Below are 72,089 nucleotides of genomic sequence, written 5' to 3' on the forward strand. Positions count from 1 at the left end.
CTATCAAAAATTCGCTTCACGATTCTTGAAAACATATTCAACTCAAAATCTCCATACTGCAATCAGATCCTCAGAATTTTCGTGGATTCGGTCGAGCTTTCATGCGTATCCTCGCACAATTGAAGCAAGCTGTTATTGAATACAAATAACGGATATATCATATGTAAAGCACAAAGAAACTCACACGAATTGATTTTGTGCTTTATGAACAAAAGCAGCGAGTATAGGCCAAACACATGTGAGTTTGGGTGTTATTGATTAACGTGGTGAAGGGCGTAATTTCCACCGCAAACTGGCATCCTAGAATATCATAATATAATTACTAGGGCAAGTTTTTGCAACTTTCTTTACAGTTTACTACAGCTTCCTAGATACTCTGAATATATGTACTATGATGTTTAAACCTGCTTGGAGGGATTTTATGGTGCAACTTTTTGCAACTTTTCTCTAATTTTCATACCAATTTTACTGCAACTTTTATGAAATATTGCGTAAAAATGTAAAGGAGTGATTTAAAAGCTTGCTATAAACTATTTCTAGTATGGTTCTATTCTCTTGGATTTGCATAACAAAGAGTTATATGATGGGTTAGCTGCATCTCACTGTGTTATCAATGACCCAATGGCTTGCAAGCAAAAAGTTCAACTATACTCCTCCAAGCACGACCGTGTTCGAACAATATGTAAATAGATCGCTGTATTGATGCTGTCGTTTAAATTTAAAGTAGTTTTCCATTTCACGAACGCCCATGCGGGGACGGCCAAAAATACATTTTCACTGGTTCACCTTATTCAGCCTATAGATTTTGTTAAAGTCGCCAAGAGTGAGTTTCTCTGCAACGCCTTGGGTCAAGTCTACAGACCTAGGGAATTTGGGGTGTGGTAGTTGACTTGTTTTAGGGGGAGGGGTTATAGCTATGCTGTTTGACTTTTTGAGGGAAATTATTCCGCATTGCGTAATTTTCTCGCTATGTGTCGGTAAAAATGTAATTTCGTGCGTTAAATGGCAGTAAAGTAACAAATTTGACAGCTCTGTAGGAACTAGGTTATGCAACAGAACCTTTCGAGTATCTCATCCCCTAGTAATTCAACAAAAAGTATAAATGCGACTTTTTACTGCAACTTTTGTTAAAAATATATGCAACTTTCTCGCGATTTTAGTGCAACAAAAACTTGCCCTAATAATTACCAATAAAAATCGTCAGATTCTATTTTCATTCGATCAAGACATTCGTAATGTGCAAGGCGATACACAATACACAATGCGCTGAAATGAGCAGACATGAGGATGTCGAAAAGACCATCAGTTGCTGCCTCTTTATCTGGCATCCTCCTCGCCCCAGTGCCCGATCGGAGGGAGTTACGCGGTAGTTAGTGGTTACGATAAGCGCCTGCTACCCAACGGCCTGGGTTCGATTCCGCGTCGGAGGTTTATATGGACTGCTCTTCTCCAGCGGCGCTGTTCTTACGGCGAAAGAAAAAGACACGATGAAAGAACGCACTCACAAGGAATGGAAAGAGCAAGAAAGAGCCGCGAAATAGAGATTAACTCCGTAAAAGAACTGTGAAATTGGGAACTAGGTCGAGGTGGATGCTAAATTAGGGGACCGCAACTATAGCCGTTGGGTCATTGTACATTTTGTATCTTGATCTGATGCAAATATAATCTGACGACTATTGATATTGATACCAATTCGGCGGTCCTGTTAGAAGCTCTTTACATTCGCATTTCATTTTGAATACGTTCTTCATTCGGCTTTTTATTGGCTTTTTTGTCGTCATAAGAATGGCGACACGGGGAAAGACGAGCCCACATAAAACTCCGAAGCGGAATTAAACTCCGGTCACCTGTTGAGCCGGTGCAGGACATCACGAGTACGCGGGACCATTATTCAAAAACATGTGTCCAGCTGTTTTGAAAAGTATCGTAGACCAGAAGTCCGATCGAAAATTTTCAAATCGAAATGTGTGGGCCTATACTTACAGGGTAATTAGAGATGCAGCTTCGTGGGTTCAGACCACGTATAGCGCAAAGAAAAATATATATATTATTCGTTACTCTATGGCTGACTGGTACGATGGATCTCCAACGTCCAAACAAAGGACAATAAAAGTGCTGTTTCTAAGATGTCAGGCTTACTACTCCATGTAAATGATTCGCTGCCACGACAACCGCGGATATAAAGCGTAATTGTAGAGCGCCCGGTTTCTTGATTGGTAGGTCTTGGTTTCACTACGCGGCCGGGTCAGACCGGCTGTCGTACCACTTAAACGGAAAACATGCTGAGAATTCGCGAAGTCGAGTCTGCTGGGTGGCAATGTACTTGGATATTGGTTGATAATAACGAGATCAGGACCCTAAATCGGTAACTTTGCATCGCATCCGTGGTGCAGTAAATAATCGTAGTCCTGACTTCAACATGACGCGACGATAGCGTAATAGCATTGCATTGTCCGTGCATAACCACCACGTTGAACTGGTGCACTCACTGCAACATATCGACCGAGAACCATCAACCTTGAAAAGCCTGTCAAAACTTGTAAAACAGGGCGACGTGTGCTTACGTAATATCAGCGCTATGGATGGTGAGTCGACGAAGCACCCCTATATCAACTTCTGCACTGCAATACATATCAACCTCAACTCAATGACCAGCCTATAAATCCCCGGCACACGAGATGATTTTTCATGGCACGCCAAATGATGTGACGAACACGACATATTATACTTATGTTTCTTGCAAAACATGTCACATATGTTGTCAAAATGGAAAAAGCTAAAGTTATTTTATAAATCAACATATTACAGGGTCTTTTGGGGCAGGTTTCAGTTATCCTAGACATATCTTTTTCGCGCTCCGTGCGATTTACTGATTCTAAATTTCTTGATTTTGGGAAACCCACAAAAATATAAATACGGCTACTTAATATTGTATGAAACCGTTCGGGTGCTGTAATCTGGGAGTGCGCATGTGCACTGCGCAGCCTGTGGGATCGCGAATATTTATAGTAACCAGCATTTTGACCCAGGGCATTTTCACGATATCAGACACGCGTTCGGCAACATGCGACTCCATACGCTGTGTGCGTTTCCAAAATGATTAGCAGGGGTTTGCACATTTTTTTCGCCGGGCCATCTTATCATAAAATCTTTGATGGGCCTGTCACTTATTGGCAATGGTACCGAACACGGTATACTTGGAAACGATCAAGAAAACCACAGAAGATCATTCATTACGCGACTAAATTTAAATGGTGTACACATTACGTACATTAGGCGGTTAGTCTAGTGCGGTAGCGACCAAAATTTATACCGTTCGAGACCAATACCGCAAGAATCACTGACGTACCCGGTGCCACTGTCAGCTACAGATAGGTGGTTGGTGTGATTCCATGCTTGAAACGCTATGACAAAATTAAAAATGATTGACACGCCAGTTGGTAACAATGTTTGATATCTTGGCACGCTACAACTATCTTTCTTAACCTAATTTAGCGTTCGCACCCCTTAGAATTACGCCGCAATTATACCGACTCATGATATAAATACACACCATCTGTGCATATGCATACCATGGTGGGACCTTTATGCTATCCCGATAATGCCGAGTGCCAAGTCATGGCTATGAGTGTGACTAATCAGGTAGGACTGAACTCACGGTCTTTCGATCAAGCTACCGGATACTCCACCAGTACGCTGCCTTATCGGTATTTCATGAAGTTTTCTCTAGTTATGCCGATCGGAACAGTGGTTCGATAGGCCGTTCCAAACGCTGGTCTTGGGCCCTAGCAGACTTTTCCGAACAGCTTCTATGAAGCTAATCTGCAATACGCCCTTATCATACAGGAGAGGTCTTAAACTCAAATGTGCACGCGGGCCAATTTCCTACTTTTTGATGTGGCTCGGGCCGCGCAGTACCAATAACAGAGGAATTCAAGGTATTTCCAAGTAGGCTTTATTTGACGGGACCTTGCAGACTGACATTCCACACCACACGCATCGTAAAAATGTGATTTACTATAGTGAATTCACGCCCAGCACGAAAAAAATAACATTTTAGATCTCTGAGTAAAATTGTTGCTGTACGTGGCATAGTTTGTCAAAATAATTAGTTGTAGACACCATGCGAGAGTACATATGCATAAGGACATCGTAAAAGCTGTCGCCGTACAATTTTGCAGCTAGCGGACATTTGACGTGCCGCAATTATAGGTAGAATTTTAGAATTTTACATAGATTAATCAGATATCAGAGCATTGATGCAGTACAGTTTAATCTGGGTTTCGGGCATACTCCTGATAACTAGGCTATTGATCATGTCATTACCAAAGTCAAATTAAATCAGCGTTAGATTTATACCTTCGCATATTTGAACAGATCAATAACAACTTGAATATAATGACTGCCACAGCAATAGAAATGTCCAATCGCCGAAGAATCCATTTGTGTTACACCTGTGAAGCGTAGACTACGACTACTTTATACTCGCCTCATTTAATTGGCGATAAAAACATGGATGAAGATACACAAGATGACGCAGCAAGGAAGTAATCAACTATACACCAAAAGGGCAACATACTGTCAATGGTTGCCATACCAACCTGCTTAGATATCAAAATAAGCTACGAAACGCAAGCTACGCCCTTTTGATATTTTACCATTTTCCATACCAGTTTGATAGTTTGTTGCGTCTGTGGTTGTACCAAGTCACGGCGTTCCGAGTCACAAAAGTACTTCTCTGATTGTATCTTTTGACGCGACTCAACTCGAGTCGAATTGGTAATCTTCTACTGCGCCGCAACTTTTGAAAGTGATGTTATTGTGAATTTTGATGAGTAGCTTCATGCTCCTGGAGTACTTTTAGAGCAAATTTTAGGTTCTCAAATAAAATATAAACAAATTGGTATCTAAATATTGTCGAATTCTTCGAAATCCACAATGCCGTCGCGGGCCGCACAAAATGGTCTCGCGCACCGCGTGTTTGAGACCTCTGACATACAGGTAATTTCATTACTATATAACCATTATACACACGTTTCACGAACAAATGCCCGCATTCCATTGCGAATGAAGCCCGGGATAATGCGATTCACGAACGCATAACGTAGCTATTTATTTAATTAAATAGTATATGCCAGTGGTTCCCAACCTTTTTTGTGCTTTTCCCCCTTTTCGGCAATGTTCGAATTGAATTCCCCCCCTAAAATTTAGTTTGCTAAAATGTGGTTGGCATTGAATATCTTAATGTATTTCTCAGTGTTTATAAGCTCTTTAGTCTCTTTGTACTAAAGTTGATGGTCATGAACGTTGCTGAAACGAATTTTATTCAAAGAATGTGTTCAAAATATAAGAGGCATTCCATATAACAATCAGTGTGAAGCTTGTGATTGCTTTTGTTTCGACAACTCATGAATGCGTGGAAGAGTATTGGACAGAGCGCAGCGAATATCGTTCTCCACGTCTAACCTGTTTCTTTGCTTTGTTTTCATTTGTAAAAGCGTTGAAAATCCTGATTCACATAGGTAAGTGGAGACGAACGGAAGGATAGTTCTAATAGCTCTCTCGGCCACTTTAGGATATGAATCACACATCAATGGCCAAAATTCGGTAATTGATTTTTCCCTAAACAAGTCTCTTGCGCGAGAATCCGTTTTGAGTTCTAAAAATTCATCCTGCAACTCATCAGGAACTTTTTCCACCGGCAATGTGAATGGACATCGGATTAAATCAAGCTCATCGTCATCAATTTCGGGAAAATATCGAATGAATTCTGATTCCAGAGACGCCAGATGTTGCAAAATCAATTCTTTTTCCATCTGTGGAATAATTTATTCCTTGCCATCAACAACCAGGACTGATGATAATACTTCAAACATTGCAACATTGCTCAATCGAACTTTTCTCTTCCAGTTGTCCAGTTTGCTGGTGAAAGCTTTCAAAGCGTCTTTAAATAGTATTATATTGGTGTTTTTCCCTTGCATCTTCAGATTTAGTTTATTCAATTGACCAAACATATCTACCAAATAAGCAAGACGTCTAATCCAATCATCATCATTCAGCAATGCAACAAATTCCGATTTCTTTTGAACCTCAAAAAATAATTTAAGCTCGTTTCTCAGCTCGAACACACGTTGGGTAACATTTCCCCTTGAAAGCCAACGAGTACTCGTGTGAAAAAGAAGTACCTGGTGATCTGCATCCATATCATTGCACAGTTTCTTGAACAATCGGGAGTTAAGAGCACTTCCTTTAACGAAGTTGACCATTTTAACTACCTGATCAAGAACTTCGCGTAATGGAGCAGGAAGCGTTTTAGAAGCCAGCGCATGACGATGAATCATACAGTGAATACCTTTTACATTCGGACTTTGTCTTTTAACATGAGCTTGAAATCCAGATCGGGTTCCTAGCATAGCAGGGGCTCCGTCTGTACAACACCCACATACGTTTTTCCACAAAAGATCTTCGGATTCAAAGAACGAAGAAACTTTTTCAAAAATGTTAACAGCTTTAGTAGTTGTTTCCAGACAGGAACAAAAAAAGAAGCTCCTCTTTGAATGCATTTGAATGGACATACTTTACAAATACCATTAACTGGGAACACGATGCAACATCAGTAGATTCATCCAGTTCAATCGAAAAGACGCCAAACGCAGAAGACTTAATCTCTTGTATAACTTGATCTTTTATATCTAACGCCTTGTCTTCGATCCTTCTCTGAACTGTATTATTTGATAATGCAACGGCAGCAACTTTTTCTTTCCCTTCGTTTCCAAGCACAAGCTCAACAATTTTTAATGCACAAGGTTTTATCAAATCTTCACCAATCGTATGAGGCTTTTTATTCCTCGCTATTTCCAAAGCAACATAGTAAGAAGCTTCCACTGCATTTCTGCTTGTTTCATAGTATGCCCCATTTGAATCTAGTCTCATCTTTTTCAAAGCACAACTGTGACGCTCGAAAAATATTCTACTTTTATCCTTGTGTTGTGAGTGAACATTTTGTAAATGCTGTTTCAACTTTGTTGGTCTCAAAGAATCGTTTGTCAGAACTTTATCGCATAACACACATTGAGGTCTCTCCTCTCCATTTTTATTGATACATATAAAGCCATATTCAATATATGAATTGTCGTATTTTCTCTTTTTGATACTCATGTTAGATAAAACGTAAAAGGGATATTTCCTTTTAACGCTGCTGAACAATATAGGCTTACTTCCTATTAATGAAAGTTCAGAAACGAAAGTTGGAACACACAACATTGATTGTTAATGAGCACAAAATTGAAAGCTGTCACAAATACAGTTGGAAACGTGATCATATTATTTACAATGTGTACAAACATTCAAAGTTTGGTAATATTAAGATTAGATGATGACCAAGACAAGACACCGAGCTCGCGATGAATTTGTAATCGTGAAACCCCAGTCCAATATACTCATAACCTCTCGATACTCTCAACCACGGGCGTTTCAGACGAAAGCAAATGGGGTTCACTTTGATCTATATGTTTGGTCGTTATCAAGAATTGAGCAAGCAAAGACGTCCTGGTGCCGGTTTTAACGTTTTCTCAAGATTTGATTTGTAACTAATCAATAACAACTGCACACTGTCGCATAGCCAAATTTAATTGCGTAGGAGCAGCCAACCACGATCACCAATTGCAAATACAGAGGCGTCTGCCCATGAATACCTGAATTGTTCTGTAGACAGCCACGCATGGTTCAATCATCTCCTACTAACCGGGAAAACAACTTCAGCAACAGAGTAAATTGTAAATTGGATACCGTTACTATTCACGAAATCCTTCCGCGGTAATAACCGCTGCGCTAAACTGACACTGCCCAGCGAGCTACCTAGCAATCGCGAATGTGAATGGTTGTGTTGGTAATATGAGTTTGTAAATGTGATTGTCACTTCCAAGGCCGATGGAGTTCATATCTCACCTATTATTGCGAAGACAATGCCGATTTGAACACTGGATTGTCATACAGGTGCCGTATAGTGTCTGCTTTTCTCCGGAAGCAGAGAATACATTGCGCAAGCCTTGATTCATTTCAGAGGGGTCGGGCGAAGGGAATTCGCGTGTGATATTCTAGTCAGCATGACAGCAACTTTGTTTTTGCAAGCAAAACTCATTCAGTTTTTCGCCTGAGTATAATTTGAAACTGTGGTATTTGACAAACTGCAAACCCAAACTTCACAAATAATGCGGTACATTTTACAAGCTATTCGTACTTTACTTTATATACCATGTAAGTTTGACTCATCGGGAAGCCAAATTCCCCCCTAGAAATTCCGAAATTCCCCCCAAGGGGGGAATTCCTCCCCGGTTGGGAACCACTGGTATATGCATATTGAAATGAACCCGAATATGCATATACTATTTAATTGTATATTGAAGTTCTGTACCTCCAAGAAGCTCTTCAGCTATTTATTTCTGTCGGCCTAACACACCTTTTTTGTGTTTTGACCTCGCGAATTGTGAACATGTGTTACTATCAATTGTTCATCATCTGTACCCCGCGTGATCAGATTTGCCTGCGTCAGGTAGTCCCGCACCAGCGCTTGATTTGCGAAATATTTTCGGACCTTGAACAGCGTTTAATTTCACACTGCATCTCTCATTCCTTGATTTGGTGCTTTGTACCCCTAAAAGGTCCATAGACCCCTGGTTAAGAGCCGCTACACTACAATTTATCACTGATTGCATTGCTACATATCACATTCAAGACTCTGCACACACAGGAAACAATGCAATGTCAGATATTTGCTTATACAACTATACAGCTGTCAACACAACATCCATTGTAGTAAAACATTTATTAAACTAAAAGACTTTTCGAGTGCCTCTTTTCAAGAGTTATCGTTACATTAAATGGATTTGAACGGATTTAATAATAAAACCATTCGCACTGTAACAGTGGCAACATCAAACTTTGAAACGTACGGTACTACAGTAGCAACGTAAATTGTAAATAAAACGATTGCAAATAAGGAGCAAAACAACTACAACTACGCATATTGCAGCCATGCAAAATAGACCTAATAAACCCCGGCCCCTGGAAGTATTATACTGCATATTGTATTCCATTGACGCATTCCATTCTGAAAATAAAAACAGCAAATCATCAAAATATCACTCGCGATCATGTGAAAGCTTTTTTCTCGCATACCCTCGATAACAGAGCATGAGAAGTAGTCAATCAGTCCTATATTTACACTCTCTTAAATAAATTCTAAACTGAAAGAGGTATATCACTATTCGTCAAGAAGCAGCAAAGTTCGAGTGGATCGAATAGTCAGTATAGGACGACTCAACTCACATTTCTATAATGACTCGACGTTCGCTTTAATCGTAGGTCGCAGAAAGTCTGGTAGAAAACATCGATGAATCCGACTTCTGCGGAGCAAACAGCTTGCGGAGTTCGCACCTTTTTATCGCCGTGAGATAGAAGATTATGACACCCTGTGTAAGATAATAATGCTGACAACACCTCGGATTTCATTACATGTCCTCCTGGTGAGGTGGGAGGCAATGAGCATATCTATCGCCCTTCGGAGTCAGAGTTTGTCAAAATGCTCCTACTCCTGCTACGTCTAAGCAGATATTCTCAAATGTTAATAAAAAGTGCCGTTGTAGCTATAGTGGTCATCAAGTTTTTCACAGACTGAATTTCTGTCTGCGAGCACTAACATATTTTTATTTTTGCGAACCATGCCCGCCCAATTTACCCCCTGTAGTCCACACTACCAAAACTCGCCTGGAAGGAAGTGGTGACAGTGAACAGATAGCTCATCACATTTAAAAAATCCCTGTCGTCAGACACCAACATGAGGTAGCCAGCTGCCCAAGACAGACCCATCGTCGTCGCCAGACAGACACAAGTAGCGAGGTTTTGCACTGTGCTTCTTTTGCTTTTGGTAGATTGGATCTACGAAAACAAAATCATTTCGCTTATTAGATATCGGTTTATTAAATCGTATACCAAATGATCAAATCCGCAGAGGTGGACAAAGCAGTCAGTGCTGTTACTGTGCATGCATTTATACGTATTCAACTTGATCATGCGAATGCTAGATTAGGCTGCAAAGAACGACATATATGCTTAACCTAAACTTCCACTTAGCATTAAGCTTCAACTCGTAAAAAGCTTATACCAGTATAGGGTTTCTATGTGCTGGAATCGGGGAAGGAGGACACTTTTATCAATCAATAGAACTTTACCGAAATTTAAAACAGCTAATTTAGCAATATTTACTGGAAATGTTCTCGCGTTTTTCCAGATTTGACCCCCGCCTAACCCGTCGTCTAGCTTTTAGGCCAGCATCTAACGACTTACGTGGTCATTTGGACCATTTTAGGCTAAAAAGGAAGACAAATTGTCAAAAATGAGGAAAGGAGGACAATTGGGCGAAGGGAGAACATTTCTTCAAAAGTGAGACAAACCCTGATACAATAGTCTCATGTCAGCAAGTATTGCGTGACGACATGAGCCATTATCATACAGTTACTCACATAGGAAGATAGATAACGTAGTAAATTTCTACCAAATTACAAACATGCAGCAATTGCGATTATTAAAATATGTCAAGACCCCTTCAAGTAGAAAATGAAAATCATGTAATATTAAACAGTAGGGATGACATAGTCGTCCTATGCTCATATGCTCCCATGCTTATATATCTTTTAACATTGAATAATATGATGCAGCTTTGTTACTGATACAAGATTGCAAAAACATTACAACTAGCTGCAATAGTACGAATATATATTTAGTTGCTGTGATGTTGGGGATATTTCGCGTGGTTTACAAAAGTGATGCAAAGTTAACCAATAAATAGTCTCTATTTCCCAAGTGTGAATAGTAACTAATTACACTTAAAAACTATGAAAACGCTGGAATAAAAGTGAAAGTAGCATAAAACCGTCACTTGGGTTAGCATTGACAGTACGCAACATCTACTTGAGTATTGCAAAAATCTACTGGCTCAAATATAGCACACACCCCACCATTTACAGATTTTTCGACGACACTCCCACGTCGAATCGCAGGATCAAATTATACCTACGAAAACAGGTGTAAATCAGTCAAATTCAGGAAGGATTTTCCATAAATTCGGACAGGTAATTATGTTTTACACAACAATCAAAGAAAAATGCACTTCCTTGTATTCCGAGATCATCGAACCTCGTAAAAAGTCGGTGATCATGTGGAGATATCTCTTACATTATTACAATCACGAAATGGATGTCTTTGCACGAAACTCCGCACCTGCGCAATTTCACACGTAATCTTCGGCACGATAATGCCATAAATCACAACGTTGTACAACAACAACAACGCCACGGGCAGCAAAAATCCGAAATACAGAGAATAATGCTGCAGCCAGCAAAAATTCCGAGCCCTGTAAGACGACTCCTTTGTCGCGTGTCCTAGAATTGCAACCACAAATTGAGTCATATGTCAGAGAACACTGTCTGTAAATGAATACCTGTGACGTGAGGATCTATGTACCCGAGCGTTATGCCTGCGTTTACCAGGACAATCACTGTCGGAACTCCGTAGCCAAAGAAGGCGGCATACTTGATCTTGAACCGTCTACTGTAGGATGCCATAACCTGAAATTGCCAGTTTGAATTAGTAAGAACTTTGTAAGATGCGCTGACTTATGATGACGAGGTAAGATTAGGTAGGGAACAACATATATTTGATTAGAAATACGTTCCAGGATCCTGAACCGAATTTTCCGCTTATTTTCTCAAAACACAAATTTGAAATCAAACTGTTCGGGTAAGTTATAGAACACTGAGACGAATTTCAGTGGCGAAATCCACTTGCCCAGACACATAAGAGAATACCACAGTGATTATTGTCTGGTTATCACAAAAAATATATTAACATCACAATGATGGAATAATAATAATACTAATTTTGTCAAAAGCTCTGCTCAATTGAATTATTGGGTACAAGTCATGGAATACCAAGACGAATTTTTTATTGGCGATTGTCAATAAACACGAAATTGTAGAATACAGCAGATGAATTATTTCGGATATTATTGAAAAAAATATAAGCACAAAATCAATAATCCAAGCCAAAGTTCGACGCTTCTCCGATGTACGCCTAAAACATACCAATCTCACCAATGAACATGTCAAAATTGATTGTTTCGCTTTCGGGTCGTTTGAGTTGCGGGCTATCGACATTTGGGTTATATTAAGGGGTTAATGACAGTTTGGATTGGGTGTTAAAGATACTAGGTTTGGGTATCATGGATGTTCGATTTCGGTTAGTATTGAGAGTTAGGAACAATAGGAATGACATGAGGGACATTAGGGATGGGGGTTACGTTAGAGGGTAAGGGTTAGGTATATAGTAACCAAACGATAACCCAATACCAACCCTAATGTTTATGGAGGCTGATTACTGAAATTAGATCGACAAAAGCAAGAGTTTCACCAGCAGATTATAAACCACTGATCTCAAGTGCAATGTTACTCATGCACCCCTGTGCACCATTTATTACTGGTTTACCCCATGCGGATTTTCGTGCACCTTGAGGAGCACCATTCACACCGGTTGAAGAGCACTGATCTACACGATCCCAATTGACTTGAGCAGAGGTGGTCAAAGTAGTCACCGTCGCTACTCAAGTAGAAGTAGAAGTAACGCCGGAATTTCTACTCAAGTAGAAGTAGCAGAGGTGGTTCACAAGTAAGTAAGTAAGTAGGTATTCTCCGCCGATTTTTGCCTACACAACTGAAAACTGTCAAGTAGAAGTAGTCTGAAATCATAACTACTTAAAAACTAGTGTGAGTAGAAAAAATCTACTTCAAGTACTTCAAAAAGTAGAAGCACTTCGTTACTGACCACCCCTGGACTTGAGTCTTTGGCCAGTGCGCACATATTTGAAACCATAGAGTTAATAGTTGATCAGAAACGTATACAAGCGACCCTAATTCACGAGCACCAAAGCCCACCGGTCGGAACTCACCTGAGCTATGTCCTGATAGATGGAGTAGCTGTACACGGCGGTCCATGTAAAGCTGGCCAGAAAGAAGAAGTGCATGAGAGCGGTCAGGATCGTACAATACACGGTGTCCACCTTATAAAAAGATTCGGTTTACTGTGGGTCCATTATTCGCTGTCCAGGCTCTCAGAAATTTCAAAGAGTAAAGTGTAAATCCTAGAACCAGACCCCGTTTGGATAAAATAAAATCAGGCTTGCGATATTGTTAGTGTTACCTGATAATGCACTCCAGTCACAAACAGTGTAAGAGCGACCGCAAGACTTAGGCAGATGTTTCCGAGGATCTGCATCTGGTACTTTTTACGCAGTCTCCTGCAATAAGTGTGAGCAAGTCAGAGCTGGCAAAGAGTCTAGACAAGCGATAGAGACCTAATCTCGACTAACTATATACAAGTCAGCCAAGTATCCCCCACAAATTGTCAGGTGATTAAAGTGAAGTCGGCACTTGAGTAGAAGTAGATGTAACGCCCTAAAATTCAACTCGATTGCAAGTAGAGCAGTCATTTTCAAGACATGTCAAATCTACGACAGGTGATATATTTTTTAGATAATAACACAATATATATTGTCGATTGCTCCCTTCATATGAATATGAGTACTCTTCACCCAAAAGAAACCCGCACAATTTATAGAGAACGGCATTTCGACGTCGGCAGTTACCACATCACCAAACACTAAGACGTTGACAATGTCGCGTATGTCACAAAGCTCAGCGGCGAGGAAACCTTGGCTGAAAAGGACCTATATACATGTCTCGATTTTTCCCTTGTTCATATGTGCCTAAATGACTGGCGTCAAATATTATTGTTTTGGGAATCTGGGCTACACATTACAAATGCCACCAGCAGAGAAAAATTTTGCGCCCCGTGAAGAAATGCCACTCACTCGAGTAAAAGAGTCGCTCAAGTTGATAAAAAATATTAGAGAAAAGGTAGTTGGTCGGTCGTTTGGTCATTGAAACCATTGATTCACAAATTACGATCCACTATAACCCTGAATCATATCTTACTGTGACAAACATATGATGAGCAAGGTCAAAAGGAGTCCGAGGACAGATAGGCCAACGCCGATGTGCGTAATTATGCTCTGCAGTGGGTCCACAGGTAACTCCACCCCACTCTGCAAAGCAAAGCATGATTAAGAACCAAAATAAACGCGGCAAAAAACGGACGATGTTATTCAGACAGTAGAAATTATTAGTAACATCTATTTTTACTTCTTTGAGCAATCTTTATCGGTGACGCGGGAATATTTCAACTTAGTTGTATTGGTACATCACCGATTAACCACCAAAAGTGCGGGTCCACTTGACCAAAACTACTTTTACACGCGAAATGACCTAAGTATAGTTCCGACCTTTCATTTTCTACTTAGAATTGGAATGGTTTTTACATATCTTGGATATTGCTACTTCTACTTGAAAAGCAACACTTTCTACTCTAACACCTATACATAAAATACAAGTATAACTTAGCTTCTAAATTACACTCGAAATGTAACCTAGGTTACCCGTTCACGTACATATATTACAAAGGCATTACAAAACTACACTTGATATTCCTCACATGTAAACCAGCAAGGCTCAAATTCTGTAAGCATTGTTTTTCATCGCCCAAACGTAAATAAAACCATTCGTCAACGTACGAGTCGAATTCACTTACCATCAGAATAGCAAAATTCGTCAAATGATTACATTGGCATGTGGCAGGTTTGCTAGACACCAAAGAACATCCACTAGTCGACCAATTTCCGATGTTGAAATCCCAAAACACACATTCGTAACTCGCGACCACTTTCTGTGATAGACAGTTTCGCTTTGTCAACGCCAGATGTTACAGGGCATGTATTGGTAAAATTTTACGTTAAGGGCAAAATTTCGTTTTGAACGACTTTTAAGATATACAAATGCATCGGATAATGTGGCATGACTCACTATAGTTCCTGCATAGCGAAATCTAAACCAGCATATTGTATTTAAACAACAGACATGAGCTTTCGCGTTACACATCTGTATAATTGTTCCAAGTGTATCTTCGAAATTAACAAGTACATATGAGATATAAGGACAACAATTTTTTGTGTAGTGTCTGAATTTCAAAGGATAAGGTTGCATCTTGTAAGTAAGGATATTTCAGCTAAATGTTTAATATTCACGACAAACAATAAACATGGTATTTCAGCACTGCTAGTATCGATTTCCATATGAGAGATTAGCCTAACGCAGGGGTGGGAAACACACGGCCGCGACGGGATTTTGAGCTGCCCGCGGGCAGCTTCCGGTCTTACATGATAATGTGGCCAGCGGCTCAGATCTAAATACATTTGCGAGGGAACGTTTTCGACCATGAACATGAACAAGAGAAAGCGGCTTTCCAAACTAACTTGTGTTCACGTGCGGTCATTACTAAGGGTTCGTACGTCCAGCATTCAGCCAGAGTTTAAAGAACTTGTTGACAACTTTGTTCGGCCACATATGCCTCACTGACTTCAACAGTTATTGAAGTAGCCTATGACGACATTAAGTTAATAAATTCATTGACTACTGTTTTGGTATATGTTTTACGCTTAAAGTTTACATTAAATGCAATTTTTTTCCTTGTACAGGAGGATAAATACGCGATTAAGGTATCGATGCAGGAGTCCGGCCCGCCAACTACTTCATTTTCCCACATCTGACCCGCCGACTAGAGAAGTAGCCCGCCCCTGGCCTAATGCATCGCGCTCAAGAGTGACACATACAGCTAGCACTTATGGATGTATGCTAGTCAAAAACATTGAATAGTTGTAGCATTATTAGACGTCGTGAACATAATTCAGATGTCAAAATTGTGATAGCTATCACAATGCATTATAACATTGTTAACACATTATATGGTAACAACGTGGAAATCTTTACCCAATGAAAATTCCATATTCATCCCATATTACCTCCATAGAAATGTCCCTCCAAAAATAGCAAAACGATATTGAAATTTAAACATGAATTAATGTTTTTGAACAACCAACAATATAAAAGAATATACATGTCAGCATGCCTTCTTTTGTATCGTCTGATATAAATAATAAATAAAAGAAAATAAGAGGCTCGACGTTAGAAAATACCTTATTTTCCACGATTTCCAGCCCCGATGGCCCTAAAATACCGTTACTCCTGATAATAACCGGATCGTTTAGCACGATGCCCTCCAATGCATATGTGGAATTACCAATGCTACTCGATATGACCTGAAAGTGCGATAACAAAGTAGAAAAAATCTCATTTCACTTTAACAATTCGTTTTGTACTATTCAAATTACAAAAAAAACAGTCCAAACTCACCCAGTCAGTCTTTGTTCGACAAGGGAAAAGGACGCTCGATCTATAACCGACAGATACGATACGAATCGTAGATAGCAAAGATTGCGCTTGAATGAGAGCTCCTACAGGTATTGTTATCGTCATCGGATATGACACGACATTGGATGTTTTGTCCTCGTAAAACGTTACATTGAATACGTACGGAGAGTCAACGTCGAAGATATTGCTGACCTACATAAAAACAAGCTTACTTATATCGCATAATATCGATCGTGCGTGGCGCAATAGCATTGCGATCGGGTCCAAACAAGGCATTTTGTGTTTGGACACCGACATGAAACTCTGCTAAGTCCGAAGCGGCATCAGGTGAATTGGCTCAGATCCTCGCAATCAGTGTGCTGTGACACGATGCATTAACAGTATTGCGAAGCGAATCGACAAATTCTCCGGTCCTACTCCGATGCTGATTTCTAAAGCTCTGGTCCGACTCCAGTCCGACCCCTAGGCAGAATTCTACAAATGACCGTGATCCGCTCCGAAACACTGGTATTGAATAATGATTGAAACAATGCAAACAGTAAATTAAAAACTCAAAGATCAAACCTAACCCTTATCTAAAGTAATTATGCCCACTTGAACTTGAATGTGGTTGATTTCCATGAACGTTTCACTTTAACTATTGATTCGATGGTGGAAGAGGGTAAGGCTGTCATATTCGTAGTAAAAGGACTGATCAGGCTCCGAACCGGCTCCGGCCAAAAATGAGAAAATCCGGCCGGATATCCAATCCGGCTCCGGTCCACGCTTCGCCCTGATTGACAGGTGCACGGAAATGGCTACGTTAGAAATTACGTCAATAATATTCGCAGCTAACGCCAAATGACAAAAGATACTGCCTATATAGGTGCAATTTCGGCCGGTAGGTATTAAAAGTGTACTCACTCATACTTCACACTACCTTGGGTATGCTATGAATACTCAAGAATAGGATTGTAACCGGTAGCTAAAATTCATTACTTAGATTAGACTCACATAAGACAAATATGGAGAATATAAAAGGAATTGAAGTGTAACTCATAAAAATGAAGCATATAACAATGGTTCTAACCTCCACATTAACGCGATGAGTGTACACCGACAAGTTTGAAGTATTCTCCGAATCGAATCGTCTCAAAATCCTCTCAAACGAACGCACCAAGTTCTGACGTTCAATCGGAAATTCGTTAGCTGGCCGGAAGCAGGCAATTGGGAGTAACCTCAACTAGTAAACAATGATGTGATATTACTCACCTGATACCTGAATTGTGATGTAATATTCGGATATGTGACTTATTATTGACGCTACCTCCATGATTTCCTTTTGAGAATACTGAGAATAAAAGAAATTTAAGACAGGGCACAGCTATACGAATATTAGGGCCAAGTGCCTATAAAAATGACCAGAATGAAAATGACGTTAGTAAATTCGCCAGCGCTAGCATTATTTTATCGATCAAAGTTTACAAGATTTAGGAACTTTTTTTGTTGTTGAAAAATTGAAGCATTGAAATCTGGACTCCACAAGAGACGATCAGAGCATCAAAAATCTGCAGGCACATTGGTTATAGTTCGTTTAATCACCATTTCTAAACACCATGACATTGCGATAAGGTGAAAAGATGAGAGTTAAAACGACGTTTATTGGTATTTCAATCAGACCTTGGTATAAAAGATGTGAATAAGAAGCATACGCACTAATCCGTAACACAGGATAATATAATATAAAAAGGACAAGCGATGAAAATGAAGTGACATGTGCCTGTAGGCGGAGTCAATATAGTAAATGCTGGCCTGGTAATGTCAAGTGCTGACCATAAAAAGTGTTAGGCCTACTCTAAATACTGTCAGTCACGTATTAAAATTGTTGAAACAAAACTGTTCATTGAATACAATATTGCAGAAAGTCTACCATCTTAGTTTAGAAAAAAATCGGGCATTTGTTCTGCAAAGCTTAAGAACCTACAAGAATCTGCACGATATTCCACGAACCTGTATGTTAAGATTGGAAATGTTGTTGAGATACTCCACCACTTGTTCTACTTGGGTTGCATTTAAAGCTGATACGTTTGCAGTAGCAAAATCAAGCTCTTCCAAAGTAGTGCCGCTCAATGGCTAAGATACAATTCAAGTTATTAGATTTCTGACCGTACAAGTTAGGGATCAGACAATTTCTGTATTTGTGAGTTTCCACTATATTAATTGGATTGGATACAGATTCAGAACAGCTGTTTTTGGTATCAGAGATAGAACTGTCACGGCCAGCTGTGGATAAGAATATGGAATGAAGATCCCGGATAACCCCGAATTTCTGCGTGACTCCAAAGAATCGCAGACAGTACAAGAAATCAATAGAGATCTGGACATATTCAATATGAATGCCTGTATTTGATGTAGATCTTAAGATCGAATCCGTAACTGGATTTCGACTTAACCATTATCTCTGATACACTTACGAAAATACTCACGGCAGATATCGCTGAATCAATAGAATTACATTTCGAAACTCTCAGTGATGCTGCGTTATAATAGTCTTCGGTTGAACACAGAATAGAGGCGAGTGATATGTTTTCATCATCTATATTGAAAACAGAATAGTCAATGATGAATGGTAAAATGAAATCTAAGAAATGCAAGTTTTTCGAGAGCTGAAATATCAGTAACACGATATTGATACGATGCTGCTATGAACAAATATCTTTATTTTATAAAGGCTTTTATATGACTCTATGACATGATATGCTATACTACTACCCGAGATATCCTCTGTCAAGGAACAATTCTTCACAGATAATGTAATGAAGGTCCAGCCAGGCTCGGGTTATGATTAGCGTCTATGTAAGGTTTTAATGTAAGCCTAGAGTAGCCATTGGACTTTTGCGTCCTATTGATATTGCCAATTGGCCCATATCTACAATTACCAAGCCCTTAGAACGCAAGACTTGTCAAATCGTACCTGTATATGAGTGAAATATATACGTACCTGAGCATTTTTCTTCCGAATACGTGTTAAGTCCGGGCTGCGTAGGTGGAAACGTATATCCCGAAATTGACTGTTTCTCACTGCAGCTATCTTGTATCACGACGATAACACATCATTACCAACAGGGAACATACTATTATCAATAGTTTACCGCTTGAATTAGCTTTTAGTTTGGGATTTACAATCAATGGCAAGACAGACGAAAGGAATGATTTGGACTTGTAAAGAATAGATTCTGAATATATGGAGTCATAATTTAATTACTGAAATCAGATCAAGGTTGGAAAACTGGACATGGACATTTTTAAATCATATCGGGTTGGATCAAACTGTGATTCTAGTCCAAAGCTTACATCTCGACACAAAAACAACAACTGAATCAATGATATTTAGCTTGAATACAGAACAGGATTTGAAAGGGACATGAGCTTATTATTGTAGTTACATTAGAATTAGGCTATGTGAAAATATTATTTTCAATAAATCTTCAATTCCAGTCTGTTGATTTGCATTTGGACGTAACAACAATCAACTTTACAACTTTCAAGTCAAATCTATAGTACGGAACATGAATTACCAATGCTATCGACATATGAAATATAACCAAATCAGCATTCATCACTGAAAATTATCAAGACCATGTGACACCAGTTTGCACATAAGAACCAACAAAGGTCGACATACATGGTACTAAACTTTCATTCAAGGGTGATGAAACCGTAGTGAGTCGGTCAATAGGTTCTGTATTGGTTGTTAAAAGTCTGTCACTGGCCGACGAAGTAGATTCAGATGTTGTGGCTGCTTCCGTACTTGAAGCACCTGGTTGAAAAATGCTAGATTCAGCTGATCCAGTCACAACCGCGGGAAAACGGGCTGAGCTAGGTTCCACATGCATTATCGATGTTAATGTACCTGATGTTGAAATGGTCTCGACCAATGTTCCCTCTAATTGTGACGAGTCTGCGCACACTCACTCACTTACTGCGCAGACCCTTGGACAACAGTGCGTAACAACTAAAAAAAGTCAGCACTTCGGATTTTTTGTGCGCAACTTAGATTTTTTGTGCGCAGACACCGTGTCAGCACTGCGCATTTGCGCACGTGTGCAGCTTAGAGGGAACATTGGTCTTGACCAGGGGTCACCAACACGCGCCACGCGGGCCGCATGCGGCCCGCAAGGTCATTGTTTGCGGCCCGTTACTTGATTTGAGATTTCGGAAGAAAGCTAATAAAACATTTTGAAATGCTAAAATTGACGAGCAATGGCCCAAACACTGCCAAGACCGAGATGATTAGAAAACGGCTTAGGGCAGTGGTTCTGAAACTGGGGGTGCGTTCCGTTATGGGGGCGTGAAAGCATCTGATGGGGGCGCGGAGCTGCGGTCAACTGCAAGATTTTTCGCGCTCATCGCGATTTACCTCGATTTCATAATCATAGTTATTGCTCTGTGTATGGTCCGGAATTCATATTATACAATTCTCTCATCAACATTCATAACCTTCCATGTCATCAAACTATTCGTTGAGATTGCTAGCATTATGGATGCATTTTGTGATATAACGATAAGGAGGCGCGAAATGTTTCATCATCATTAAGGGAGCATCTCTAAAAAGGTTTAAGAACCATTGGCTTAGGGTCTACCCACAAGATCAAGCTTTACGTGGAGATGGTCTTTCAGCTCGTAACTTATCTAACCCCAAAATGCGTTTACAGGTATTGTGCACAGCTCAGAGTTCACAATAAAATGAAATTGATGACAATGATCTTTTGTTGTATTGGTATTTCTTTAATAAAATATTATTTCTTTTGTGGTCACTATGCCCATCGCCTGTGTTAGGTAGCATAGCGCTGTACTGACGTAGAGTTTTAGAACGCGGTTGCCTGCTTTATATCGATATTAAATTCATGCGGCCCTCGGCCGCTACGAAATTTGGAAAATGGCCCGCGACCCGTTTTGAGTTGGCGACCCCTGGTCTTCACAGTAGTAGCCTAATATTAAAAATGGCAGTGATTTGTTCAGGGGTAGTTGTTTCAACGGATATTTCTGTTGACAAGTTACTATTGCCTGACAGGACAGTTGATTTTATAGCCGTTGTAATTGGCTTCAGCAATTTTGCGTTGGTCAAGAAGATGCATCTTGCAATGATCTTTATCTATGCCACTGAATAGAAATTTGCAATGACGTCCAATGTTATCAATATCGTTAGGAATAACAGTGATTGTTGGTACATAAAACTCCTATTTTTATTGATTATGAGAGCACTTGCTTTCATATTGAAGAAGTTGGAGTCGGAGTCGAAGTCAGAAGTTTTTTCACAAACTCCGACTCCGGCCAGTATTTTTTAACGACTCTGACTCCGATTCCATTGAGTGCTAAAATTGTTTTGAGATTCCTGCTCCCCAGCGCTGGTCAATACTCGAATATTGTCATATGGATAAACGAATTTTTTTCATATCTCAAGGGGATAAAGTTAGAATGCATAGTTTAACAAATAAGTGTTGTTGGGAGTAGCCGGTCTAGGAAATATTCGAAGTATTAAAAACGTCAAGTTTAAGAAAAAGAATATATGCCAAACTGCAGCAACCAACGGTGCAAAAACGATAGCGAAATAGCGAGGACGTAGCAATATCAGACATTCGGCACGGAGCCAAATGTGACTACAATCAGCTCAATCCTTCAGTTACCTAGATTCTCGCGTTTAGCCCGAGACAATCCAGCACCGCAATCCCGGCGGACACAAACAAATAACATTGTTTTGATAAAGCGGCTCGTCAAAAACTAGGCGAACATCCCCGACCGATTCGAATAATCGGGGCGAACAGATGGTTTAAGCTCAATGTACTATTTTTAGCATTCTATTGTGCGATAAACTGTCGAGACGGTACGATTTCGCGCAGTCGAGAGAGGCCGTTCATTTTTTGCCTTAGAGACGACATTGATCAGAATCCGCGAACCTAGTTTGTACCCGGATCATTCATATTGTAATACCTGTGATATCATGTTTAGTGATACGACTGTTTATGTACAAAGTTCAAAGTCAGCTGAAAACACTCGGGTTTATTAACTGAAATCGATGCACTTACTGTTTCTGGACTTACTTGAGTTCAAACAACTGTACGCAACATTGAGATATTTATCCGTGCCCACACAAGGGTCATCAGGGAAGAGGTCACCTGGGTTAACAGGACATTCGGATCGTCCGTTACACAAATCGGATACAATTGACAACGATTCGTTCGAATGACACCCTTCCACAGCACTTTCCACATTGCACTGGCTGAACGGAAAATTCGCAAAAGATTAGGTTCAGGGTCTTCAAATCCCTGAATTACGTTAATTTACAACACTGTGACAAAACTGCTCACTTTCTGATCTCGACAAATTGCAATATTTATGACAGTTACTAATGTAGTTATTCAAAATTGGGAGGCCCAACTGTTATCTAGAATTATTTATAAATTTCATGCAGTAGAGTTTGCCACTGACTATCAAGATTCTATCGCAGGCGGAATGGTATCATAAAGTAAGACGATTGATTTCTTTGTGAAAGTACGATTGCATTAAAATGTTATAAGGATTATGACATAAACTGAACATTTGCTAGCAAGGAACAGTACGCGGTATCAAGTTAAACCTCTGATTTGTAATTTCCCCGCTCATTATTACATCACAAGTGGGCCAATTAGCTGAACTCTTCATTGCCTCACAAGTTACCCACACCTAGCCCGTAGTTATTGGATATATTAGCATGATTGATAAAATCCCCCGCCATGTCGTATGTCTTGTCATCAGCAGATAATGCTACCTCGTAGGACATAGGGGCGGGTAACATACGGCCCGCGACGGGATTTAAGCAGCCCGCAGAAAGTTTCCGGTCTTGTATGATAGTGATAATGTGGCCCCCACTAGTCTGCATACATTTAGAGCAAACATTTTCGAACATGAACATTAACAAGACAAAGCTTCGTTACAATCTAACTGACGTTCACGCGCAATCTTTAACGGTTTTTACGTCCGACATGCAGCCAGTTGTTAACTTTGATCTTCGTGGCGAGATAGTGTAGTGGTATAATCCAGAGCTGCAACACCAATGAGTTGCGGGTTCGAGTCCGACCGAGGTCGACTCCAGAATTCCTACCTGGTTTATCTAGGCTCTTCCTCGCCATGTCATCCGTGTAAGCGGTGTCTTATAAAAGCCTAGGAGTGGGCCGTGCTACAAGTCGGCAGTTACGGAATAAAATTGAAGAAAAATTGGCCTGGTGTAAATGATCATAGTAGTCGACAAACATCATGAAAAGCGCAAACAAACTTTGATCGAAATTGTGTCATTGACTTCAACATCTATTGAAGTAGGCCTGCATAACGTTGATAAATGCATTAAATACTGTACTTGGTCTCTATGTTTTAAACTTGAAGTTGACATTAAATACGATTTATTCCTTGTAATAGGCGGTTATATACGCGATTAATGTTCGAGTCAGGAATCCAGCCCGTCCAGTACTTTATTTTCCCTTATCCGGCCCACCGACTGGAGAAGTTTCCCACCCCTGTCGTGAGAGGATGATAATCATCATACCGCTTGGTTTGAAATAGTATCAGTTTTTATGCTCGATGCTTAGTTAAATGGTTATGCTTAGTTTACCCTAGTGTACATGTTGCTTTTAGTCGAGTACGATTTCGTCAAAGATAACATGGAATATTTCGCATCAAATCAATAGCCAGCGAAGGTTTCTGAAATACATTGTAAACAATCTGATTTTTCGCGTTACTCGTAACGTCAGTTCGCAGAAGGTTACTCGCAATCGACTAGACATTGATGCAGTGATCACCACCGTGTCAGCTTACGGATATTTTGGTTTTTTTAGTTTTATCGCATCATTTCAATACAGCACCACATTATCACAAAATTCATATGCTTATGAGGCTGTACCTCATACACAGGTACAGAACTTCAATATACAATTGAATAGTATATTCATATTGAAATGAACCACAATATTTTCGGCTGACACTCGTCAGGGGTAGGCCTAATCGTCAGCAACTAGTAGAGAATTTATAAGAACATCGTATATCAACAATCGTAGCACAAAATATGACGTCACCAGCATGAAATGTCGAATACGAGAGCGTTCAATGTACTATTTTTAGATGATACACGAACTCTTTTATTTGACATAGCCTTGGCTGGTGTATTCTGATTTGTGCTACGATTGTTGATGTACGAAATTCTTTTGAATTCTGTACTAGTTGATGACGATTAGCCCTGACGAGTGTCAGCCGAAAATATTCGGGTTCGTTTCAATATGAATATACCATTCAATTGTATATTGAAGTTCTGTACCTCCAAGAAGCTGTTGAAATACGAAAAAAGGAACATCAACACTGCGCAATGCACAACCACACTACAGTGAAGGAATGACGACCTCATCTAACCATCTGATTAGATTATTGTTGCATCACAGTACACAAATATGACGTATCCTACGTTTAGTAGTGTAGCGTGTGATCACAGTGTCATATATGGTGTGGACACAAGCAAATCTCACGGCTCAGTAAGATTGGTCTACGTCATATTTTCCATTTAGTCAAAGGCAATTTGTCGTTAATTTTTGACCGGCTTGCCGAGCATTAGATTTGATAAAATGGGATCAATTGAAGGCTTCCGCGGTACTGATTGCGAATATATAAATTTTATTCCACTAACTGAGCCATGAGATTTGGTTGTGGCCACACCATATAGGACACTATGGTATAGCTGTAAGCTGTAACCTCTCGTGCGTATTATATAAGTGAACTACTCATTCCCAAAATTGCTGCATCAATCGGCTTGCGTCCTAATATTCAAGTAATCATGGTGTTTGAATTTAACACAAATATGATACAAGTACCACAAGTATCCATGTGAGCAACCTGCAATCTTACCTTGATGTCTCCAGTCTTCCGTAAGAAGCATAACGAATAAAGATTTCTTCGTCCTCACTGCATATAATTGTTTTATTAGTAGTGTTTTGGCAAATGTGCACTCCATGGTCTGAAAGAAGTAATCAATCGAAACCTGCTATTCATTGATTGGCATTACATTGCCAGCATCTGTTTTCACGATGAAGAATCAGATATTTGATTTAACATCTTGTCGATGGCATTCTTCTCAAGAGTTAAAAATCAAAAGTCGGTCTATATAGTAATTTATTTAGATGGATCGGAAACTTGCGTTGTGCTCAACTGGAAGCAAAAAAGCCTCATTAAAATCAAATGAAGTAGTTGAAACCACGAGCACCAATTTTTGTCTGTTGACAGTGGATGCGCTCGAGAAAAACGAAGACATTCATCACTGCACTACATTGCATAATATTCAACTCGGATTAGAGCCCTAATCCTCCCACGAGCTAATATTTTAGTCAACCAACCACAAAGTTGGGAAAAAATTAACCATTTTCCGGATTTCACTACAGTATTGTAAGTTTGAACATTTGGAAAATGTGTTCTCTTTTCAGATTTCCAAATCATGGTAACCCTACTGTTGCCATATGAACGAAACTGCATGCGTAGGCCTACTCGTTGTCGCACTTGAACATACTACTGTGTCAAATTAAAATCCAGTGCATCAACACTGCTTGTGTCAATTATTACACTTCATTTCATACGATATTAACAGTGGAAGGAGCAGCTAAAAGTGACAATCTGTGCACCGGCCAAAACGTCGTCACATAAATCCAATTTTCAAATCCCACGTACCCATTTCGCAAAAATACGATATGTTTTGAGAGCATTCTCCATCGATCCAGTAACCATCATAACGCATCATAACGCACTTATCCGTTGGACCTCCTCCATTTGGCTCACCGCTATCCCAATGCCTACATAAATGGACCAAGTTTGCGTTACTTACCCACAAATAGGCGTAGTAACTGCAGTTCCAAATAGAATAGCACATGACAGCTAATAAAAATACCGGTATGCATAATTATTCACTTTGCTTGCAAAAATGAAAAATTTTGTGCCGTTCTGCTAATACTTTCCGAGTGATTGAACTGGAGGCAGTTTTACTGACGCACATGTAAGAAAGTGGTTCTCCATCGGCCCATTCCCAGACGTTGGTTCCTTCAATATCCCTCAGACCTATCCACACCATGTCTTGTTCGTCAAATTGTGAAACAAGGTAAGACTGTAAAAAACATGAGTCATTATTGTAGATATACATTCACAGCCGGGGGTCCGCGAAGAATTTTCAGGGGGTCCACGAAACCTCTAAATTTTTGAAACGGTTAACCTAATACTCCACTGTACTTCTTTAAATTAAGGAAATGAAGACCCAATTTCGCTTCATAACTGCTAAAACTTCGGGACTTACATCAACAGAATGGCTGAGATGAAATGTCTTACGGTGAAAACTCATTTCAATTGCCAAATTGCCAATATCCTACTGATAAAAACATAGTCCTGTTTAAAGATGTTTTGTTGGTGTTTGTGAAAAAATATAAAAGTCGGAGTAGTAAGATCAATCAGGTTGACTTCGAAAAATCCATTTTCCTATGTGATATACATAAACACTGTTCCAGAAAAACTTCACGATGAGTTGTTAGATAGAAATGACTAGGCTGGGCGTTATATGGTAATTTTTCCATTTTGTTGCGATCATACCCTGAAGGGGTCGTTTGATTAGGTGTTACGCGTTATTATTTCAATCGTCACCACCTATCTTTGTGGGAATGGATTTTTGGCCTTCCTTCATATCAAATCGAAGGCGTGGGTTTTCAAGACGCGATCACGTATTTCAAGAAATGCAAGCGACGAAATTCGCTTTGAAATAATAAAATTCTACCCAATTTCTACATAAATAGGATGCCTCTATTTTCAAGAATAGAAATTTTGTTGCCGTATTTTACCAGCCTACAGTTAATACTTGCACAAGACAGACGAAGATTGTACGATAATTGAGCTAAATATGAACTTAGACTTTGGGGGTCCGCGAGGGGCCGTGACGGCCTTAAAGGGGTCCGAGAAGATAAAAAGGTTGAGAACCACTGAATTAACCATCAATGTGTGTTGCGATGGTTCCTGAAACTCTTTGATCCATAGTTTCGTAATGTCATGTACATTAACAAATCAATATGGTATGATTCGTTCTCATATACCTTACTCCATTTCAGTCAACCCCGGACTTGTAGGTTAAGTTAATGCTAATTTACATAGTAAACCGAAATCTTATCCCTTGAAACGGCGGTAATTCTAAACGGAAGCCCTATTGTACATCAGGGACTTCCAGACAACAAGATTAGGAGTGCAAACGACTTCCCCTTCGAAAATGTCAGCGTATTGTTCGGTCGAAACGCGGCAGCGTGACACCAGTTGCTTTTGCAAATGAGCGTATGAATATTGGAGATAGAAATGACATTTCAGAAGGAAGGGGTTTCGATTTAGAGCCGCAACCTCCCCGTCTTATGCCACTGCACACAACGTACCACCACAGTCCTCAACAGTCAATATTCGAATACAGATCGGGTATATACGCCCGCAAGTAATGATGGCCAAATTGTGGTCGTCAGCACTAATCTTGAATATGAGCTGAATGTTTGTCTTGCCCACCACGGGAACCCAGATTCTAGCTTAGGAAACCCTCTCGGGCTCGCGGAAAGACTGTTTAAGAACCTGTCCTAATCCCTTTTCAGAATTTAATTACCTAATAGTCGCTTCTACGACTTTTTGCCGATGTTCAACGTACGTCGATTCCCTCTAACAAAAGCTAAATCTAATGCTACTTATTGGTACGAAAAAATGGTCTGGCACGGTGGGTTTCGAACTAGGGCGCCCCCTTGGTAGGCGTGAACGCGTCTGCAGGAGGCGCGAGGTCGCCAGAAAAAAAACTGAAGAATAATTGAAGTCTCTTGAACTCGGAATGACTTTAATATATGTGCTGACTCTTGCAAGTTTCGACAACGGTGTTAATTATATTGTGATTTGAAATGTTATAGTTGCGTCGTACAATCCGTACACCGATGCCACATTGTGACTGATCCCAGAACTTGCACCGATCACAATATGTCTCCGAATTAAGAATATATGTTGAATGCGTGTAGGTGATAGCTGATGGGTCTGTCTGCCAAGCATCTTTGCAAAGTGCGTAGAAAGACACAAAGTTACGGAGGAATAAGATATTTCCATATAAGCAGGGCGATTTTTCTGACCCAAGACGGTTACAAGCTGGTGTCTGAGATTTTAGTCCACTGTCATGCTTCGCGTGAATTACGCTGCTTTACAGCATCCTGGATATAGTAAGATCTCGGAAATCGCACGTTGTTGTTCATTTTCACACAATTTCGACGGGTTTGAAAATTCATTCAAAAACTAGAATGCTTCGAAATAATATCCAAATGGCAGAATAACAACATGTCTCGACTTTGTTACAGAAGGAAGGTTCTGTGATCACTGCAGGTAGAGGTATCAAAGGTGGCCCAGTAACACAGCGATATGGTAATGAATATCCTGGAGTCGAAGACGAATTGTCGTGGTTGAAACGTTGCGGAGAAGCTCAGCATGGTTGCTTTTTTATTCAAGTGCAGTTATTGATAGATGTGATCTATAACCACGCTTCAAAAGCTTTTTGGTTATTGGCGAAGTCTGCTTAGATGTGCCAGAGTCTGATTGCGTCAGTATCATCCCGTGTGGCAATATGGCGTTTGACAGTTTTAATTGGTTTATTGTCTGTATTGAGACCCCGATAGCTCTGGCAACAGTAATCAAAGAGAGTGAGCGAAAGAGACAGAAATATTTATTTATTCGTCCAACCGTAAATAAAATAACATTGGGACATGAAATAATAACAAGAAACTTTACGGTGTAGGACATAGTGTGATCGATATGACTGTGGGTATGATAAATTGGTCTGACCACACCCTGCATTCAACAATTACAGATATTCTTTATAAATTTGGTGACAATTGGTCGGGATCATTAAATTCAGCATAGCATAAAATAAATAATACTAACAACATTAAAAAACAGAGTGAGACAAGTGGAGTTAGTAATAGGAGATGAGGTGTCTGAATAATTCTCTTTTAAATGAGCGATATGGAAGGTCTCGTATGGATGTAGGTATAGAATTCCAAATAACAGGACCGGCATAGTCGATTGATTTCTATGTGAGGTTACTGGTGGAAAGGGGTATATGGATGTTGCCCATGGTATTGGTATTGGTATTGGTATCTGTTATTAGGAATGTCCCATCTCAAACAAGTCAAGATATAACAGTGTTTTTCTTCAGATTTACAGATTCTTTCAGACACCTTACTATTCAATCAATCAATCAGGTTTATTAATATTTTCATCGTTTCAAAACATCACAAGACTGTGATACAATGAAAAGATAGGAAGGTGTCGAAACAACTTGGAGTAGCCATTAAGATCAGACACCCACCTTAGCTTAAGCTGAGTAAATAAGAGGCATACACACTGAATGAAAAATAATGCAGAGAAGAATATGAGACGCAAGCGACAAAATGAGGTGGCAAGTGGCGGAGGGTGAGGTCGATATTAGGTCGTGGTCCGGTAATCCTGAAGACTATGGCTAGTATTGATTTAGAAGAAATTGCTTGTATTTCGACTTGAATGCGGACATGCTCCACGACTGTCGGATAGCTGGCGAGATGCTGTTCCACAATTGGGGTCCGGCATACTTGATAGAGCAATGCGTTCACTAAGCGTAAAGCAGAAAAATGCATGCAGAACAAGGTCCTTGCAGTAAAGCGTAGCGGCTAGCGGGGCAGTAGCTTATAACGTACTATAAGCGTCGTGGTGACGCGATGCTTCGGTCAGGAACAGTAAGTTACGAACATATGCAGATTTTTGATGGAAAGATTTCTATTACCGGCACTGAATACACACGAGATATCTGGCTCTTGAGTTAATATTGTCTAATATAATGTTGTGTCATTTTTGTTCGATAATAATGCGAACTGCCACCTTAAGCTATTTCAGAGGGATGCAATAATTTAAATGCACTCTATTAAAATCTTTAACAGTCCTAGCAATGGATATTGTCGGAAAAATCCGAAAGGCGAATGCGACTGGCAGGATAAAAAGTTGGGCCCCCTGCTCTCAAGCCACAAAGAATGAAAGTGTGGCTATAGGTCATGTAACCGAAAACGGTATTGTTTGGTTTCGTCGCACTCCATCTGCCATCGAAATATCGATTTATAGATAGAGGACATATTCATACATTCCTGTTATTTTGTTTCGCTCCGCATCTATAACCTAGATCTGAGAAATTCACACACGTAATACAAATACAATAATCTCCACGATCAGAGGTGACAATGAATGAGATATTTTCAATGGTTTTATTCAATACATCACGATGCAGAATCTTCCGCGAATAACTGATTCATGAGTTACCATGGGGAGGGCCTATATTGTTTCACAGGAGGATATTGTAATGAAAATATATACTTTATTCCATCCAGCAGCGGATCGTCTTTGGCATCCTGATTAGGGGACAAAGATTGACTACCGAAGAGCTGGAAATATTGAAGCACACACTCAACGGGGTATAGACTCGGGATGGTGTGAAAGTCAGGTTCCCGTAATCGTTCTGTGTGTGAACCTCTGGAAGTTGTTCACTAACGAAACCTCGGTAGGTTCGGCACTGTGAACCTTCTTCCTGTAATACAATTTTTCACGTAATGTTAACGTCTTTGGTTGAAATTCTTTGCATTTCAACTTCGGACCGCTCTCCACACGGCGTTGGTAGCATGTACTTTGCCGATTTCAGAAATTATTTGCTCGAAAGTTTGCTCGGAATGTTCAGCTTTTTGTTTGTGAATCTTCAGTGACTATCTTCTGTGAGCTTTGCAAGTGATCACACAATATCATGAACGAAGCAGATTACACGAGGAGAGGAAATCAGTGCATTGTGCTTAGTCAAACAATCAGTTATTTACATCAACAAAATTGATACGAATAATGCATCGATGTCTGACGTAGAAAATCTACCAGATATACAGGATCTATCTTGATTTGATAACCTTATTGTATCATAAAAACCAAATCCGCCCGATTGGGGTGTTGGTTTCTGTGTAACCTGTTTTTGAGATGATATCTGGCACTCTTTAGAATGCATCTGTCCGGTCTAGCCGAATCCTCGTCGAGATTGATCTCAAAGCGATTTTGTGCAAGTATTATATAGCATTTGATTGTTCCAGTTGATACATTAGGCGACGTTTAAAAAGTCAGCATGTACTTCGGTATTGTGGCATAATATAGCCCGAGTCATCGCTCGTTATCATGTACAAATGTAGCCTATAGTAATATATAACTTTCCGAGAATTTAGGATTGGTATCATCAATATGACGTCATAGGTTCACGGTCGCATTCACACAGAACAGAACCCTTCAAAAATATTCGCACAATACACACCAATGTTACTATGATAGGGACATTGCCGTGAATTTCATTCACTTACGAGGAACAATGATGATCGTAGAGATAGAAATTGTGTGATACATGCTCGAATGCCCGTTACCCGAGTATGTGGCTTGAGACGTTGAGTTTCATACTTGGATTTTACAGACATTCGCATTTTAAAATCGAACTGTGAAATAACACATGGATGATATTTAACTGGTGTGCTATCGGAGTTGCATTCTCGAAAGCATAGGCCATTGTCCGCTGATGCAAACAAAAGGCAACCATTAGCGAATCGTGATTTCGTTAACGATTTGCTGATTAAAAAAACGTTTACTATCTACCTATATGCAAACCCAAAGTTATAGTTCGATTAGTAAAAATATTTCAGTTAAAGTATGTATTTTCTGCAAAACCGAAAGCCAAGACCTAAAGATGCGAGTAAGGCAACCGACTACTACACAGAACATGTTCTCTCTAAGCTACGCACGTACGCAATTGCGCAGTGCTGACACGGTCTCTGCGCACAGAAAATCCGAAGTGATGACCTCTTTTTTAGTCGTTACGCACTATTGTCCAAGGGACCGCGCAGTGAGTGAGTTGGTGAGTGCGCGCAGACTCGTCAAATATTAGAGGGAACATTGTACACAGCTGTTAAACACAGAAGCCCACGATATTAAAATATAGCTCACCATTAAACATATAACTTCTGTACAAAATGCTGTTTTATCTACACCTGTTAAAATGCGATGGCCGTAAAGGAATCACAGCTCAAATATACTATAGAAACACGTGGCTACAGTTACAATATCCGTTTCATGCGCTCCAGATGAGATCGTATAAGAATTACTCACATGCTCGTCGCCAGCATCAATCGTTACCAGGTTAGATCCCATGCTCTCGCAATGGGATTGCGCATCTGCCCACGACTTATCCGGCTTTTGACCAAACGAAAAGTAATAACAGCGAAAATCGTCCTCCAGCCATTCTTCCGGGCATTCGGACTTGGTAACTGAAAGAAAGCGTTACACATAAAATGCGAACGATACGTGAAATGTGGCCTACAAATGATTAACGCTGTCGGGTTGAGTAACGTTTTCTAACCCGCGGCCGTTTCGCAATACAAGAAACGTGTGTTGGCTTCCGTCAACATGCAATTCGAAGCCGACATACAGAATGGTTAGCATAATCGCAGATGAAGTTCGTAACTTCTTCATCAACTTCCCAATCGCTAGCTGTCGCCAGGCACAAGTGTATATTCTTGTCGGTCCGTGGACACATGAGCATGAGCAATTGAGCATGCGACATAATAGCAAGCGCCACTTCAGCATGAGACAATTGGGCATGCGGCCCTTGAGTATGTGGGTAAAATTTGGGGTTAGGGCCAGGAATGATTAAGATTGAGGAATGGGTTAGGGCTAGTATTGGGGATGTATAAGCTTTGATTTCGAAGTAAGGGTGCTAGTTTTTCATATTGTCGCACGCTCATATGTCGGGCAACCATTCCTGTCATCGGGGTTTATTGTAGGTCACCACCATCGCTATCAGAACGGAATGGACAATATACTAAGCTCGGTAGGTTTTCTGGTTCCTAGGGTGTTTTCCAACACCTTGTAGTTCGATAGTGCAGACGTGATTTTAGTTTCAAGTTTTGTATGTAATTCTTTACTTTGAGAGCTATGTCGTTGCCCTTTCGAATTATTCTAAAAGTGCAAGTTATAGTAGCCGGTGAAAACGCATCGAAATCTTGCATTTGGCACGATCTGATATGCTACCTTGGAAAACCTTTATGGAAAGAAGACGGGAGACTGTTTTGTATTAGTGCCCGACAAGACACAGCCCGGTTTGAGAGATGGTGTGTTTACGTCTACAATTGGAAACTGCCATGCACAAGCTAACATCGATAGCACAGAAACCGTACGGCTCATCCGCCATGCAAAGTCCTCCAGTGCTGTATATTTACCATGGTTATTTGGAATTCAGGCTGTCCGACGGTATTCGGCCGTGGAAAGCAAAAATGTTGGGCACTCCAGGGGTTATCTGATGTTATTTTGTCATCATCGACAGCAATATTCAAGACCACCAATAATCGATATTTCAAATCCATACGTATATCAACTCATATCTAGTATGCATAAGGTTGCATGTAAAACAAACGGTGTTTTAAACAAAGGCCCTTTTTTTTCAAGTTGTAAAAGTATGCCATAATTGTGTAAATACTTTCCAAAAACATGTTATATGAGACTACGGACAATTACCACCCGATTTTGCCGACGTATATCGACACGGGATGGTTGGTTCAACAGTTATAGTACAGATTCGTCAAAGGGGCTATATTTACCCCATATTTTCAATTGTCAATGTCAAATAATTATGACGTCACGGTTGAATTTTCGTCACGACGTGGCTTGATAAAAAATCAAAAATCAAAAATCAAAACATGTTTTAAATAAGGGCTTTGTTTAAAACATGTTTGTTTTAAATTGATTGTTGTTTTGAATGCAACCCTAAGTATTCATCTGTGATTCCCAATCGCCGCTCTATAATATTATTATATGATATGCTTGGAGCCTTCCTGCGGCTCTCATTGACCCTTAAAAGCCAACACAACTATGATAGACAGTCAGAGGCAGTTCTAGTTTGCTTCTATGAGTAGTTCTCGTCAGTGCCTGTATATCGATGCTATAATAACGAATATTAGCCGGGCGGAAGAGAATTCCTTCACGCTACTGCAGTACCGTACTAGCGGCAAACGCATACAGCCAAAAACATTCTACTGGTGGCAAACATTTCTAAATTTTTTCTCTGGAGAGCACACCCCCATACAATTCTATTAACATCCAAATAGCGGCTAAAAGTCATAAATCGCGATAAGCCAAATATTGCTCCCCATATCTATTCCTCCAGTAAACCTGTGCATTTGTAGATATGTTGAAGAGCCATCACATAACGACATAAATAGACCTATTGCGTTAATAATGATGATATGCATTTGCAGTTTGTTTCAATGAATAGAACGCAGCACCTATATGCTTTCATCAATGGTTAAATGACCGATATGGAACTATATCAGTTTATGTGCATGCTTTCAAATTAGCCGGATCGAGGTATCCTGAGGTAGCCGACATGGTCTACTTATGTAACATAGCATAGCACATAAGATCATCCATTACAGACAGTCGCGCGCCCGCCATTTAAATAGGTGATACTAAGCGCTTAGAGCTTGGTATGGATAGTCCATGAACTGGATATCCACAGATTCGTTTGGCCGTGCCGGGTTTAAACATTACCTGATGAAGCCGCATCCGGATCGGAGACGGATTCGTAATTTTTCTTTTGCAGCCAGAGTACCAGAAAGTAGTATGTGGATTTATCCATATTCTAAGTTGATATAGGCAGGATTTTTTGGGGTGGGCGGAGCTCGATTAATACACTCTTCTGATCGGACCCGGATTTTATTTTCAAGAAACAGGATCGGAGGCGGACGATAAGGGTTTTGGCGATCTGCTATAAACGCACTGTATAGATCTAATATAAGCGCCGCTTGACTTTCACAATATTAATAACATGCTACGATAGGTCGTTCGCTCCAGCATTATCGCTATGACTCATTTTACGATTGGCAACAACAGCGCATTTTGATTATTATTGACCGCCACCAAGACGATAATATCTTATTATAAACCTTTTTCTAAAGTTCGTGTGCACTAGAACCTTAACGTTTTATGGATTCACATCATCCTAGTGACAAGGCTACTTCCATAGGATCGTCCAGTATTGCGAAAGGAAGGGACGCCGCTACTCTAGGTCTTCAATTAATATACCCACCTACGAAATAGTAGATTGATAGGAATGCAAACAAAGTATAGTTTCTTCCACACTTGCGCATGTTCTATCCTTCTGATGTCAGTAAATCCACGTTCTTATCAGTAGCACAGTCTTTCGTAACAAAGATATATACCCTATCACGGATTTGTGTCAAAATTCCTTAAAACGTATTCAAGTAGACATATCCAGACTGCAATCGAATCCCGACCATTTTCGTCGCTTCGTCCGAGCTTTAATGCGCGTATCCCCATACCATTGAAACGAGGTGATATCGAAGACGACAAATAACGGATATATCATGTGTAGTACAAAGAAACTGACATCGTCTGATTTTGGTGTTTAGTGAACAAAAGCGGTGGGCTAAAACCTTTGTCTTTTGATGTTATTTACTACCAATGTGAAAGGTCCGTTTTGTACCAAGAATATCTAAAATCAAAATATGATGTCATGAATTTTCCGCATTTTGCAAATTTTTGTGTTATCCCCGACATTCGCCAGATGGAAACCAGTATAGCTGAGGCAATTGTTTTCGTATCCATAGTTGAGCTGTCAGATCCACGACTATATAGCAGGATCGTTGCGTCTGCCACGGCTAAATATAAGGGCACCGCGCTCTAAATATGATGGGGTCGAGGTCAGGTCGATCAAGAGAAATAGTTTAGAAATTGTCCCAGAAATTAGGGAAATACTTCGGAAATTATTATTTCAAACGACTGTTCACTAATTTGACGAGACTGACAACTTCGCACCGAGAAGCTTTCGCATACATTACGAAGTCACCCTGATCGACGTTGCCATCTCCATATTTTTATTTTTCCACAAACCCCAACAAAACGTCTCTAAACAGCAGGTTATTGCAAAATTGGCAATGAAAATGATTTTCCACACTACGATAGTTCATGTCAGACGATTATTATGATGATATGAGTCATGAGGTTTTAGCAGTTGTGGTGCAAAACTGCGTTGTGCCTTCTCAAATTAAAAAATAAAATAAAAATTAGGTTATCAACCATTTTAAAAATTTAGAGGTCTCGCGGACCCCCTGAAATTGCTTCGCGGACCCCCGGTTGAGAACCGCTGGACTAGAGTCACCTCCAAAAATAGCGTGACTTGACTTCGACTCGAGTCACCTTTGAAATCGATTGACTTGACTTGGACTCGAGTCAAAATGTGCAATGACTCGAGATGACTCGTGACTCGAAGGTAGTGAGTTGATCCCAACACTGCAAAGGACTGAATGCATACATGTATGTTCATTGTTCATGACTGTTCATTGATCAAAGTATGTCCCTATACAAAAATGTGACAGAAGCTATCAGTTATTGAACAATGAACATGCAGACAGTTTTCAATTGCAAGTTAAAACATGTTTGCACATTGAGCTAGAGACAAGCCTGGAACGCGCGTCGCGACTACATGATGTAAAAAATGCATGAGCATTGACAACAGGAATATGCCTGAATTGCGCTAAATTAAAAAAAATTAGAGCCGTCTGTTACAGATTTCGAAATATGCTGATTACTACTTTTGCGTGCAGATAATATCTACTTCCTGATAGCTTATTATCATCTACTTTCTCCTACTCGTTAGATATCATCTAGTTCAGTGGTTCTCCACCGAGCAGGGGGCGTGAAGATGCGGTCAACGGGAGATTTGTTTAGCGCTCCGCGCGATTCACCTTCCAGTCCATAGTTATTGTTCTTGTGAGTAGTCCTAATGTCATATTTGAGAACTCTCTCATCATCGGCACGACCTTCCATGCCATCAAACTATCCGTTACGATTGCTAGCATTCTGGTAGGGTTTTGTGCTATGACGACGAGGGGGCCCGAAAATATATCTCATCGTAAATGGTCTTGTCTGATCTAGCTCCTAATCGTTGGGTATCATCTATTTCCTAATCGCTGAATTGCTCAATCCAAAGATTGGTCGTAAATCCAAATTTAATCTCTCCCTGGACTTTTCATTCATCTTTCATGAGTCACTTGGACAGTAGTCATCGGACACTCGAATGATTCACGGACCCTAATTCAAGAATTTTGCTTTAGATACTTGTTTTGTCGCTTCATACTGACTGTTGACATTTTTATCAAATGCTTTCTTAAAAATCGATAGGTGAAAAAAGCCTTATTTTTTGGCATTACCAAAATTTTATTTTCGGTAGATTTGTCATTTAGTCCCGAAATGTAAAAAATAACACGGCCTGGCCATCAGTGTCCGTCCAAAATCGTCCTATATTGCGATAATTGTTTTCGTTTCGGTATGTGCGTGTGCACAGCAGCGAAGCAATGCGTTGTCGATTGTGTCACAAGAGTAAAATTGCTCAGATTATTACCAGCATTCTGAACATATTTTGCATGGTGAAGGATACTCTGAAGCCAAGTACGCCAGCAATCATGACCTTCCGTTAACATGCATATTGGGGAAGCCTTGCTCATCATTATTCCGGGTAAAATTACTAGTATCTGGAGTATTAGAGCCTACGTGAAGTCGTGTGGTCAAATAATAGTCAATGGTTAACAATACCGGCTCTAAACTGTGAAAGGTTAACTTGAACATAACATAGCAAAACCTTTAACCGTGTAACAGTGCCACACTTGGCTGACAATCATTCCCGAAACAACGTTACGTTGCACCGTTATCGTGACACTTAACGAATGCGACTGGTGTGTTGTGATGAAGGTGATGCTCATATGCTCATTCACGAGATAGCATAGTTGGTAATTATACGATGCGCGCGCCGATAGATAATTATAATTGACGTATTCCTCGGATCAAGGCTGCGCGGCTTTCGTTCACTGCCTATGTCTCAGTATGTCGGAGATAGGGCGTCTATGCGAGCCAGCTTAATTCTTTTGCGAAGAGGCAGCCTTTTCACATTTATGCTAGATGTCGCAACGACGTGCTGTCAGCTAAGCTTCTCATAGGATGTTACCAGTTCTGTTACTATTGTTGAATGCCTTCAGTACGCCGTGGTCCACATCTTCTGAGCATACAAGATTGCGTCTAGCATCGATCTCGCATGGTATGCTGCATCAGTTTGACGACTAGTCTGCACCCAGAAAAGCAGGACTCTGCGTAATCGCAAGCATAGCAAGACTATATTTCTCGGATTAATACTTACAATTGAGTAGTATATTCATTAGGGTTGTTCAAAATTCGGAAAATGTTTTGAATACTGCGTACGTATCCATGGCTTAATTCTGTAGGTATTGTTAAAAATAACAACGGGCCTGAAAGAAGCTCGCAGGAAAGCCGATAACATGTGTCTAAATGCGTTGATGGGGAAACATCTTCCCGCACGACGGTGACCTGCAAAATCGTACCAGACACACGGTATCCCGCTAATGTAGACGCATGATTTTTTTCCCCTATGTCTGTAGTAATCTAGATATAACGTAGTCATGCTACAGCTACCAAACGTAGTGGATCACGAATCGCTATTTGTTTTTATACGTTGAGAAATGATCAAGTTTAAGAACAAGGTAGTCATTCAGAAACATGCAGGGTTATTCGTACAGGCTCTCTCTCTCTATAGTGTAATCATTTATCTGATCCGAGAATACGTAAATGCTTGTCCGCGCTCATACTGCAGGCGATTCGAATGTGTGTTGTTACACACGCTATTATTCACCCGCCAGGAAATATTTATAGTATGATTTAATCATGGAGTCTCATCATGCCATATTTGTTGTGCACGGGAGTTCACGAAGAGATATCGCTTAAATAGGCTACTCATCTACTAGTCCACACTGGTGTGAAGGACCATGGATGTTGGATATGCGGATTAAAGTTTCTTGGTAAACAAAATCTAAAAGGCACATATATGGCAGTTCACTCGGGAGTGAAACCCCATCGACTGTGAAATCTGTGGTCGGTTTTCTGCCAGAAAAAAAACTCAATGGAATCCCACTTGACAACACACACAGGAGTAAGATACGGGTGTGCTGAGGTTTGTGGAGTAAGATACGGGTGTGAGGTTTGTGGCAAGTTTCTATCGCGGGAAAATGGATTGAAAATACACCTCCAAACTCACCTGGGACTCGGGAAATACGTGTGTGAGGTGTGCGGGAAGATGTTTTCCCCATCAATATGGGTTAAAAACCCACCTCCAAGCTCACATGGGACTTACATAAATTCGTGTGATGTTTGTGATAAAAGGCTTTCTCTTGAAGAAAACCTACGTAAACACGAGACTACTCACTTTATGACAACCGATTATGTATCAATACGAGTGTATCAATAAATCTTTTCTTGTCTGTGTAATTTCATGTTGTTAGTTTGAGCGCGTCCGAGGCTTCTAGCTGAGTATTGGAAACGAGCATGAAAGCAGGGGAACTTTTTTGATAACACCGACACTAAAAAATTCCATTAATCGTATGGCGGGGAAAGATGTGTATTTGCAAAAGGAGCTGGTAGCAATACCACACGAGTAAATACACAGTGCAAACAGGCTCTAGGTCAGGCGCGGGCGACTTCTCCAGTCGGCGGGCCGTATATAGGAAAATGAAGTACTTGGCGGGCCGGATTGCTGAATCGATACATTATTCGCCCATTTATCCACATGTACAATGAATAAATCGTATTTAATGAATGTATTTCAACGACAGCAACGTCACTTCAAATCCATTTCTCGCCAATGTAGATTTGAGAACAACATTGTCCTACAGGCGCCGCCATGTCCGCTTCTCTCTGACCAATCAACACGCGGTGCAATCATAGAGTCCTATATGGTGTGGACACGAGCAAATCTCGCGGCTCTGTGAAATTGGTCTACGTCACACTTTCCATTTGGTCAAAGATAATTTGACGGTGATTTTTGACCGCCTTGCCGAGCAATAAATTTGATAAAATTGGTATCAATCGAAAGCTATACCGTGGTACTGACTGCGAAAATATAAATTTTATTCTGCTGGTGGTTCTGGAACCCCCCAAAACCAGCCTCGAATGTTGCATTGTGACGCAACTATGCCGTCTGGGAGCAGGTGAGAAGTAGCGTAAACCGCAAGCGTATCGGCCATTGTCGCGCAACCGATTGAGCATTCATACTCTCACTCTTGTGCGCACTTGCTCCTGAACTGCTCAGACAGCATATGGTTTCGTCACAATACCAACCTCCGTTACAATGCCACATTCGAGGCTGATTTTGAGGGGTTCAGGACCACGAGCAGAATAAAATTTATATTCCCGAAATCACTACCACGGTAGCTTTCGATTGTTACTCATTTTATCAAATTTAATGCTCGGCAAGCCGGTCAAAAATTACCGTCAAATACCAAATGAACAGTGTGAAGTAGGTCAATTTCACTGAGCCGTGAGATTTGCTTGTGTTCACACCATATAGGACACTATGGTGCATTCCTTAATTATGATTTCGAAGCCTTCGATAAGCCTGGTACCCCAAATCTACCAAGATATCAATTTATAAGGGTTGAGTAGGTGGCGAGATAGCGTAGTGGTATATTCCACAGTTACTACACAAATGGGTATGAGTTCGAGTCCGGCCAAGGTCGACTCCAGAATTCCTACCTAAGAGTTGACGGTTTATGTAGAGTCCTAGCCATCTTATTACCATAAGCGGTGTCTTACAAAAGCCTAAAATAGTGTCGTGGTAAAAGTCGTCGGTTACGGAATCAAAAATATGAAATATCAGCATGGTGTAAATGACCATTAGTCGTCGAACACCGAGATTGCCAAAAACAACATTAGGGTTGAGTCCTACATCGTAAGTGCCTAGAATGCAAATCTTCTCGCTTCGACGAACTTACGCGTAATCTCCACTCTCGTACACACACGTATATAACAACAAACAGCGGGGCCTACGATATTCGTAGGCCCCGCACACAGTCACTAAAATTTGACGTAGTTAGCAACTAGTGGGGGATCTCGGCAGACTGGGGCCGCTATGGCCACATTATCATGTAAGACGGATAACTGTCCGCGGGCCGGACAAAATCCCGAGCCGGATCCTGTCGCATGTTGCCCGCCCTCAGGATTAGGGCAGTAATTCCGTTATCGAAGTCAAGTGTATAATGCGGCGTGTGAACTCTGGAATATGGTGTCGCATAACAGAATTTACGCAATAGCAGGCGTCTGTCGGTTTGGATTTTCAATGTGTTCTGTACCGGGTCGTGACATCGGATTTCGTATGATGTTTATTGATGATATCATCTAACACTGGTCCAAGTTTCAAGGTTGTAATTGAAGGATTGGGGACTACTGGACATCGAAACGAAATTGCTTTCGTAATCATTGTAAATCGGCACAACGTTAGATGACATCATCAAAACAAACCATACCAAATATTGTATACATAATTGGTACAGAACACCATCAAAATCCCCACTAAGAAATGGCGAATTTGTCGTAAATATGTTATGCGTTAAGGTAATTTCACTCTAGCGAGGGTAATTTCACTGTAGCGAACACCTAGTATACATATTTGACTTCGGATACAATATGACTGCCCAAATCAGTGAATGACAGCCTTGAAACCCTGAACATCGTTAGCTGATATAATTAAGATATACCATGCTAAACCTTGTCTCGCAACTCAGTACATAACACCGTCAAAACCGATATTTATCAATAGTGACTTTGTGTAAAACTGTGTAAAACATGCTATACTGTAGGCTACTTATTTAGGTTCAGCGCATAGGTTCAGCGCACACCTATATAAAGTAGGGCTCTTCAAAAATGACTTTCTTTTGTCAAATCGTACTGGCTACTTGATAAAATTGTTTGGTTACCTAATTTAAGCCTACACACAAAATATGGTTCAATTCCAGCCAGTAAACGCTTTGCTACAGGAGAAGTAAGTTTCTATTTATTATATAAAAATAAATAATAAAAAATTTGAAAATTTTCTGTTCAGCCCATAAAAGTGTTAGGCTGTCTACAGAAACGATGCTCACCAAATTTGGTTCAATTCCAACCAGTGGAAGCGGAGTTATTGCCGTCGATAAATTTGGCTTTGAAAGATGACGTCATTAGGATATACCACACCAAATCTCGACACCCATCTCAATATAAAACATCTCCAAACTCAGCATATAACAATACCGACTTTTGCATTGAATCAGCGCTGCAAATCGATCGTCAAAGACAAAGTCGACTAACTTCACTTCCCAAGCAGAGCGTGACGCAGGGGATTAACCGACAGTGTCCACACCACATTTGCGACTTTCGTACGATGATACCACCTTGAGTACACGCTGCTGAGATACGAGACTTCATGATTGTTATTTCGTTATTGCGGATCGGGGTCAACAACTGCGGTTCAATGCGAGAGTCTTCTAAAATTTGGGCTCTCGTTCATTCGCTTCGAGGAAGTGTTGACGGTAGGAAGTGTTCGCTAGACAGCTCGTCGATTCTTCTGACAGGTAATAGCAGGTTGCTGCGTTTGCTGAACATGTAGGCCTAGTTCAACAATCAACATGTTAATCTTTCTGGTTTCGGAACTTGAGAATCTTGATCCGTATTGCGGTTTGCAAGACTGTTACCTGCCGTTGCAGCTATGCCTATCATATAACAACTTGTGTGCACTACGGAGCGTCTCTGGCCACCCGCCCGTTCCTACCATTGATTGCAAATCTTTGATCTATGGATCTCTCAACTGTTACTCCTCATACAATAGGCTACCTTGCGTGTGTACTATCATGTACTGGCCTGAGTAAGCTTCCTAAATGCTATGGCCTACCGACCGTTCCTGCTATTTCGGGCCACATCCTCTATCCTCTATTGCAGTGGTTCTCAACCGCCGGTCCGCGGACCGGTGCCGGTCCGCGACGACTTTCGTGCCGGTCCGCCAGGTAAATTTCAAGATGAAGGTTTGTCTAATTGATAAAATAAAAATAAAGCATCAAATTTTAAACTGAATCAAAACTTCGTGAGGTAACATTAGGTCTGGAAACATGTTCGATTTGATTTGAAATTCAAGCAGTGTCATTTGACGAAATGCGAGCGACAAGTACAAGCTTACTCACTAAGTCGCGCAGTTTGGGCGATCATTCGCTTTCGAATAATTCATTTTGTGCGGGACCGTAACTGCCGCATCTCAATCCCCGCAATTGGAGCGGGTCTGAGCTTTAAGAGGACCTAAAATTATTGCGTGGATGAACATAAATTATTGAGTATTAACTTGATCGAACTTTTTTCAAATTTTTCCGCGGCCTGTGCGATTTATTGCCACTAACTGGGTGCCATTCCGTCAAGAAACACACGTGATTTATAGACACAGGCATTTCAGCGTCAGTCAACGCACCAACATATAATAAACTTTAGGCTAACATGCGACTCCGAAAAGTGTGTCAAAACATTCGCCAGCAAGAAAACCTTGGTCGACAACGAATGTCCTTTGTTGACCGAAAATCTCAATATATATATATCCAATTGTCCATTGCCCAAATTTACATCAACAAATATGCAATTACCAACATTATTGACCGATTCAGTCACAATTTATAAAGAAAAATGTTCGCGCTTGGTGCGATTAGGTTACGTAAACTCTCTGGCTACAATGAATAAAATGAATGTGCTCACAATTCCTGGTGAAAACATCCATTCAACTATCGGGGCGAAACCCCCAGAAGTTTGGTTTATTACCCTGTGGATGGCTCATGACCAACGTTTCTTTGGGGGTGGGCTGAAGAAGAGCTTTTTTGGGCGTGATTTTGTGGATGGCAAGGTATAGCTGTTGCCGGGTGCTCACCCTGCTCACGTGCGCCGTATTGTATTCCTAATAGCCAGAGCAGCTAGCCTACGTCTGGTGTGGTAGTGGGCAATGAGCAAGGTACCAGAAGATGCTTGGTTCGACTGCGAAACACTTCTTCTCTCGATAATGTCGAAGAGAATAATATTACTCGAGTTAGCGTGGTCGATTAAATCCGCGGCCTTCGGCGCGAAGGACTGTAAACGACTCTCGGACGTCACGTTTATCTGGGCAAGGCAAATTTACCTCGACTCGGCAGACTCGATCACTATCGTAAAATCACATGGATGCCATCATGAACATAATTAATTACGGTCAAAACCCTCAAATCACCAGTCTCCATCACACCATATACTTGCAATAAAACGTTTGTTTACTTTACATTGGATTGATTTCAATTTTTGAAAATCCACCGGTCCGCCAAATATTTTTTGAAGTTTTACCGGTCCGCGAGGTGAAAAAGGTTGAGAACCACTGCTCTATTGTACAGCACTTGCTTGCAGATTACTCTGTATGCCTGTGGATCTAAATCAGAGCGTCGATTGAACCCGTCAGGGTTGCTGCGAGTAAATGCGGTTAACAAGATCGCCGTGTAACAAAAAAAAATAGGATTCAAAACTGCTTTTATTCAAACCTACAAGGCGCAAGTCAATAATAATGTATCTTCATTACCGGTACCTTGAGGCACTCGTATGGATATCCTGGTTCACCACTATCTCGCTATTACCGGCAGTCCGGTACCGATCAACCAACAGCAAACTGTAAACCTTTCAGCCTGCCATTGATGAAGTTCTATTTCTGGGTTCGCAAAGATATAAAATATATCTATTTCTACCGCTTAGAAAGCCTGCTAATTCACGGAAAGATAAAAAAATATTCCATCTACGTCTTCAACATGAACCAATATACAGTCATCCCGGTCGCGAGAAACATTGGACCATGATCCGCGACAACCAAGCCAAAGCGCGCACTGAACTACATTTTCCAAAGCGCGCACTGAACTACATTTTAAACGACCTCCAGCGGTTCACGTTACGATGATGGTGCTTCGGAAAAATTTCCTGAGCTCCAGTTTGGGTTCAAAACATGTTGGTGCATACGGCCGATAGAGAAATCTCAACTTTAATCAAATAAATAACTTTGATATCCAAGCCAAAGCCATAGCCAGCCTATATAAAAGTATGGTAAAGAAGCTCGAAATGTCATGTGGCCTCCAATTCAGGTTTAGAGTGTGAGTGGTTCCACCTTGAGTGCACGCTGCTGAGATACGAGACTTCATGATTGTTAATTCGTTGATTACGGACAACCGGGGTAAACACCTGCGATCCATTGCGAAAGTCTTCTAAATTTTGGCTCTCGTTCATCCGCTTCGCGGACGTGTTGGTGGTAGGACGTGTCGGCGGTAGGACGTGTTTGCTAGACAGCTCGTCGACGTTTCTGACAGGTAATAGCAGATTGCCGCGTTTGCTGAACATGTACTTCAACGTGGATATATCTCTGGTCTCGGAACTTTATAATCTTGGCCCTTATTGGTATTGGGGTTAGCAAGATTATTACCTACCGTTGACACCTGTGCCTACGTCCTCTATCTATTATCACATACTACCTTGTATGCGCTCTGGGGCGTCTCCGGCCACACACCCGTTCCTACTATTGAGTGCAAACATCTTCTTGTGTACTATTATGCACTAGCCTGTGTAATTTTATGCCCTAGCCTGCGTAAACTTTGTAAATGTTGTGACTTACCGACCGTTCCCGCTGTTTCTTGCCATATCCTCTATCTATAGATAAATATCTACACTTGCTTGTACATTATTCTGTATGCCAGCGGCTCTCAATCAGAGCACCGATTCAACCCGCCAGGGTTGCTGCGAGTAAATGCGTCAAACAAGATCGCCGTATAACAAAAATTTAGGATTCAATTTCTTTTTTTGAGTGGCTCAATAGCTGGTTCTGTTATTGTTTACCTGATCAAGACACGCGATGTGCGATGCAATGCACTCTTTAAAAATTGTGTCATTCAACTATTGTACGACACACACACTCGGGTGAGGACTGAGGAGTCTGGTTTAAGAGTTCACTTAACGAACAAACGAACAACTAAGAGTTCACATCACTTAACGAGCAACTAAGAGTTCACTTAAAGAACAACGAGTTTACTCTTCAAACCATCTCCCGAGCCGCATTCTCTTATTATGCTGCGGGCCGGACCCTTTCGTTTGACGAGCCGTAGGTTGCCGACCCTTCCTTTACAACAGTGCTTCCCAAACTTCTTCAAGCTACCCGCTCTGTGGACGGATGACGAACAAAGTGCCAGCGCCCTCCGACACCCCTTCAACACGCCTATAGCTGGAACGAAAGTGTTCTGCATTTATTACAGCTAGTGATGGGCACGGATGACGCTGGTGCATTGTTACTATGATCGCCATATTCCATATTGGGTGTGACTTTTGATGGTAACAATCTTACTCTAAAATTTCCAGTGTCCACGTCCCGTACTGTCACAACTCCGTTTCTGCTGTGAGCGGGGAAGGGCCACGGCGAAAAAGTCAACACGACTCCAATGAGAGTTTCTATTTGATTCAATTGTTTATCCAGAACGAATGATTGTAGAATGGAGATGGAACTTTGGAACAATTGTTCTACACTACGATGTAAACCTCTGCAATCATTTCATATTCGGAAACTTCACAGAATGGATGATTGATTATCCAGTGTGGAATTCCTAATTGTATATATCTAAACCCCGGAATCAAATCACCATATCCTGTGCAATTTTCTGAAATGATGATTGTCCATCAAAATAGGGGTCTTCGAGCTGAACCGGCAGCCCATGCCGTCACGATTCTGCCGACCTTCCAATTCGAGCGCGCGTATCCGTCGTCCGCAATTAAACAAACGTCTCCGACGTTTGGAACAGAATGTTCGAAAACCTGGCTCATTTAGCAATTGGTCGACCACTGCGGCATCTACCTAATTTTCCGGCCAAATCCAGTGTCAACGTCTCGAAGCGATTTCGCTATCTTCAAACGCTGTTGCGTCATTTCTGGTCGAGATGGTCGAAGGAATATCTCCCGACGTTGATCAGAAGAAAGAAGTGGGTTTTCGAACAATCTGTTCCAAACGTCGGAGACGTTTGTTTAATTGCGGACGACGGATACGCGCGCTCGAATTGGAAGGTCGGCAGAATCGTGACGGCATTTAAAAAGCAAAGATGGCCTCGTGAGGACGTTCAAATTGAAAACGGCCCGCGGATTTCTTACGAGACCCATTCAAAAACTCCACTTACTGGAGAGAGACTATTCGGTTGACTGTGACCAGTCAAAAGGGGGGGGGGGTGGATGTTAGCGCGTGCGTACGGCATTACCTTGTTTCGTGTGTATTTCTATTTAATTACTGATCGGTGTAATCGTCATTATCACGCGCGTTTTTCTTTCCCTATATATTCAATTGGTAGAACTGTTTTGTTGGTTACTGTGTAAGGACGGTTGGAAGATTGCGGACCAAGCATTGTTATAAATCCTACACTGTAAAAAATCTGGTAGATTTACTGGGAAATCTCTGTAAATTTTACCACGAATTACAGGTCGCAGCAAATTACTGCGCGTAGCTTGTCATTTTACATTTTGATACGTAATATTACCTTAATATGGCTGTAAAGTAAGTTACCAGAATTTCTTCGCAAAATTACTGACAGTTACTCGTTACTGCAGTTTACCGGGCTATTGGCAAAATTGATTAGCATCAAAATCGCTGCTGCAGCCAGTGTATACGTAGAATTGAATGTTACTGATATATCATTCTAGAGGTGATTTGACCTTATTGAACCTCGTTTGCGAGACTGGGGTCTGTCACACCGAAATTGTTGGCCCTAGTATCAATTTAAGCTTAGTAGGGTACAAGAAATAACTGACAATCGTAGCTAATGTGGTATACCGTAGCCATATTATATTATAAGGCAATGGCTGTACGGCCAGTCTCGCTGGTTACATTCGTTGCCACGGATAAGGCTGATAAGTTAGAAAATTAGTTCAAAATGTATAATATTGCTCGGGGAAACTAGAAATATCAGCACCGCATGCTCAGCTGACCATTTGTTAATGGCGGACAACGCGACCTGTAATAGGTTACATTAGGTGACTGCTTTTTCTGAGATTCGTAGTAAACAACCAACGCACAACTGTGACATCACAAGCAGCGTCTGGTTAGGTAAGTACAGTAAGTAGTGAACAACACATAGAATATATATCAATTTATACGAAATTAGATGAAAAAAGGAACTATGTGCAATGCTAAATGTTTCTGTATGGAAAAAACGACCCAGATCAAACATTATAACGTGGCCAGTAAATATTATCGGTGTCATGTGTCAGCGGATGAATACCATTTACTTCAAAATCGTTCGAGTGTCGTCTGGCCAGTGGCCATTAGTGAGATTTGAGCAAAGGGTGGAGCGAAGCTTGTTGTGCTTGAAGAAAGTGGACGCGATCGTTGAAGATTCCTAGGAATGCTGAATGGAATACGCATCTTAAAAGGTAATACAGTGCTACATAGTATTTGTTACCGTGAATATCTGACTCTGCACACCAGCCCTCGATGACTTAGATTTCATGATTGATATATTTCATTCGCCGCATTCTCTGTTCTATTTTGGGATATTTGTCGACTTATATAGTGACCACATACTCCGCTGCGGAGGAGTTGAAACTGTTGGCTTGGTAATGTCATTTTCTGGCCATAGCATAGACATGTTTTCATCCACTGCTGGATTTGTTTGCCACACAAGCCACCTTAAATTAGGAACCTTTTGCTTCAATACAGAGATAGCGTCATGAATCTCTGCTATGTCATGTAAAAGGCGGAGCCGTCATCACACAATGTGCCAGTACCGGTACTTCAAAACATGTTATATTTTTGTTAGCCCATTTGTCTTAGTCTTTATGATGTCATGTCCACTGTCCAGGTTAGGAACTTTGCTTTATATAGCGACTTACGCATGAATTCTTTTTAGTGGAACTGCAAGATACTACTTACACAGAAGGAATGAGAACGAGAAAAAGAAACAATTGGAAGTTTGGCCGGTGGTGGAATTAATTCACGTTTTCTTGAGACCACTCGTGTTACTGCATGTCTTCTAAAGAAGAATTAGACCTCCAGCAGCAATATTTTTCCATCGATAACCACTTCATCGTGATATCATGAATGAATATACAGTTTGTTCCAATGTGTAGTGTGTAGGTGGAAATAGCGTTGAAGAGGTTGTCTGCAAGCAACAGAAGTTGGATGAGTTTTTCAAGGACGGTGGATGGACATTGGTCAAATTTGCGTCCAATAATCGAGAAGTCATGGACTGCATTCCTGAGGAAGCTCGGTTACCGAATTGCATTCTCGATGACGCTAACAATGGTGAAGCCTCGTCTCTCGTTTTGAAATGGCATACGACGCAGGATGTCATGTATTGTAATGTAAAACCCAAACTGCTTGAGCTGGATAAAATCGTCACAAAACGATCTATTTTGAGTACGCTCAGTCAAATCTACGACGTGTTTGGATTTTTTTCAGCATTCGTTATCACCGCAAAGATTTTGATGCAAGAATTGTGGAAACGAAAACTCGATTGTAACGATTCGGTGGACGACGCACTCGCCGATAAGTATCGACAATGGACCGACGAGCTGTCGATTCTACAGTCCATCAAAATTCCACGGTACCTTTTTTGTCGAATACGTTCTCCAAATTCCCTGCAACTCCATGGTTTTGCTGATGCCTCTGAAAGTGCTTACGGGGCCGTAGTCTACATTCGAGCTGAAGATGACGTAGGCAATATTCAGACCCAGTATTTGATTGCTAAAACGAGAGTGGCCCCATTGAAATCAATATCGGTTGCGCGACTCGATCTAATGGCAGCCCACTGTCTGGCTAAATTAACTGGATACGTTTTGGATGGGCTGAGTTCTGAAATTTGTATTGATAAAGTCTATTTGTGGCTCGACTCCGAGATAGCTCTGGCATGGATTGCCAAGCCAAGTTCACATTGGAAAACGTTTGTGAGGAACAGAGTTCAGGAAATTTATGATCTCGTATCCCCACACGCTTGGAGACATTGTCCAGGCATCGAAAATCCAGCAGACGACCATAGCCGCGGCATGGCGCTTCAGGAATTGAAGAGTTGTTCAACCTATTGGCACGGACCGGGTTGGCTGAGGTCTGAAGAGTCGGACTGGCCTGTCAAATCGCATCTAGACCAACCGAATCCGCAAGTCGACACAGAAACCGCAACTACTCGCGTGTTAGTGAACATCACACAGCCACTACAGCCACTAATTCCTTTTTATGTGGATCGCTACGGTAACTATTCTAAAATTGTTCGTATTACAGCGAGAATCTTGCGTCGGCGTCATCGTGATTACATGAAAATGGACCCAGAGTGCATTGTACAGTCGTCGTACTTGTGCGGTTACAGATTTGTGTACGCTTCTGAGTACTGACTCGTCCGATCGTTTACATATTGGTGCGATTCTGTTGACTGGGTTCAGTCAAATGGGGGAGTGTTTGCGATTGCGCATGTTATTTGTTCCCTATTTGATGTTTTTAGAGGAATCAGTTTTCAATTCAACTGTCCTTATTTCTAGTTCGCTTTATCATTCTAATTGTCTCATTTAATCCTGATTATTTGATTACTGTTCTATCATTCTAATTGTCTGATTTTAATCCTGAATATTTGATTACTGTTCTAATTTCCTATTCGCTTGCCTATATATTTTTCTTGTTGCTGTTGCAACCTCCTTTCTATCGAGCATCGGACGAGCAAGCACTATTGCGAATCTCGCTTGCAATAGCATTTTTGTACTTTCTAACAACGGAATCTCAAGTCTACATTATTCTTCGACTGGGGTCATTTGGTTGGATTAAATAGAATACAAGACTGATACGCAAGGTTTGCTTAGTCCACGGTAGCAGATTTTGGTGCATCAGACAGGATTCGACGCCTGGTAAATCGGCACTCATTAAATCGGAATGTCGCGTCGAAACAGCAACTAAATAAAATTTCCGGTATGTAATACCTGGAAGGTAATGCTGAAGTGACCAAGTATTCCGGCAGAGTCAGAATGTCATATTCCGTTGAAAGGTATGTGCAATAAACTCGGAATGAAGTGTATTTGATGTATAGATTTACTGTACTTCAGCAGGTCGTATTATTGTAAGTTAAAAATGGCCATAATTTCGAATTATTAGCCATTTCTGGTGAAGGTATTTACTGCATCACTGCAACGAATAGTAATGTATTGAGGATTCAGTGGAGCGCATTATTATTTGGAGTCTGTAATGTACATAATGTAAGAGTCATGTGAATTAATCATTACTGGACGGAATATTCCGACATCGCAACTTCTGTTGGTTCAGTACGTGACATACAATGTGCATTGTACAGCATGCATAATAAGAAAATAGTTCCCCACTCTTCTGTAGTACCCCATTCATCAATGAATTGTTTGAAGCTGGCCCAGAATGATTATATACTATTCCCCTCAATTGTGGATCAATCAAATAGTGTATGCGGGAATTCGATCATTGTGTCTCGCGAAGCGGATGGAGCAGCGGACGATCATAAAATACTCGGAGGTTTTAGCATATGATGTACCAGAGCCGTAACTGCCGCACCCAAACCCCCAATTGGGGAGCTATAAAAGGCCCAAGATTATTTCGTTGGTCGTTTGTTATTAGAAGATATTCATTCAACACAGAATTTTCGTCACGTCACTTCGTACTCCCGAGATGTTTATGTTTCAATTTCATCAGTAAATTAGGAGAAAAATCCACATATTTAGCAGAAATAGGCATATCGGCGCCGTCGATTACCACGCATTGAACAGGATTATGACTTTAAGATTAGAGGTGGGCCACAGCACATTCTCAAACCGAAAAATGGGCCACGGCCAAGAAAGGGTTGAGAACCCCTGGCCTAAAAGAACTTAAATTTGGCTAAATTTCAACTAGTACAAAGCAAGGCTATGAGTGAAAATTTTGAATAAATTACAAATAGAGACTTTCGAATTTTACCGACTACCTCATGATATCGTTAGATGGTGTAAAAATACGATTCGTAGCAAATTTGGCTCAATTCCAAATAGAAGAAGCGAAGTTATTAGAGTGGAATGTTTTGGATATGAACAAATAAATAGTCGGCATTTTTTAACCACACTGAAGAGCATTGGATACTCATTCTTTCTAGTCGCCCAGAAATGCAAAGAATCATCGCCTTCAAATCTACACATGAGCTTATCAGTCTCTCCCCATAGTAATTGACCATCTGAGTCATTTCATTGGCTCTAATTAAACTTTGCTTCGATTGTTTACTTGTATAATTGAAAAGTCTTGAGCTGAGGATCTATTACCTCTTCATCACTGGATGATTTTGTACAATGCATTGCTACTATGTATTGTCAGTTGGTTTTTCCGGCGGTATAGCTGATATTAGACGAGTGCAACGAAAGCAGTGGTGACAAATATCGATGCATTGATCTAACCATTACGATTCGCAAATTTCTTAATCTTCAAGTCATATAAAATAAGCCGAGTCAATGACTTGAGTCGAGTCATGCGTAATGACTCGAGTACAAGTCGAATCAATCCAAATATTGACTCGAGTCGAGTCGAGTCATTTTCCCATTTCAAGAAAATGACTCGAGTCAAGTCGAGTCACAAAAAAATCGCGACTCGAGTCATTACAACCCTGGAGACCGGTGACAAATGTAACTAGGGGCAAATGTAACAATCGACCTCACCGCTAGTACGGTGGAGAAATCAGCTTGATATTTTAAGTGCGCATGCAGTAGGTATCTTTCCTATTATACCTAGAGTTACGCTGAGCTACGAGTAAATATTTTCCGGTCTGAAATAATTTGTTTAGACGAATAGTACCTCAGGTGGTTAAAACGTAATATATGTAGCTGAGACAATGTTACCATAGTCTACCGTGATGACAGAAAGATTAGGACTTGCATCGCCGCGAAGGTACCTTACTGAGACACTAATCATGGTCGAGCGTGTCAGGGGCACACGTAAACACTCTGGTACTCTTGCCCCGTTACAATATGTTCTCAATTCTGGATGTCTTGGTTCATATGTTGGTATTAACATTTATATGCTGCAGAATAAGCCAGAAGTTCACAAGAACCGACACTACCTTGCGATACCAATTCTAACACGATCATCTGTCGAAGCGGCCATACAAAAGTAGTGATGTGAATCTTGCGGTTCGGTTATTTACGTGATTCCACCACCCTTTCTCGTTTTGATCGACTTTCGGTGTGTCGACCTTCACTGGTCATTGGTCATGACTAAATCCTCAATCCCCTGACTTTGATTATGGCCCACTTACATTTTGACATTTTGATATTTGGTGTGAACAATTAATATTAATTTTGTACAGCACAGAAGAACGTCATTATAGCTTTGACGCCACAAAATGCTGTGTCTTCGTTTTGCTACACTATCATCGGCCCATTCATTCAACCACGATATGTTGGCCAGGTCAGTTTGGCACCTTCGCAGGTGACCCAATGACCAACCCATTATGCACGCTGAGCAACATAACCTTGGTAGAAGTGGTCGAATATGTGTAAGGAGATGATGGAATGAATGTGTTTCTTTTACACTTTACGCTTGAACAAGATACGAATGGCGATATTGTATTCAGATGCCATGAATGCGATGGGGCGTAGCATGGAAGCGAAGCGTTCAAACGTTTCTTTCTTTAGTTCAATGCAATATTACAATTTGTGCCTCCGTTTTCGTTGTTCATTTCGTTTGTTTTTAGTTATAAATAACACTGTTATAATTGCCCCGAATACAAGTGCCCCTGGGAAACGGGCGATTGTAACATTTGAGCGGCGAATTTCGCGACCCAAAGTTACCATGATTGATTGTTGATTGAGTTCCATTTTAGTTTTTATATCAACTATCGAGTTGTTAGCTTCTTTATATAAAACTTTGGAAATGAAACACGTAATGTTGGAAAATACAAAAAGTGTTACAATTGTCCCCGGTCTCCCCTACGTTGCGGCCAGCAGTCCAGTAGGATCCAACATTAGAACTTTGCACGACAACGCGATCGCCTGACGAATTATTTCTTTATGCACAAGGATTTCCCGGTCCCCTGCGAGCCGAAGAGCAGGTGATAGCGATTCGTTAGCTCTTCGTCTTCCACTTCAACGGTTGGATCCATGCGGTTCTTGACGCGACTGGTGACGCAGTTGACGAATCCGGCTTGCATAGGTGGAAGAGTTGTGGCAGGTCCTATAATGAAATCCGTCGCGTCCAGTTCGGCGAGAATACTCCCTCGGAATACTTGCTCCAAATTTGAAACAAGCTCACTATATATCCCCAGAGAGTGAATATATAATTCGCTCGGCAAGATTTTTGATGGCAAACCTCTTCTAAGCTGGTTTGGTCCTGCCAGAATGAGGCTTTGTTGAGCACCGCGAACGAAAATAACTTGATGTCGGTCGGCAGGATATCGAATCGCGGGTGATAAAGTTCTTCCAAGCTCCGGAAAGGAACGTTCATTAGAGAATCCTGAAGAAGTAGACGTCGTTCTTCATGTCCACAAATTTTACTCCGAGCAGAAGTGGCTTCGTGGCGCGCCTAGGATGCGACTTATCTTCCGTCACGGTGAAATTTCGGGTGAAATTACGCAAGAATTCCAAAAGTGTCCTTCGCTCAGCCCACGGTGCGCGGGTCATATAAGCTTTTACGGTGTCATTGGAGCTCACCCGTTGCAATGTAGGGATTAGGAATCGCTTCGTGTCCGAACACGTATGTGCCACCTTCACGTCGGCCAACAGAGTGATCATTTCCGGCTCCGCCGGGCATAAGTCTCGCAGATATCGGTACGCGACGCTCTGCGCCGCCAAGTCCGAGAACAGAAGCTCGCGAGGAATGGTATGTTCCCGGAACTTTGACACGTATGACGCCACGTACTGCAGCAGCAATCCTTTCCCGTCGGTCATCTGGACGTCCGTAGAACAACGTAATGCCTCAAGCAGCGGGAGCACGTAGATGCGGAGTTTCACCGAATGAGCTCGTGGCGATCTTTTCAGGCTCATCACTGGTCTGCCTGGGCTTGTGTACATCGTACTCGCCTCTTCCCTGATACTCAAGCCTTTAACAGGCTTCGAACTCTTCTGACTGTTATACACAAGTTCAGAGAACTGGGCATCACAGTCCGGGAAGTCAGCACTGAATTGTTCGGTAGTGAACGTGAAGAGTTCCACGCTGTTGGAACTCGAACCTGTAAAAGTAGGTTTTGACATTGCTTGCGGGCGTTTCGGCATTGTGGAGGAGATTTTGGCGCCAATCTCTTTTGCCCGACACAAAGTGACGCATGGTCTCCGTTATAATATGCGCGATGTGCAGCGTCTCAATAGACGCCAACTCCGTAGGCCCTTTTCCAAGATGGCGCGATCTTTCTGCGAGGACTTCTCCCGGGAAAGTCCATTCGTACGGCGATGGCGTGATGATCACGTCGGGGAAACCGAACTGACGCACGTCGTCGACGATGTAGTTTAGCTGCCACTCCCAGTAGGTGCGCGAGAACGTTCCGGTTTCGAGTCCAATGCTCTCGCCGGTTAACAATCGAGCGCACGTGCTGCTGAAATTACGCCTGAGACCGTCTTGTATATCCATCTATCGAATTGGAATCACAATATGGAAAAATCAGCGGAATATAGTCCAACACACCGGAGAGTAACTTGATCACGTAGGATTTCTTGGCACTTTTATGACTTCCTTTATCGGAAATCGACGTTTCGCATAGCGAGCGGAACGGGTACAATAGCGGCCACTTTGCTGTTTGGACAAATTTCAAGCTGAAAAGCTTGTCGCAGTTCAGACTAGCAGCTAGCGTGTCGTTATCGTGACGGGTGATAAAGTCACCGTAGGCGCTCCCCTCCCCTGAAGGGATTTTTACCACTTTTTTGTCAGTTGTGTTGTTGGATTGACCAAACTCTCGGTTAGAACTCAAATCGAAAGTTGTTTATTTAGTTAATGTTTGCTTATGTCCGAATACGGATACATATAAAACGTATTCGTTTTTTATGAATTAAGGTCTTCCAATGGCATTACGATTCTAGCCAGCTATTGCATGTATATTTGGTAGTTCCACCATGGCTTTTCGAATGAAACTACACATTTTATTTGACATACATACGTCATCATGATTAAACTTAAATTGACATTTAATCACATTCAACTATTTACGTAAAACACAGTCACAAGAAAGCTACAGTTTTTTTCCTAAATCAACGTAGCATTCCTTTATCTTCCTCTTTTTTTCATCCATGGAATCGGGGTTATTGTCCTCTAATTTCCTCTACGACCTGCGGGCCCGCGCTCTGGGAATAGCTGGGGATTCTTTCTGCTGCTTCTCTTTCATATATCATCATATATGGGAGAGTGCCAAAAGATCGTTCAGAACCACTTGAATGCGGTATTTCGTTGTCGTTACTTGTCGATGACAAAGCCCATACATAGATCAACTTGAGCCTGTATCCCCAATCTAGCCATGGTGTTACCAAGCTTTACGCGCAGCATTTTAAAGTTTCAATGAATAATGGTCCGTCGTGAGCTGATGATATCTGTTATCTGCTCAAGCCTGGTGCCGCATTGTTTCTCCGACAAATTCGATTGACGGCTTCGATTTGCCGGGTTATTCCAGAACGGCCTTATCACGCTTGATATTTTGTGTAGATTCTCCATAAATTTATGGCGTACTTCCGCATCGCTGAAAAATTGGAAATCCACGTTGGTATCTTTATACTGTGCGATTTCTTCAGCAAATTCGGAGGTAGCGACTCCGGGCCTTGCCTTATATTCACACGAGTAATTTTTCATAACCTCTTTTATCTCGTCATTCGAATAGCTGGCGACCGGATCGCCGAATAACCGCATGATGTCTGCTGGTATAAACATATCTGTACGTTCCGATGACGTTGATGGCGCAGATGACGTGGATGGCTCAGATGGTGAAGACGACGATGGCGCAGATGACAAACAGTCGAACACGTAGATGCAGACGTAGAGCTCATTTTGTCGATGCAGTGCGAATGTGACCGGTCGCTTAGCATCGCCCCTTATATAGGCCTTGATAATCTATTATTAGTAATTGTGCAAATCTATTAGTAGTAATAATAGTGGCATTGACCGAGGTGTCGCATACTGCTTGTAGTTGAGGTTGGTTACTTTTGTAATAGCAGGGATGGTAGGGCAAAGCAAAATCAGCCCATCCCGAGTGATTCGATTCTGAATAGAGTGTCGTACTTGAAGTTGAATATTCGAGTGTTATTTATGATGTCAAAACAAAACGAATGTGGAAATTTGAAATATGTACATTTTATGCGAAAACTCGAAGTAGCCATAATTTATTATTTTTTGACCGAAGATATTGCGTTGCACTGTGACGACGCTGTGGTTTGTTCATGACTGCACACTAGGGTTGTTAATAATTTGGATCAATATCACATTTATGATCATCAAATTTAAGTGACAGTCACGCCGACAGCCAATATCACTCGCGAATTGAATGCACCAGTATTGTTTGTGGTATACTGTAGCCGAACCTCGGCTCCTGTTAATCGACAGGCTAATGATTAGTTCTTTGATTGCGCCGTTTATTTAGTTGCCTTATATAACGACTAGGCTACTCGTGCTGTTAGGATGTCTCTTCTGTAATGAACGTTTATCGTGTGTCGACATCGTTTCGTGGTGCAACAGGGAGTACGGGTTATGTATCCTGGTGTGGTGGCAGCGATGGGATTCGAACCCACACCATCGAAATGGCTGGTGGCTCAAACTTCCTCGCGATGTATCCGAATCGGAATCTCGAATTGTGCGGTACGTTGAATCAAAGAGCATAGCATAGCAGGACATGGCGACGCATATTTCAAAACGCAGTTTTCAAATATCTTGATCTACGGCGCGAAGTGAACTGTTGTGGATGTGACGTTCACAAACTCGAAATACAAACAACTAACTATCCACGTTCTGTGTAGTACTGGCGATAAAATGTATGCGTGTAGCCGTAGCGCAACGTTACGTTACCGCCGAATACTTAGAATTGAGAAGTCGATAAGTATTCAGATTTTCGGAATCAGTGTGACAGTAGCATTCGATTAACATCAGTTGTCAAATTTAAGCTACTTACGGTCAAATTCTAAGCTACTTGACGTAATTCATTGGTGAGACTTGGCCCGTCTGCGTCTTAACTCTCGTTTCGAGCGTTATTTTCGACCAATTAGAGAGACCCAGTTTATACAGAGAAAATGTGACGCACACGAGGGATACCATGCAGTGAGTTGGAATAAGTGCTACCATGAGAATAAACGACGTCACGAATTTTCAATTGTGACGTAACAGTTTATTGGCATGTATGGCTCTTAGGGAGTTGGAGTTGAGATGGAAAAAATAGGGCCAATATGGATGGCTCTTCGGACAAAAAGCTTCCCGACCACTGCTATATGGAATTGAAACCCCCACAACGCTATATGGAATTGAAACCCCCACAACGAATTACGATGCTATCGTCTGTTCTGCGCCAGTATGAATCTTCATATGACATTTGACGCCTCTCTTCTCAGAAAATGTTTTTCATTCATAGATAGGCTTTTCGGAGTACACTCGAGCATGTGTATCATTCATAGATAGGCTTTTCGGAGTACATAGCTTAAATATTGCAGCAATCAATACGGTCATATTGCAATAGCTTAAATATTGCAGCAATCAATACGGTCATATTGCAAATTTATTCCACTCGAAGCTTTCCGACTGGCCTTCAGTGCCGCCAGTAAATGAGGTTAACCAGGTTCAAAATATAGAAATAGCACACAGAGTCGCGAATGGCAGTAAACCACGCACTGTTACTGTACCACGCGCATGAAATCAGCTGTAAAACAGCCGAATGACAAAACAACACTATAATGGAAGATTCCCAGCGTTTAGTGATATTCCTTCTGGCGACAGAGGATCGATCGGCTTTCACTGCTTAATCATAGTTGATTCAAGCAGAACCTTCGAATGAAAACGGGAACGACCACGAGCAACTATGGAAAACTGATTGTAATGTTTTCCACAATCGAGTGTTTCAAGTTGTGGGTGTTTCAAGAGATGCTATCCGATGGCAGAATTACATGCTGTTACTTGGTCATAATCACGCGTGGTCACTAGGGGGACTGTGATGATGAAGCCATGTCATCACCCTGCGAATTCCTAATTTGACATGGGACGTGTTGACGAATTCTTTGTTGCAAGCGCTGAGATGTGCGACCCACATACCGACTGTCGCATCGGCGCATATGTTGGTAAATTTTGGTAAATTAAGTCACTCTGATCAATCGCAGGTGGAACATCCGTACGCGTTGCTGGCAGTAAAGATTTCGTAGTAGATATGACACGGGGTTCCACTTGTGGGAAACAATGACTCACGGAGGACTTAATCCGTATTGTTACAAGCTGTATCTATCCACAGGAGATGCACATTAAACTAGGCACCTTCTCTGTCCAAACAGCTTTCTTGTACTTAACGTTCAATAGTTACTTTGTTCAATAGTTACTTTGTTTTGACAATATGTTCTGGATGGCCATTGGCAAGGAAATAATCGAATTAACAGTGTTTATTTCAAAATCCAGTTTGTCAACACTGCAAATCATCAGTGCCCTGTGTGTACCAGGCAGGGTCCTTATCAGATTGATTTTACGTTCGTTCCATAGGGCAATACTGACTACTGAATGTAGCCTTACGGTGGGCAGATGTAACAGAATTGTCCATCTTCTCAACAAAGACATCTAAAAAGGCATCCTACTGACTACTGAATGTAGCCTTACGGTAGGCAGATGTAACAGAATTGTCCATCTTCTCAACAAAGACATCTAAAAAGGGATCTTCTCAACAAAGACATCCTAAAAAGGCATTCAAGTAACGACACGCATTTTTCAATTATGATTCAAGTAACGACACGCTTTTTTCAATTGTGATTCAAGTAACGAGACGCTTTTTTCAATTATGAAACACTTCGACAGTAGGTCACCATGTCCACCGTGACCACAACCGAAAGACGAACACCGGAAAAGTAGCATGGAATAGCGAAAATTTTAGTCGAAGCACAGAATGAAGATTATCCGCGGCAGAGATTACGAAGGTCCTACTCGTCATCCGTAGCCGACTCGATGACGATCACGGATGCCGGTGACTCCGCGGACAAGACACTGTTCGCCAAGGCGCGAGACCGGACGCTCGTGTCCGACTCGGATTGGTGATTCGATTGTTCGGTAACCGTACATGGATCCGAATCAATGGACTCGGATGCGGACACGACGGGCACCCTGGCAAGTTGTTGAGTGATATCGGCGTCGCCCACATCCGACAAGCCTTCGCTGTCGCTCTCCGTAGTGTTTTCAACACGGTCCAATGCGTCCTTTATCTGGACACAAGCCTCCTGCAGGCTGAAGTGTCTCCGTACGCGGCGCCTATTGCGTGCCTCCCGGAGGAGGAGCTCTTGACTATCCTGACAAAATAGAACCATGCATTTGTCAAGAAACACCTGACACCTATTTGATCACGACATGATCGCTGCAAACGTTCACCACACACACACTCTTCACAGGTAAAACTATGTGAGCATTGCCTGCTAGGTATACGTTGTTCAGCCATTGTGAATATTCTAACAGTGTACTAACACGACAGCTTTAATACAGATAATGCATAAGCATAAGACTTGAAACAAATCACATTTGTTTGATGATAACAGTTGTATAACAAACACCGCCGCGGTATAACGAACACCGCCGCGATTTTAAAAGACCGTTCATCTAGTGTTAACACGTTTATGAATTACAAGTCGACGACTTTCTGTTAAAACTAGCTATTCAAATTGTAGATTCGTTGTCATTCATATAAATTACATTTCTAGACACCGGAACAAAAAGTATTTTCATTTGAATGAAACAAATCATTCATCCCCGAATGTGTTTTTTTATACGGGTACCAATTCATTACGAATGAGTTATAGCGAAGTTACCTAAGAGTTGTACAATATACATCCCGATTCTACCAAACGCAGTACAATATACATCCCGATTCTACCAAACGCAATCACGATCGACGTATTCAAGTACGACCGAGCTGTATTAAACTCAAGAGTTGTCAATCTAAAAGTAAACGAGCGTTGGAATTCCGTTTTGACCGTCTGGATGTTCAGCAATCTTTTACATTAATCAAGACCCCACGTTGAAATCCCAGACCCCACGCAAGCACCGACTTCGGGGTGGTCACCAGAATACTTTCTCGCACCTTGTCTGGTTACCAATCGCATGTCTGCTTTTAACACTATAGCTCGAGGTGTTGGATGTGTTTTACCCTTGTGGATTATAATCCCTTGTGGATTATAATGTGGATTATAAGCCCTTGTGGATTATAATAACAGCTGACCTTGACGATTTGTGAAAAAAGTTATAGTAAGCTTCCCTGACTCACTTCCATTTTTCTGTGTATCTCCTCATCTCCGGTATGTTCTCATCTCGATATCTCCGGTATGTTCAACTAGTCACAAGGGCGTACGCGAACACAAAGAAACCTTTATTTATGTGATCACATCACATAAAACATAACCAGAGTAAAATCACATAAAGTGGGTAACCATGTGTTTACCCAAGTTACATTTATGCTCGAAAATCTTCGCACACATCCCGCACGAATATTTTGCGAGTCCTATGTGGGTAGCGATATGCATTTTCAAAGTACTTTTACGGGTAAACGCCTTGCCGCTGATCGGGCATTCATGGTTTTTTCGCACCAAGGTGTTGTTGTTTATGTATTTTACGGTTCTATGTTCTGGCGAAATGTCGCCCACATATCTCGCAGCCGTAGTTCCTGATGCCGGCGTGCAGTCGCAGGTGTTCGTTGAGACGGCCTCTGTTGGCGAATCTCCTGTCGCAGATCCAGCATTCTTGGACGTGGCGAATCTCCTCTCGCAGATCCAGCATTCTTGGACATGGACAGTAACGGTGTAGTATATCGTAGAATGTGATGTCATAAGGAAATGTTTCTCATCATTTAACCTTTGATAATGAACTTTTAGTTCCTTTTGGAGTAGAACTGGGTGGAGTTCAGCTTGCGATATCTGTCTGATGTTTCCCAAGGAAACCACCGCTATAGCGCAGACATTTTGAATTGGTGCTTCTAGCGGCCATATATATATATATATATACATCCATGTACGGACCATTGATATGTTTGCTGGTCATGTGGTCTCTTCGTTTCGCTCTGCGTCGGCAAGAGTTGAAGGAATTTTGAAACGGGCCGAAGATGGTCTGCTACAGAAAATTCACCTACCTTGGAATGGTCAAGGGGACACGTGGGAACAAGACGAGCTACGTGAAGCCGTCTTTCCTTCCTTTCACCTCGGTGCGTGGGTGTTAGTTAGATTTTCATTTCGGTGTGGTCTTCGTTTCCTGATATTGTTTTCAGGGCGTGCGTATGTTTCTAAATCATCAGCTCGGTATGGTGGGTGTTCCCAAGTTTTTTCGGTGTTTTTCCTTTGATCTCGGTGTGGTGGGTGTTGACTTTTTTCCGGTGTGTTTTTGTTGTGTTCATTTTGTCATCTGATAAAGTAGGCGGGTATATGTCTCGTTAGCTGTTTTGTTAGTTGAAACCTCTGACCGTCAATGTCGTGTCTTATTTCAACGAGTTGGTTCATCAACGAGAGGGACGTTGTTTTTTCTCAACTTTTTTCGGTGTTTTTCCTTTCATCTCGGTGTGCTGTGGGTGTTGACTTTTTTCGGTGTGTTTTTGTTATGTTCATTTTGTCATCTGATAAGGTAGGCGGGTATATGACTCATTAGCTGTTTTGTTAGTTGAAACCTCTGATTCTTCCAGAACTATTTCGGTCAATTTCGTGTTTCATTTCAACGAGTTGGTTCATCAAAACTTTTTTCGTTGTTTTTCCTTTCATCTCGGTGTGGTGTGGGTGTTGACTTTTTTTCGGTGTGTTTTTGTTATGTTCATTTTGTCATCTGATGAGGTAGGCGGGCATGACTCATTAGCTGTTTTGTTAGTTGAAACCTCTGATTCTTCCAGAACTCCTTTCGGTCAATTTTGTGTCTTATTTCAACGAGTTGGTTCAATGAGAGGGACGTTACCGACAATTTTTAGGTTTTGATTACTTCCATTAGCATGTTGCCAATTTTAATTTCCATTGTGTCGAAAGGAATTGGAAGGTTCGCTGGTTACATCATTGAATACCGCTACGTCACCAAATGGCAGCAGTGAATCACTGGATATTCTTGGTAGGTTTTTGGCTCTCCAAATGATTACATCGAAATAATAGTGTTTTTCTTTTATCTCGGTGTGGTGGGTGTTTTATATATTTTCGGTCTGTTTTGGATGAAGTAAACTGCTCAGTTCATAAACACTTATGAACTGAGCAGCGGGTGTTTTACTTTTTTTCGGTCATCTCGGTGTAGTGGGTGTTTGTTTTTTTCGGTCTGTTTTCGGTTCCTAAGTCAAAAGGTTTCTGGTGGTTTTTAGGGCTAGCATGTTGCCATTTAATTTCCATTGTGTCGAAAGGAATTGAAAGGTTCGCTGGTTACATCATTGAATAATCGCTACGTCACCAAATGACAGTGAATCATTGGATATTTTTGGTAGGTCTTTGGCTCTCCTAATGATTATACATCGAAATAATAGTGTTTTTCTTTCATCTCGGTGTGGTGGGTGTTTGATTTTTTTCGGTCGAAGTAAACAGCTCGGTTCGCGGGTGTTTTACTAATCTCGGTGTAGTGGGTGTTTGATTTTTCGGTCTGTTTTCGGATGAAGTTTTTGTTTCGGTCTGTTTTCGGTTCCTAAGACAATCGGAAGGTTTCTGGTGGTTTTTAGGTCTAGCATGTTACCAATTTTAATTTCCATTGTGAAAGGAATTGAACGGTTCGCTGGTAACGTCATTGAATATCGCTACGTCACCAAATGGCAGTGAATCACTAGATATTCTTGGTAGGTCTTTAGCTCTCCTAATGATTACATCGAAATAATAGTGTGTTTTTGTTTCATCTCGGTGTGGTGGGTGTTTGATGTTTTTCGGTCGAAGTAAACAGCTCAGTTCGCGGGTGTTTTACTAATCTCGGTGTAGTGGGTGTTTGATTTTTTCGGTGTGTTTTCGGATGAAGTTTTTGTTTCGGTCTGTTCCCAAGTCAATCGGAAGGTTTCTGGTGGTTTTTATGGCGGAAAAAAAAGAAACAGGCCAGGGTATCGGATTCGGCGGCTGAAACTGATGGTCAAAATACCACAACGTCGATTTAAGACTTTTTTAGGTGTGTTCTTTCTAGAATATAGTTGAACTGAATACCAGTTGGTGTTTGTTTTTTTTCGAAGTGTTTTCTTTTTTCGGTGTGTTTTTTCTTCCATCTCGGTGTGGTGTGGCAAAAGGCAAAAGAATAGGAAACAGCGTGAGGTTGTTTATGTGTCGGAGTCAACATCAGGTATGTCGGTCTTTCCGAGGTCACAAAATTAACGTTTCGAAAGGGATCAAGATATGCCGAGTGAGTCTTGCTTGCCTGGAATTTATACTGGTTCACAGGTTAAAGCGAGGTAAAGTATCCAATTATGGTACTGGGGCAAGATACGATCACTGATTTTCTACCAGCTACCAGTCTGAACACAGTTAGCTAGAATAAAAAACTAAGTTCGCGCGCCTTAAAGAGCTCGAGGAGCAAGAATCGAAGAGGGCGAGGGGCAGTCCAAGATGGAAGCCGCCGACGACCCCATTGACTTCGATAATAAAAATGAATAAATTCATTGACATGCCCCTTGCGCGTATTGGGAATCGATTTTTGCCACCGTTCAGATCGTTCGCCAACGACTCTGAGTATTCATTATTGAGACAAGAGCAATAATGGATGAAGACAGCAATAATGTCGAAGGTCCTTTATCGAACAAGTTGCCCCCCCCCCCCCCCGTTGTCGGAGTACAGAGTTCACAATAAAATCTCGAAAGACTGATGTGAAGAGTAGTAGCGCTAGACAGCCGGACAGGTCATCCTTATATACCTGTTCACTGCATCGGATTGTGCCTCGCGTGTCTTGATCGGGTAAATTCAATAGAGAAACCACCGACAACACCACTCAAAATTTGTATTCGCTCGCGGCACACCTGATCAGTCCAATTGTCACACTAATGTGCCTCGACACACCGGTCGAGAACCACTGTATCAGAACATAGTTCCAAGTTTCGTACGTGTGAGATTTGAGATCTCTGCACAGCAAGCTAGGTCGTTATCTATTTTGCCATTGAGTGCAGCAATCAACGACTTAATTGCGCTGGCGTACAAACGGCGAACCAACTCGGCATGAGATCGCTTGCTGTTGTGCAGTGCAGACGTTAATTGGCAACACGCTTCGCTTGCTGTTGTGCAGTGCAGACGCTAATTGGCAACACGCTTCTCGCTAATTGGCAGCGAGTAACACTGATAATACGAATCACGGGCATGATGGCTGAATGTGATGCGCGATTAAAACAAACATGAATAAAGGTGTGATTTCGAGTCGAGGGAGATTTTTTTCGAGGTTTGTTGTACCCATGCATAATTCGCACCCGTGATTTTAGGACAAACCGGGGAAATTTTGCGCGTCATACATGGGAAATGACGGTACTGAACTAGATAGTTAATCGAAATGTTCGTGTGGCGACCAGAAACAACATATATTCAATTGTTAGACCTGTTTTCGTTGGTTACTTTATGCTGTAAGGACGGTGAAGAGATTTGCGGTCAAGCATTGTTATAAATTGTTTCTAGTCACCACACGAACATTAGTTGTCCATATCTGGTGTAGTTTTTTTTGTGTCACACCAAAGTTTCTTTTGCCATTTCCTATCAGGCGACGTCTCCGATTCCAGCTAGATGCGAGATGATGAATTGATGATGATCACAAAGATTTATAAATGGCGAGAGAAATCCATCCACAAATCCGTAGGTCGATGTGCTTTTCTTGACCGTGTTTCAGAACGCTTTTTCGCTCTTACATTTGAGAGATGATGCAGATTTACCATGTATTGCATGTTCTGAAAAAATGCTCTGGTGCATTGTGTGGGCGCCAGGCAAAAGCGTGATGCGTCGGAATCCGGCCTCGAAGGCAGGGACGCGTTGCATCGCCGGCTCGTGTCCGTTTTTGTTTTGGGAAATTGAACAAGTCGAAGAAACTCACCAGGGTTCCCGAAATATGACTAGTGTGAGGAGGGACAATGTAAGCGGGATTGAAGCCGGCCCTCGCCACGAGTTGAAAACATTGTTTTTCTACGAAGTTGTTCGAAAACTCTGATAAAACGCGGCCCACTTGTGTTCACAGCTCTATAATGAATAGCGATCATCATAACGAACAGGAATAGGTGTGTTCTCATTGTGGGATACCAAGAGAAGCGGTTATCGACCCGGCCGAAAGTCAAGCGGCCGAACTTGACCGCGCGCATAAAGAAGTGCTTGCCGATGAGCGGCACCGACTGATAGTTGAAGAACTGCGAGTGTGATCGCAGACCTTCGTAAAGCGCAACTGACTTTGCGTTTTTGCAGGCACCGCTTGCGAGCGCTCCGTGAGAGCGTCAACGACATAAACTTTGCGCTTGCGCATTGAAAAGAAAATTCAGGTTATAGGTGAAGGTGAGGTGATGGTTTCATTTGGGGTCTAGGCGGGTCACTTCGGCAGCTCGTCTTTTTTCGCAAGGCGGCAAGTTGAAATACGTCAGCAAGGTTCCCAAGTTCGAGTCGCCGGCTCGCGGCGGCCGCTCGTTTTCTTCCAAGAATTCGTTAAGTCGTACTATGGCGAGGAGCCGCATGGAAGCCCGACCCTCGTCTGAAAGGTTTCCGGAAAATGTACGATTGACGAGAAACATTGTTTTTTGCACTTTTCGCAGATTCATAAATATGATAACCGACAATTCATGTGGGTATTGTGGCCTTTGCAGGGAAGCGCGAAAAACCGACGAGCAGGAGGCTCGCAAAAAGTTGAAACGCGACCGGACAATATGGTGCATACAGAATAAAGCAATACGGGACCTCATGGTTCGCATTCTCGAGGATAATACTAATCAGGTCCAAACGGACGGGCAGCAAGTATCGCAAGAGTCTGATAGCGGATTGCGGGATCGTTGTAGCGGTGTCCGCCGACGAAGTGCCGCCGCAGATAACGGGAAAACCGAGAAAAATGCTCATCGCGAGCACCTAAGAGCTCAGAAAGGTCTGAATTGGCTTCGGACTAAATATTTTGGACTCGCGTGACGGGCAAGGTTGTGCGCGTGGGTTTAATTTGGGTCCCGACGGATTGCTTCGGCGGCTCGTCGTTTTTTTTTTTTTGATAATTGACAAGTCCGAAACCGAAAATAGATCCTCGCACTGGGACAGTTTTCGCCAGGGGACAGAATTTGTTTTGACAAGTTTTTTTCACCGAATCGACTATTCGGAAAAACACGACATCGCGTCGGGCGAAACGGCGGCCTACTGCTTCGAATGCGGCAACCTAGTCTGCAAAACCGTTCATAGTGCCACCAGGTAAGTAGCACAGCAGAGCCATCAGAAAACGCTTATATAGACTTTATCTCTAACAGTTGCGGAACGGTCGCCAAATGCGAAGTATGCGCAGATGACATGACGTCGCCTAATCATGTGGGGTTTTTTGTCTGCAGAGTTAGATTGCCTCTCAAAATGCCTCTCAAAACCCTCCTTCTATTGGAATGGCTAATCGCGTGAAAATGTGGGATACTTCTCCTTTATAGCAGTGTTGGGAGGACTCGATTTATGACTTGACTCAGACTCGAGTCACCTAGACTCGAGTCACCTTTAACGTATGACTTGACTTGACTCGAGTCACTTGCTAAAACGACTTGACTTGACTGGACTCGGCGTATCAGAAATGTGGATTGACTCGGGAGCAAAATTCACGAGTCATAAAAGAAGCGGTGTCGATAAAAATCACTGTATCTTGCATATGGTCGGATTGTTCGCGAAACGCTGGTGTAAACCGTGAGAGCGACCAATCATTCAATGATCGTGAGTTTTACTGTGACTCTATTGTTCTCTCACAAATAAATGGACAGAAAACGAGGTGATCGAAGCTTACAGCTTAAGTTGTTACAAGTATAGTAAAGTAATTTATCAGCAAAATTAGTATTTCTGTTCTGTTCTTCAAATCTCCTGTTTTATTGAAATTTAATTCGAATATAGTTGGTGTATATAGATAGTCGTCAACCATGGCGTAGGCTCGAATTGTATCATATCAATTTGTAAATGGGTTAATGTATTGCATCTTATCAATTGGTATCGCTGTTCTCTATTTTTGGCTGGTAACTATATGAACTGAGGCTATGCAATTACTTACGTAGTTCAGCAGTTCTACGTATATGTGAGTGCCTTCTTGCGTGCATATTTAACTCTGTATTTGTTCACTGGTTCAATATCAATGACCACTCAATTTATATTTCAGACAGATAGCAAAATGCAATGCCGTAGTCACGCAACATGACTTGAATTGTGACTTGACTTGACTCGAATCACCTTTGAAAATCGATTGACTTGACTTGACTCGAGTCAAAATGTGCAATGACTTGACTCGTGACTCGAAGGTAGTGACTTGATCCCAACACTGTCTTATAGGTATTGTTGTCTATAACGCAGGAGTCAATCTTTTATTATTTTTCCATATTAAAAACGTAGGCTACCACGTCTATTAGATGCTACAAACTAGTGGTTCTCAAACTGTGGTACGCGTATCACTAGTGGTACAACAGACCTTTGCAAGGTTTTTGATGATCGTAAATACTATTTGCTGTCCCTACGTTAGGTGAAGCCCATGTAAACAAATTATACAGTAGGCTACCTCACCTGTGCAACAAATTTTCCTCGAAATTGTTCCTGATCAAAGTTCAATACCTGGAATCGTTCAATTGGGCTGGAACATATTTTTGGATATAGTGTTAGACTGTTGTAATCTTATATCCTGGAATCCGGATAATCAAGCCAGTGCATAAAACAGTTGAATATACTAGATTTACAGAATTTGTCTCTCCGTTATTATCGATTTTATTGGTTCGGAATCCGTGTGATTCACGTGCTTTGTTTTCTTACCGACTTTGTATTTTTTACCGACTTTGTTGCAATTCTAATGACATTTTTTCGGAGCTACGGTAGTCTGTGTTACATTGAGCTGCTCGTAACGAGACGATCAATTTCGCGTCACAAGACACTGTATATATGCGAGTGGACGTAGACGAAATGTAGCGACCGATCAATTCGGCGCGCTCAGATATCCTCGAAAGACGACTCGACTCGTTTTCCGCGCCAAAATCGTTTTCTCGCGATATAATCGTTTGTGCATTATCTACTCGCCAAATTTGCATACCAGAGCCTAGATAAGGCCGTGTTATTCCCGTTTCTGTCATCCACTCGGCACTTTGCACTGTACTCCTCACGAGGAAGAAAAGAGGGCGATGGACTACATTTGGTCACCGTGGTCCACGTCTGACCGTCAATCTCATCAAGAGGATATCAATGCTGACGTGACATTATCGAAAAGCCACAGCGGAAACTATGGTATCGTCAGCTCGTGCTGTAGATTGTAGATTCGTGCGGTAGATGGTAGTAAATTGAAGACAATGACGGAAAATATGGATATACAAGGCGGAGAAGCCTCAGGAACGTACGCAAATGCGGCTGGCGGAAATGACCAGCCAACGGATAAATCCTGTGACATAGGCATCAGATTGCCGCTAGTACCAAACAGTGAAGAACTTTTGGAACTATTCAAAACGGTGGGAATAGATACGGATAATATAGAGGGGATTAGACGATTCCCAAATGGCCAAATTGACATTACCTTCAGGGAGAGGTATATGGCGGTTAATGCCGATAGGATTATGATGGGAATGAAGAGGGAAGGAATGGTGCTTCCTTCCCACCGGCTATACATAGCAGAAAATACAGCCTACCTAAGTCAAGTCCCAATAAGAATGGTAGACGAGAAAATTGAACGATTTTTTATAAACAATAATATCTCAATTAAGAACATCCTCCATCAAAAGGACGACATGGGGAAGAGGAATGGTGCGAGAAGCATGCTCGCGGGAAGACAACAACTTGAGGAAAACCCTATACCATCATACATCACCATAGACGGATTTCGAATAGCAGTAAGATACAGAGGGCAGGTACACACGTGCGCATATTGTGATGAACCAGGGCATTATTTTCGCCTATGCCCAAAAAGAACGAAGAAACTCATCCGTCCCACGGGAAAAGAAAGAGTAAACCAAACGGAAAACACGAAAACCCGTACAGAAGGTATGAATATCCATGTTAACCCGCTAACAAAAAACCCTTAATACCGCAGAACCGCCAGAGGGCGTAATGGAGCAGGAAACACCCATGCATATAAAAGGAGATGAACAAGCCGAACCACAGAGTCCGGCGGAGCATTCACCGGAACCGCCACTGGAGGGGGACGAGGAGAGTCGAACGTCATCGATGACGCGCACGGACGCGTCTAGTAGTGAGAGCCAATCAGAGAACGGAGAGCAGGCGAGAGGACTCCAACTCCATATATGGCGAAGAGGTGAGCCATGTGACAGACGATGACGTGACATCACAAGGTTGAACGGCGGAGCAACAGGGCGTAGCCCAAACGCCACTTCGCAAGGTATCGCCGAGAAGGAAGGACGTGAAGCAAATAGTCAAAGACGTGGAGGATATCTTCACGATATCGGAAAGTTTGGATTGGTTTGAACAATCATATGATTCCCCTAACAGAGAAAACGATAGTAACAACGAGACTGAAACCAGCCTAAAGAGACCAAGGACGAGCACCGATTCCGGGGATTCTGCAACGAGACTGAAACCAGCCTAAAGAGACCAAGGACGAGCACCGATTCCGGGGATTCTGCAAATCCCGTAACAAGGCACCATAGCTATGCCGGAGAAAAGCAGGGAAAGATAACGTGCCCAAAATGCGGAAAACCAATCTCCTTCTTCGTTGATGCAAAGGTATGTACATGCATGGCATGTAAAACTGAGCATTCCTTTATAGAAGCCTGCTGCAACCGAACAGATCAACTGATTATAAACGGGAAACAAATGAGGAAGGAGACGCAAATCGTATGCGGAATATGCCATCGGGTATGCGAAATCGCCTACTGCTGTGGAGCGCTGGTAAATGAGGGCGCCGCTAAAATGTACAACCATTGTCCCAAATGCCAAAGGCCCAAGCAGAAGAAGAAAGGCACACTAACAACAAAATGACGGGGAGGCGACTAAAGATATTCACGTTGAACACAAATGGGATGAAGAACATTGATAAAAGAAAATTGATTTACGATTTTATCAAGAAAAGAGGAGTAGATATAGCGTGCCTCCAGGAAACGCACTCCAAGATAGAAACAGAACGCGCCTGGACCGAACAGTGGGGCAGGAGAGCTTTCTGGAATTCAGCAAACGACAGGAACAGCAATATTACTATCGAGGAAACTGGATCATATGAAAGTGGTTAACCGCAAAAATGATGCAAACGGAAGACTCATTCAAATCACGCTCCAAACAGGTAACACAAATCTCACAATTACAAATTTCCATGGTTTTAACAACAGACCACTAAGAAGAGGACAACTAAGGCAGTTGGCGGCGATAACGAACGGGATAACCAGTCACGTTATAGCCGGAGATTTCAACGGTGTGGACGACATAACGCTGGACAGGAGACCGACGTACGTGGCGAGA

General features: G+C 41.6%; 2 protein-coding genes and 1 long non-coding RNA gene across 3 annotated transcripts; 2 read left to right on the forward strand and 1 right to left on the reverse strand.

The window, feature by feature from the left end:
* Window positions 1-8,809: 8,809 nt before the first annotated feature.
* Window positions 8,810-32,813, reverse strand: LOC145435028 (adhesion G-protein coupled receptor G6-like). The gene is made up of 22 exons (XM_080312303.1): window positions 32,610-32,813; window positions 26,411-26,520; window positions 26,091-26,212; window positions 25,278-25,386; window positions 22,454-22,632; window positions 20,038-20,172; window positions 19,354-19,443; window positions 18,839-18,948; window positions 18,363-18,485; window positions 17,625-17,703; window positions 17,443-17,561; window positions 16,356-16,565; window positions 16,139-16,261; window positions 14,698-14,832; window positions 14,046-14,155; window positions 13,252-13,348; window positions 13,001-13,111; window positions 11,498-11,624; window positions 11,278-11,438; window positions 9,766-9,936; window positions 9,328-9,470; window positions 8,810-9,109 (listed from the first exon to the last, which is right to left on the reverse strand). Exons 1-21 carry the CDS (start codon window positions 32,649-32,651, stop codon window positions 9,354-9,356), a joined length of 2,580 nt encoding a protein of 859 aa, XP_080168429.1. The 5' UTR covers window positions 32,652-32,813; the 3' UTR covers window positions 8,810-9,109; window positions 9,328-9,353.
* Window positions 32,814-48,064: 15,251 nt separating this feature from the next.
* Window positions 48,065-49,516, forward strand: LOC145436348 (uncharacterized). Its single transcript, XR_013914276.1, has 2 exons — window positions 48,065-48,827; window positions 49,304-49,516. It is a non-coding gene; the product is annotated as an uncharacterized LOC145436348 (long non-coding RNA).
* Window positions 49,517-49,637: 121 nt separating this feature from the next.
* Window positions 49,638-50,780, forward strand: LOC145436540 (uncharacterized). Its single transcript, XM_080313902.1, has one exon. The coding sequence runs from the start codon at window positions 49,638-49,640 to the stop codon at window positions 50,778-50,780; it is 1,143 nt and encodes a 380-aa protein (XP_080170028.1).
* Window positions 50,781-72,089: the final 21,309 nt, after the last annotated feature.

Source organism: Botryllus schlosseri, chromosome 3, assembly GCF_051294905.1.
Source record: "Botryllus schlosseri isolate E-star chromosome 3, Bs_hap1, whole genome shotgun sequence".
In the NCBI taxonomy this organism is placed as follows: domain Eukaryota; kingdom Metazoa; phylum Chordata; class Ascidiacea; order Stolidobranchia; family Styelidae; genus Botryllus; species Botryllus schlosseri.

What these genes read in the sequence shown, in the direction of transcription:
- LOC145435028 (XM_080312303.1), bottom strand. Translation starts at nt 32,651, where the DNA reads ATGGGATCTAACCTGGTAACGATTGATGCTGGCGACGAGCAT. An exon ending in TTGATTCAGCGATATCTGCC is followed by an intron (nt 18,486 to 18,838) that starts GTGAGTATTTTC and finishes ATTGTATCTTAG; the next exon opens with CCATTGAGCGGCACTACTTT. An exon ending in CATCACAATTCAGGTATCAG is followed by an intron (nt 17,562 to 17,624) that starts GTGAGTAATATC and finishes GCTTCCGGCCAG; the next exon opens with CTAACGAATTTCCGATTGAA.
- LOC145436540 (XM_080313902.1), top strand. Translation starts at nt 49,638, where the DNA reads ATGGACTGCATTCCTGAGGAAGCTCGGTTACCGAATTGCATTCTCGAT.